This window comes from Pinus tabuliformis, chromosome X (assembly GCF_031772625.1).
Source record: "Pinus tabuliformis cultivar Carrire ecotype Pingquan chromosome X, CPIR1, whole genome shotgun sequence".
Taxonomy (NCBI): domain Eukaryota; kingdom Viridiplantae; phylum Streptophyta; class Pinopsida; order Pinales; family Pinaceae; genus Pinus; species Pinus tabuliformis.
Window position 1 is genome coordinate 936,204,882 of NC_142308.1, and position 72,089 is coordinate 936,276,970.

The 72,089-nt window shown below is 38.8% G+C and overlaps 1 pseudogene; it reads right to left on the reverse strand.

Annotated features, from left to right (window-relative positions):
- Positions 1–34,366: 34,366 nt before the first annotated feature.
- On the reverse strand, positions 34,367–41,747 carry LOC149142764 (alpha-bisabolene synthase-like; annotated as a pseudogene).
- Between the last annotated feature and the right edge of the window lie 30,342 nt (positions 41,748–72,089).

Below are 72,089 nucleotides of genomic sequence, written 5' to 3' on the forward strand. Positions count from 1 at the left end.
CACTGCTGGGAAAAAGGCTGGATGGTTGGAGTCAACCCCATGACCGATGATCCTTTGGTTTTATGTTATCTCATTATTCCACATTCACCGTAGATTGCAACTATATATGGGATATCAATACCATATCACAAAAACAGAACCAATAGGTCGAAGGGTGGGACTTGGTTAACCAAGCCACCAATTTTTTAATAAACCATTGCAGGTGCAGAACTAGCCCTACCGCCAGCGTGCAGTCCGAGGTGGTTTTTGCCAGAAAAAGGGTGGTTTTGCAGGGAGAGAGGTGGTTTTGGACCTTTCCAGGGGGTCTGGAGATCACACTGGCCAAATATGGTCGAGTTTATACTTGTTTGACTCAAAATATCAAGTTGAACGTAGTGGTGATGTTCATTTTCTTATTTGAGACTCTGTTCTCGAGCTCATACTTGTAACATCAATTTGAAGACAAAATAAAGAGGTCAGCACTAGAAGCGAAAGGACCAAGAGACATAGCCAGAAATTCTAGGGAACTCCTTTATTAAATTTGGCTGTGTTGATGTGCTTGAATGTGTTTTCAAGTTGTTTATGTGTTTATGTTATTCACAATATTTTCGGTCTATTGCACTAAGTAACATAAGCAAATTCACATATAGTATATAATACCTTTTTTGTTAACGGATCACTCTTGCATTTGCTTCTTGATTCCTGCATTCTCTAGCATTGGCATCTTGATCAAACCAATGTTTAAAAATGATGCATGTTGTTGCAATTGAACTTCATGTTGTTTTCCTCTTTTGGGAGGAAACACATTAGATTCCTAAAACATCTTATCACATTTTTTAACAACTTCAACTAAATTAGATTTTAATGTTGCATTACATTCTTGAAAGGATTCAAGTTCATCAACATCTTTATGTTTAATCATCAACAATGCAAAATTATGATTAGCATTTACAAACCTCTTCATTTTTCCAACATTCACAAGAGACAAATTCAACTTCTTGTTATGTGCTCTAACAATGTACTCAATCCCATCTTTAAACAAATTATACTTGTTCTCATGGCGATGAAAGATGGATTTCCTTTCATATAAGTATGGGCTTCCCAAAGAAATTCCACAAATGTCAAGTGGTACCACATCAAGTTCTACCTCATCAATAAAATTTCTAAGTATGCATTTTCTTGTCACTTGCAATTTGGCATTGTCACATACCCAACCCAAAGGATAAGGTTTAGGATGAGAAATGGTTTCCAAATTTATTTTCTTGATAATCTCTTTTGAAATGAGGTTTGCTTGTGATCCATTATTAAACAAAGTGTCTACTTTTTTTATTTTTGTGATGACTCTAATATGGAACGACTCTATTCTTTCTCTTTCATTTTGATTTTTAATGGGTTTGCTATAAGAAATAGTACTTGCAATTGAATCCTTACCTTTCAATCCCATGGCTATGATTTTTGTTTCATCTCCAGAATCAGATCCTAGATCTTGTTGTGTAGTTGCAGTAGTATTTTCTTTCTCCTTGTTATTAAACTTTTTGGGTCTCATCTTAGGATAAAGTTTCCAATAATGGTCTTCATTGTGGCCTTCTTTAGAAAAATGTTTACATGTGATTTTTTCTCCCTCTTTCTTGGCTAAAGCATTACTTTTACCCTTGCCTTTTAACTTTTCTTTTCCTCTTTCTCCAGACTTAAATGACTTCTCACTAGTTTCTATTGAAATCGACTTTTGAGCCATCAGTTAGGACCAACTCCTGATAAGGTTGTCCCTCTTACTTCTAAATGAGTTGGTTATACATAAACTTCATCTAGTTTTGTAGGGTTAAACATGAGAATTTTTTGTCTCAAGTAACTATGCAAACCTCCAATGTATTTGAGTAAAGTGTCTTGAGAGAATAAATCTATACCCAAAATCAAAGCTTGTTATCTAAATTCTTGAGTATATCTTTGCACATTTTGACCCTTAGCTTGCCTAAAGTTTTTCCAATACATTATAGATTTTTCGATGTATTCTAATGGGTAAAATTGTCTTCTTATTGCAACAACAAAATAATTCCAAGAGGATAACACATTACCATGTTTCTTGATATCCTCTTGAGTTTTGGCCTCCCACCAAATACGTGTTTCACTTTCCAACCTAAGAGAAGCAAGCTGAATTTTGGTCTCATCATCCTTGATTCTTTGTATCCTGCAATACACTTCAATATGACGAATCCAATTATTTAATTTCTAAGCATCTACCTCTCCATCATACATAGGCAATTCAAACTTAATGTCAAGCTTTAACAAAGTAGTTTTACCATGTCCTTTTGGAGAATTTGGAGGTGTTTGTGAAAGGGTAGAAGAAGTGGAAGAAGACGAGGATGAATATGAGGATGAGGATGGAGGTGAAGGTGGTGTCTTGTCACCATTTCCTCCATTCTATTTTAGAGGCTTGTATCCTTTTCCTCCATCTCCTTTTGGAGGCTTTAAGCTCTCTCCTTGCAACCTTGAATTCCTATCTTCATAAAGAACCTTTACCATTTCAAAGAAAGATTTTATGAATGTTATTTCATCTTCATACATCCATTCAGGACCTTCTTCATGTCCCATAATTAGTGAAGCTTGAGGTGTAAGTATTCTCCTTGAAACAATTTGAGATCTTGGTTCCACAAGTTCTCCTTCTCCTCTTTTAAGCTTCAACCTTGTAAGCATCATAAACACTTGCAACCAAAATCAAACCTTCACAATAACCTTGAGTTTTGATACCAAAAATATCTGTAATGAAAACTTCAAGGCGATGGAAAAAATTGCAAGTAAAATTATTATGTGTTGTAGGCAATGGATCACTCTAAAAAACACATAAAATTACTATTTTTAAACTTAGTTAATAGCATAAAATGGAGAGAAAATACCATATCATAAACAAATAACAACAAAAATGATAAAGGATTTGACCCCTCTCCTGGGCTACATCTCCTAGTCCAGCTTCCAATGTTGGGCCTCTTTCATTAATTGCTCAAATTTGTGTTTAGATGGATTTATAGTGCTCATAATGTAAATAATATGTCTCCAATGGCTTCAAAACAGTAAAAAACCCCTAGCTGGGATTTTGTTGGGCTCAATTTGGCCAAAATCTAAAGAAGTTATGCTCTCCCAAAGTTTCTCCTGCTAACTGCTCTACAAAATGCACTGGACTACTATCCATCCTATGAATCCGCCTTTTCTAGGCACCTCAAGTGGAAATTTCACCCAGTGTCGATGAGATTCACGCCAGATTGGGTGTAAAATTTTGCCTACTTTAATTGCCTAGTAAGGCCTGTAGGTAGAAAACCAGGGCCACATGGGGTCATGCGCCCTAGGACTAGGGCTAACCATCCGCCCCATCGACATAGCCCTTGGCTCTTCAGTGGTTGGTTCCATGTGTGGCATAAAACTTGGGGTATCCCCAAAATTATGTGCCCGAACTCTAAGTTTTGTGCCAAGTTCTCTGTAGTGGTGGCATGTGGTTATATGACAGCATGTGATTGGGGCTGGTCCCCAAAACTCCGACCTCGCATATGTTAACACTCTCATGCTTTGGCATGTGGTCTGGTGGGTGCAATATGATTTGGGGTTGGTCCCCAAGTTTCGCCCCTGTTAATTGATATGCGCTTGAACATTTAGTTGTGGTCCGATGGTTGGTACTGCTAGCGTCCGAGCCGTGGGTTGGGGCTAGGCCCAAGCCTTTAGCTCCCCAACCTACGGTCTCATGGGCGTGGGGTGGGTAGGAGCCAGGGCTTAGCCCCAACCCCGTCCCCCAATATCAAAACAAGTTAAATTTAAATACAATTTTGCCACCAATATTATTAAGTACTAGCACGTGCCCTAGCAGTAAGGCAGTACACTGTTGGTTTGGATTTCATGTGTTTGGCTATCCCAGAGGAAGTTTGGCTAATAAAAAAATTAATTCACCATTGGGAGGCCACGTGGCAGCCCTCCATTGGCCCACGTGGCCTCCATTCATTGGACCACATAAACCCACATTCAACGAATCAAATCACAACAGAATTCGACCAATACAAAGAGGAAAATTGGCAGCCAATCATTGGCCCAATTTGTACAGTCAACCTACCCAGTCACCCTGCTTAGTCAACGTACGGACTTCCTAGTCAGCAATCCTGCATCCAACCTGCAATTGTTTTGCCTATTTGGGAAAATGATCATAACGCGATATCAAGATGATACGATATCGGTTTTGAGCAATCCAAGTTGTGTTAGATTCAAGTCATCAAGATCTATGCTCTGGTACATATTTCAAGCACTTTTTAACACTTTGAATTTTGAGCACTTTATTGATCCCCTGGATCACCATCACACCATGGCTATCCAGGAAATGGCAAGGAAAGGTTGAAACCACTATCAAACCTGGAAAAACCAATGTCAATGACAACAAATGAACCAAATGAAAAAATGCATGTACCATGCATTCACACCTCAACTAGGAAATTACGCATGCAACCTGTTACCTACAAAAACCTCCTGCTGAAGCTGTTGATCCAACCTTCTCATTTTTTTCCTTTCTTTCCTTTTCATTCCTTCACTTTCTTTCTTGCTTTCGCCTCTTGGTTCTCTTCTCTCTCTTTATCACTTGACCCAAGCTAAAACTGACAAAAAGGTGTGAATTGATCCTCAAAATCCTTTTTATCGTTGAGGCCTCAATTTTCTTCATTTCCCTTCATTTTTCCTATAATTTCCATCTCATCCAAATCTGTGTCTCTTCACCTTCCTTTTCTCCTATTTTCCTTTATTTCTCATAATTAAATGCAAATTATTTCCTCTTTGCCTTTGTTAATGCCTTCGCTAGTTTTCTTAGCCATTAATAAACCAAAAGTGATGCCCAATAGAGTGCTTTACCCAACATTCATCTTGGAATGCGTGTCCCATGAATTTGGTCTTATTTTGCCTTTATTAATCTTTATTACAAGAACTTTAACCCAGGGTTGTTACATTTGTGTATCGTATTTACCATTCTTATTTTCTCCAGCAATGAGTTGCAAATAATTCTTCCATGAAACTTAACTAGAAATGAGACCAAATGCAAGATGAACTTTTTCAATTTTTGTTTTATATATCCCATGCCATTGTCAAGGATAAGACTCATCAGTGTTTTCAAGAGCACATGAAATGTTATACTTCTAGTATCATCTTTATCCAACATATCTGAATCCCCTCTTCCCCATAATGTTGCTTGAAGATTTGACCCTCTTTAAGAAATATTTCGTCTTTGACTTTAAATAAGGCATAACAGCTAGAAGTACCGTTGACATAATTCTTTGATGCCTTGTTAAGCCAAAAATGTTGATCCGTTGTCATGTAGTTTTAGTAGGTTTTTGGCTTTGTTGCATGATTTATGTGGATCTTCTCCTCAAACCATATAATGATTCCAAATGTGAACCATATATAGTTTGTAAACTATGGTCTCCAATAAAAAACATGAGCAGCACAAAGAACTTGTTGTTATGATCTAACACATTATGTATCTCCTGCCTTCGCTTTTCCTCCAACTAGTAGCAACATATTCTTTTGTACTCTCTTATTTGCCTCATCTTCCCTTCCAATTTTTCCAATTCTTATCCTTTCCAACAACTCCATGAATTTTCTAGTGTCATCTTCAACTGAGACATTCCATGAGTGCACACTAGCCATCCTATGTCATTGGAAGAGCCTCACAACATGGTTTTCACCCTAGCAACCAAATTTCTCATATTTTTGTGTTAGGTTCCTATAATACTAGTGTAGCCCCGATATTGTTATTGTATACCCATACATTCCCACTATTATTATTGTTGTTCCCTTAGATTATTATTTTTATGTAGACCATAATTATATTTTGAACCTTTAGACTCTTATATATACCAAGGAGGTCTTGTGATTTGAATCATTTAAAGAATTGTTCATTTAAGTGATGTAAATGAAGGTTTCCCCACAAAGTGGCTTATTATCTGTTCATGATCTATAATTTCTTATATTCCTATGTTATTTTTGATATGAATACATACATTTGGTATCAAAATTTTTGATTCTAGGGTTTTTCTACTTCAAATGAGTTATTGTGGCATTTTTGCTATAAATTTGTTTCTATGAAGCTTCAGACCTTCAAATTGATACCATATGAAGACAAAATATTGATTATATTTTAGGATATATGGTCCGAGGAAGTTAGGGTTTCTACATGCTCCTAGTTCAAACTATATTTCTAGAACTTGATGAGGAAGGGAAAAGCATATTGGAGCCTCAAGTAACCATGGAAAAAAGAATTTGGAAACTATGAAATTGATCAATTTTATAGTATTTCATTAAGTGGAAGAAATTACCTACTAAAGATTCCATATGGGAGGATGAGTATTTATACAAAAGCATCTAGAACTACTCAAGCATTGAGGATAACACATTTTTAAAGGAGATGGGCACGTTAGATCCCTATAACACTAGTGTAGCCCCTATATCATTATTGGTGCCCATAGATGCCAAATATTGTTATTGTTATGCCCCTACATTATTATTGTTATGTAGGCCCTAATTATATTGTGACCTTTTAGACTCTTATATATTCCAAGGAGGTTTTTTCATTTGAATCATCAAAGAATTCTTCATTTATGTGATGTAAAAGGAGATTTCCCCTTCAAAGTGTCTTATTATCTAGTCATTGATATATATTTTCCTACATTTTTGCACTATTTTTTATGTGGATACATGACAGTTCGTGGATATGTCTTGCATGCATATAAGAACTTCTTACACATGTAAATGCCAACCTCCAAGCAAACTTGAAACCAAATACGGGAAACATCAACCCTTTTAATTTTCTTTTCTTATTCAATAATAACATAAGTTGAAGAAACATTTAAGACTAGATCACTTTCGCCTACACTCTTTGTATGAGATACCGGGTGTCGTTTATTACATTGTCATGTTCATGCCTTGCATGATCCTAATCGATTATGATGAATTTTATTATTTGTGTCAGTGCTTCATCTATAACAATACTTGCAACATGCTTCAATATCCTTAGATAACCATCAAAATTGGGGCTTCTTTGTATAAAAAATTCATTTATGCAAAACTATGAAGATTTGGATAAATTTGGCACAAGGATCAATAACACATATGGTCGATGAGATGAATCTTAGTAGGGCATAGTTCTCCCTTCATTACCAAGTCAAGACAACTAGTTGGACTTATCAAATAAACTCAATAAAGTAGCATAAACATTCCTTCGCCTTTGTTATGGGTGGCCATGAATGTGCTTCTAATTTAATGACATGGATAGGTCGAGGTGAATGTGCATCATATGTTCCCATAGATTCTCAAAATAAGGGACCTGCATTGAAATTGGTGTTTAATGATAGACATGAGTACGAAATTTTATATAAGTTTGAGAATGAAAGAAAGCAAGAATCAAAAGGTAATGCACATGATTGGAAAAATAGAACTTCCTGTCATAACAATTATCCATTCATAGGTTGCATTCAATTATTATTAAGCGTATTAAAATAGTTTGTCTAAGTAATACAATAGGTATAACCGTGAAAACTTTCAAAAGCAATGGGAACCCAAAAATTAAAGTATATAGGATGAAATTTTTGGGGGTTGTTGTATCCACTACAACACTGTATTTGGGAAAGACAACAACAAAATGCACTTGATATTAGGGGAAATATATATAAAAATGCACTCGAGTTGAAGAAAATAATGTAGAAAGGGGTCATTCTTTTGTTTTATTTTTATAGATGATCCTAACTTAAATATGAACGCAACAAATTACGGATACTGAAATATGCTTGCAAACAAAATGGAAATAAGACTAGCTCGGGCAATGGTAGCTTATCTCTGAGAAGAGATGTGGTGGCTACATGCCTCTAAATTGTGTTACAATGAGGCTCGAAGGCCTATTTATTATTGAGATATAATGGAAAACCCCAAACATCCAAAAACCTAACCTTATGAGATGAAGTGCCAAAACTATGGGCCCTGTTTGGGTAAGTTGGTACACTAACTTCCAGGGGTTGGAACTTTGGCATACGATCTATGTTTTGACGCGCACAATACCTCGTTAGAAATATCTATCCAAGGACTACAAATTTCGAGTGGCCAACATCAATCACTTACCCATGTTGGCCCCAGTCTTGCCAAAAAAAAGTCGTTTAGGGCCTCAAAATGGCTTCATAAATTCAAGACCCAAAAAACTACCAAAAATAGTAAATTGTGTTACAATTAAGGAAACTGAGAAACTGAAAGAGAGTGGTGGGGGTCCAAGTGGAATAGGTTGGTGGCCACCAACATCCATCTGGATCAGTCCTCCCCCCTTAGGAAGCAATGGTCCCCGTTGTGTTGAGTTCCTCCATGAGATGGGGAAACTTCTGTTGAACTTGGTCATTAACAAGCCACTTGCCTTGTTGTAGGAGTTGGCCAACTTTGACAACCCGATATAGTTGGATATTCTGCTGGCGAGTGTTCTTGACCTTTTTGTCCATAATCCGATCAATTGTGGCATGTTCCATGCAGTCTGGGTTTAACTCTGTTGGTGTAAGTTGTTTTGCAATGGCTGATGTGTCCAATAATGGTGGGAAGTATGGTCAAAGACGATCCACGTTGAACATTGGGTGTAGGCCAAGGAATGGGGGAATGATGAGCTCAAAATAATTGTCTCCCACAACCTTGGTAATGGTGTAAGGACCATATCATAGTGGTATGAGATTCCGATGGGCTCCAATAAGGAATTCTTTCTATAAATGCAATCAAACTTTGTCGCCCACCTAAAACTTGTGTGGCACTCGATGTTGATCATGTCGCTACTTGTACTTTGCATTTGACATCTCCAAGATGCCATGAACTTGTTGGCGGATGTGTTGGATACATTCAATAAATCTGGTTGCTTTATTAGCCTCAGACAATACATGTGTGGATTATGTCTATGCAGTTGCATGAGGCATGGAAACATCAATCATATGCAATGGTTGAAATCCTAGATCCACTTGAAAGGGACTACGAGCGATCGAGCTATGGAGAGATCTATTATAACTATGCTACACATAAAGGATACCCTCGTCCTAGGTTCGTGGATGCTTGGAGTTGTACATGCGGAGTATGTGCATTATCATCCTATTGACGACCTTTGTCTGGCCATCAGTCTAGGGATGGAAGGAAGTCAACTTGGTGAGGTTGGTGTCTAATAGTGTCCAGAGGCTTGACCAAAATGTGCTCAGGAACCTGCTATCCCGATATGATATAATGGTCTACAGGATCCAAAAATGTACCCATACTCGTTCAAAGAAGAGTTTGGTAGTTTCCTCTGCTATGATACTCTTCTTGCAGGCCGCCAATATAACCATGTTAGAAAATATGTCAATGACCACAAATACACAGCCATTACCATGCTTGGTAAAAGGGATGCCAAACATATAGTCCATGGAGATGGACTCCCATGGCTAGTTGGGAGTAGGCAGAGGAGTGTACAGGCCTTGCTTCTTGATGGTTGGCTTGGTGATGCAGGTAGTGCAGGATCTGATATATTTCCCAACATCCAGTCAGAGTTTGGACCAATAAAAGTACTTTTTTAGTATAGCCACATTTTTCTCAACACTAAAGTGTCTTGCGACCCGACTGTAGTGCACCTCCAAAATCATCTTGGCACACTCGCTTGAAGGAACACAAAGGTGGCCCAGGTAGCATAATAATGCATCCTGGAGGTGGAAATCAGGAACTTTCTTTCCATCTACTAGAATATGGTATGTGGAGGTGAACTCTAGATCATTTTTGTATAGTTTTGGCCATTCATAGGTCTCATGGCCACAAGAGTTGAGAATAGTAGTCATTGCTGCAACTAGGGGTCGGCTGAGGTAGCCTGCAACATTATTGGTGCTGCCCTTTTTGTATTTAATGTTCAAGTGGAATTGTTACAGATATGTAGACCACTTCTTATGTCAATCGTTCTGCAACTTCCCTTGTGTCTGTATAAATTGAAGAGGTCGGTGATCGATGTGGATGATCATCTCCTTCCCTAGAATGCAATGCTTCCATTGTTGGAAAGCCTGCACGATGGAATACATCTCTTTATCATAGGTGGGGTACTTCTTAATTGTATCAGAAAGTGCCTCACTATGATAGGCCATTGGATGCCCGTGTTAGGTGAGGACTGCACCAATAACATAGTCTAAGGCATCTGTCTCAATTTCAAATGGTTGTTGCAGGTCTGGCAGTGTGAGTACTGGTGCAGAGAAGAGTCAGTGTTTCAACTCAATAAACGCCTTCTATTCGGACTCGGACCAGGAAAACTTTCCTTTTGCCCCACCCTCAGTGCTCTAAATCAAATTCCATGTGGTATGGGAGAATCCCAACATGAACCTCTGATAAAAATTTGCAAGGCCCAAAAAGTTATGAAGTTCCATTAGAGTGGTTGGGGCTGGCCAATCCCAAATGACTTGGATCTTAGTCGGATCCACATGCACGCCACACTCATCTATGATGTAACCCAAATCTTGGACCTAACCCATGGCAAAGGTGCATTTCTCCAAGTTGGCACACAGTTTTTGTTGCCGAAGGGTTTGATGGACCTGCTGAATGTGTTGCAAGTGTTCTTCCCAACTCTTATTGAAGATGAGGATGTTGTCCAGATAAACAACCACGAATGAGTTGGTGAAGGGCTGATGTAATCCATTAGCCTCATAAAAGTAGCAAGGGCACTTTTCAACCTGAAGGGAATCACCATCCATTCAAAGAGGCCTTCCTTGGATTTGAAGGTGATCTTCCATACATCTGTAGGCTCTATTGGAACTTGGTGATACCAGACTTTAGATTGATCTTGCTGAAATACTTGGCCCCCTTGAGTTGGTGCATAAGTTCATCAATTTGTGGGATTGGACACATGTTCCTAATAGTGATTTTGTTTAGTGCCTGATAATCAATGCAAAGCCTCGAGGTCCCATCCTTCTTCTATACAAGTACAATTGGGCTTGCAAAAGGCAAGGAAATTGGTCGGATGTGCCCTTTTTGCAGTAACTCCTAGATTTTCACTTAATCTCTTCATTTTCTAGAATGGAGCGATGATATATCACCTCCTTGGGTAGAGGTGCTCTGGAAGTCAGATCGATCGAATGCTTGACCTGAAAATGCAAGGGTACCCTTGTGCGTGAGGAGAATATGTTCTTGTATTCTTCCACGACCATATAAACCTTCTTCTACTGCGTGGAGGAACCCTTCTTGAGGGCCATGGATGTGGCTACGATCTTCCCCTTACTTTGAGAGCGAATCAGAAAGAAAACAAATTTCCCATTTTGGGAGATGATCTTACTGCATTTCTTAATAGAGATCAAAGAGATGGTGGTAGGCAGGGCTACCTCTGGTATCTTGTATAACTTACTACCCAAAGAATAATAATAGAGCAGGGTTTAGACTCATATACAACATGTCGCTTCAACAAGTATGGTTGTCCTAATAATACATCACAAACTTCAAGAGGAGCAACATCACATGATACCTCATCCGTGAAGGGCTTGATGTTGTAGGAAGGTGACACTGCTAGCTGACGCGAAGATCTCATCCTTGGTGAAGCCAATCAATGGTGTACGTCTTTGGATGTGTTGTAGTTAGTGGACCTAGCCACTTCACAACCTCTGCTGAAATGAGGTTCTATTGGCTTTCGTTCTCGACAATGAACTGCGGCGGAGAACCCTTCACCCACATCTCTGAGTGGAATAGGCATTCCCCCTCCTTTGGATCCTCAGGCTCAATCTTATAGATCTTGGTGGTTTCCATAGTGGCAATGGGCTTCGCGTCAATGATCTGCTTCCCTTTGTCATTCCCATTGTCGAGTTCTGACTTAGAGTTGGAACATGCGTCTGACTCGGAAGCCTTTGACTCGGCCACCAGTGACTGCTTGGCCTGACACTCACTTGTGTTGTGAGTGAAGCTCTTATGGAACTCATACCACTTTCCCATATCCTTCTTTGTCTTCGTGGTGGTGTTCTTTTCTTGCGGCTTCGATGGGTTATCCTGGGTCACCCCACCTTGGCTTTCCCCTTTGCTCTGTGGTTTGGGGGTGCCTTTCCCTTGCTTCAAATTCACAAATCCAAAGTCTCTTTTTCTATTTAAATTTCTTCTCAATCTTGACAGCGTATCGGTACACCGTGTTGAGCGAGAATATGTCTAGGATCTCCATCTCATCCTGGATGTACCTGTGTAGGTAGTCATGGTACTTAAGTACCAAATGTTTCTCAAAATCATTGATACCCAACTTCATACAAAGGGTATTAAAAAAATTGGTAAAATTTGGCACATCTTGGTCTCTTCCCTACCGCAGCATGGTCCACTTTATGTATTTATATTCATAGTTGTCGATAAGGTAGTACAGCTCCTTGATGGCGTCCTAGAATGAATACCAAGTGGGTGCGGCCGAAAATAGTGAGGGTCTACTTTCATCCTTCTTCTCATAGTATTTAACTTGTACCTTAAAGGGTGTGGTGCTTCCAGAGTAGCTGCTAGAAGGAGATGTGTCGCCCTTGGGTAGTCACTGAAGGATTTGGGCAAATTTGTCCATCATCACGTTCCTTTGTCACTCGAGGGAATCTTTGAGCAAGATTTTGAAAGGATCTTCTGCCCCCTCGTCTTTCTTCTCTTCCGCCATGGGCGGTCATCGAGATTTGTGAGGCTAGTCTTGCAAAGGTTTGACCAGCTTGAGCCCTAAATCCTTATATCCTGACCTCGTTGGGGACTTGCAAAGAAAAATAGAGAAAGAGCAGACCTCTCTAATACCACTGATCTGAACTTAAATAGGTTTGCAAAAAATTATGGATGTAACTATAAATATAGAAATGAAGTAGAAATAACACTTCATTTCATTAATATCAAATACTGAAATATGCTTACAAACATAATGGAAATAAGACTAGCTCGGGTGATGGTAGCTTATCTTTGAGAAGAGATGTGGTGGCTACATGCCTCTGAATTGTGTTACAATGAGGCTTGAAGGCATATTTATTATTGAGAAACAATGGAAAAACATAAACATCCAAAAACCTAACCCTAGGTTATGAAGCGCCAAAACTATGGGCCTCATTTGGGTAAATTGGTACATCAACTTCTCGGGGTTGGAACTTTGGGATACGATCTCCATTTGACGTGCACAATACCTCGTTAGAAATATCTATCTAAGGACTACAGTTTTTAAGTGGCCATTGGTCAAATACCAATGTTAGCCCGAGTTTTCCCAAAAAACTTCGTTTAGGACCTCAAAATGGCTCTAGAAGTTCAAGACCCAAAAAACTGCCAAAAATAGTTAATTGTGCTACAATTAAGGAAACTAAAAAAATGAAAGAGACAGTGGTGGGGATCCAAGTGGATTAAGCAAGTGGCCACCAACATCCACCTAGATAGAGAAATATGCATATGTTTTTAACATCTATTAACTCATGCACATTATTTTATATAAACAAAAGTTACATGGATTTAATCTATACATAGGGTAATGGACTATGTGGAGCCTTGGCAAAGACTAAAATTATTTAATAAGGAAAATGTACACATTCTTAAAGAACATTTTTAAAATATAAAATGAGTGTGCATTCTCATTGCAACAAATTTGGGGACCAACTTCATGCATCTATCCTTGCTTACTTGGATCTCTTTCTTGTTTAGTTGTGCATGTCATCTTTAATTGTTATCCTCATATAAGAACTTGTGAATATATTTTGTTATAATCAAGATTCTATAAAATTGAGAAAGATTGAAATTATTTATCATCACAACAAACATATCTGTTTATGTGTTCACTATTTAGAACAATTACAAGGATAATTCTAATTTTAGTTTCACTTAAATTATTGAATATAAATGAAAATTAGCTAGCACATTTATAAAAAAATTTAGAAAAGTTAAGTTGAAGAAGTTCATTTCAACATTTGTTATGGAAAATGTCAAATTTGCATAAAGGGAAACTATTAGATAATGTAAAATTAAAATTACTTTATCCATAAAAACAAGTCAAGTAGACATAAATGTCAAGTTAGTGGCACACACACAAAATTGAGTGCCACAAACATGTTTCCATGAAATACAAGGATTTTAAGAGTATACATGTAATAACGCATGTTTATTTCCCTCTCATGTAAATATTCTTATGTGCAATTGTAATTAATTGTGAAAAATATAAAATGACTAGGTTGGGGAAGAGGACATGGATTTAGAGATTTAGTGGAGAAGTTGCTAGGGAATTTCTAGGGGAAAAGACCAAACTCATAAGTTGCATTTAATTTCCACCCATACCCCTATTGAATTAAAAAACAAGTTGTACAGGTACTAAAAATGGCATATGGGCACTTGAATAAAGGACAAGCCAGTCCTTATCTTAGGGGACGAGTGGGCTCTGGTTAACATGCAACAGGAAGAAAAGGAAAATGGAAGGGACTGTGAGAAGAAATTCATAGAGGATACACAACCAAGGAGCATGAAGAGAAAGCACAGTGGTAACACAGTAGAAAACGTAGAAAACACAAGAGAAAAAGCGCATGTGAAATGTGCATGGTGAAGAATGGAATCTGTTGAATTTCAGGTGGTGCATTGTGCGCTATGGATTCCCTAAAGCATTGTCTGGATGGAGACACTATGTTCTTTGGATTCCTACCAAAATTTAGGTGGAGGAATTGTGTGCTTTGGATTTCCATGTGAATTGGTGTACTAGAGTGGTGTGAATTTCCCTTAAGCACTTCACTCCTCAGGCTTTGAATCTAACTCGGGGGTGGTCAACTCTAAGAAATATTTTAGTGAAGTTGGCCTATGGTTGGGTGGAGATTTGACTTCCCTCCCTCAATTTCCAATCATCCAAGCCGAACAAATAAGTATTTTACTTGTAAACACCCACATTGCACCATGAATGATAAATGATATTAGATATGTGTTATAATAGTAAATGTGTACGTCAATATAGTTAATGGAGGAATATGTATTCCTATGTAACTGCACTGAGATGGTTTCCTAATTATTCCCATGGCTATGAGGAGTTGGGATGCCCCTATGCATATTGATATTGTATTGACTATAGATTTGTTTAGATGTATGAAATGAATGCTTGCTATGCATGCTTAACTATTACAGTGTGTAGATTTCTTGTTTGGCATGGTCATGAATGTTTAAATGATTGAGACCATGGAATGTCTTGTGCTATAATATATGCCTTACTGGTAGATATAATGGGATCTACCCAATATCCATTATGTGGTTAATACGATACCACTGTATTGTAAGCTACAAAGTGGCATGGCCATAGTTTGGCCTATTCTCTGCCCAATGATAGGAAAGTTGATAGCCCTGTTGCGCATATAATGGTTATGAATGGTTAAATAATTTGGGTTGAATGAAGAATTCATCCTGGAGGATGTTTGTGTTGCAAGTCTTGAATTATATTTAGGGCCACAAAGGCCTCGTTAATTGTGTAAAGAGAACTTGGGAAACTATATAAGGCATAGGACTTTACTTATCCATGAGATTTGACACTAATATATTGGTTAATTAGGTTTCTTAATGGCATATCTTAAGCATAATCCACATTGCGCCAAGTTTCGAGAGTGCCATCTATGAAGATTATTGTCGAGATGACAGAAGATTTAGAGTTGATAGGAGCATGGAATGGGAAAATTATCATTACGTGACGTGAAAGTTCATGTCACGCTGTGCCAGGTTTTCGATAATCCATCTATAGAGACTATTTTGGAGTGACAGAGTGCATAGATGGGAATACCCGCATTATTTGATGTGAAAGTTCATGTTGCGCTACACCCATTGTGGCTAAGGGCCTTGAAGTGTTATGGAAATGTGGCACATTGGTGAGATGAAATTTTTTGTCCCGAGTGGAGATGAAGAAGGGAAATGGTAAGAGATGGAGAAACCTTGCCTTGACCCAAAATTTCCTTATAATGTAGAATTGTTGATTTGCATGAAATTTTGAGAGCTAGTGGGACCCATGACTTAAGCTAAGGTGGTCGTTTCCATGTAAAAAGGGTAAGACTACATCGATGCCATGTAGGATTCTAGATTATGTGGACTCATGACATGGCACATTGACAACATGACACGTGGCATACAGACAAGGCCTTTTTAGGTGGTTAAGAGGTTATATTTGGAATGACACATGGCCCCATAAATGGATTCCACGTGGCAGGCTGGAGTCACTATGATGTCAACAAACATCACCCTTGTCGTCAGGCACAGACTAACAGAAGGTGTGATGTCTATTGAAGGGGAGGTCTTTGTCACGCTTCCTGCCTAGAACCAAGATTTATTGTAATGTTTCAGGGAAATTGGTTCATTTGAGATGATGCGCTAAATAGATAAAAATATGTTCATAAATGCACAACAATTTATGATTTTGGACCTCCCCCACCCCCCTCTTAACTTTCGAGAGGGCAGGGGGGCCCCAACTTATATGGGTTTCCCATCCAACAAGGTGGCCACATGGATAGAACAAAGGAGGGGGAACCTACAAGAGATTTAGTCACATATGCGACAAATAATGGACCCCCCTTATTAATTTTTGGGAGGATAAGGAAGGTGGGGAGGGGGGCACTCGTAATAAATACAAGACGCCGATGTGATTGCTCTATGTTACGCCAGTGAGAAAGTAACGAGGGGTTTAACCTTAGATTCCCTATAACTAGATATAATATAAAATAATGAAATAAATCATTAAGGGATAGACTCGTGGGGCCTATGGGCTAGGTGAATGGACATGGCTATGACCACGTTGGCATCGAGAGTGATGTCGAACCACCTGGGTGAGGTGGGGTTTCCATGATGGTGTCACATCGATGCCACGTGGGTGGGAGGTCTTTGATGGTGTGGAAGTGCCATGTGGATTGACATGGGTGCCACATGGTAGGTCTTTGCCTATGAGGGAAGGATTAAATGACTAAACTTTAAAGGGCATAACTTTTTATTTGAGCATAAAACTGAGAAAAAATATATATATCGCCAAAAACATCTCAACAAGTTGAATGGAATGGTAATTTCCAAATTTATTTCCACTAACTTTTGTGAAGGACAAATTTTATAACCCCATTTCTATGATGAGACCATGGAGGTTGAGTTAATTAAAAGTATAACCTCCCATTCAGCTGGGAAATTCCAAGGGGGTGGGAGGGAGCAATACAAGACATGATCCACTGCATTGTTGAAGTATATATGCTAACATGAGATGGCACTAGAGTTGAGCACATTATGATGAGATGGATTAAATTGATTGAGTTGTTATACCATTAACTTCAGTGTTTATTCATGGGGACTTCACTGGGGGAGCAATACCATACCACAATATGCATTCATATTGGGTGATATATATTGAGGAAAAGATGACATAACATATTGAGCATATAATAGGGGGTAAAGGGTTTTTATATTGGTAGGTATAAAAAATGGAGCTCAAAGTTAATGAAAAAATATAAAGGGATATAAAAAATGTTAATGGAAAAATCAATACCTACAATATCTAGTGAAAGTAAGGGTTTTTTAAATTGGGAAGGTATATTGGGTTCGTATTGGTAGGAGGTTAAATAAAGTAATTTTTAGAGGTATTTTCCTATATGTAGTCAAATTAAGGGTATTGTTTAGTATGCCACGCTATGTCAGATGTTCATTTATTGAAGCCCTCGTGCAGTTATTCATTAGTTAAATTTGATTATTGGTTTTCAAATAAGAAACATAAACATTCTTAAACATATAATGTATAAAGCAATGTATAGGATTATTGATAACAAACTAATCAAATATGGTTGCTAAAATAATTGCCAATAAACAAATCATGGCTTATCCTGGTTACAAGAGTTGAATACATTAATAAATATATGGAATTTATGAAACATGTTGCCTTGAACAATTTATTAGAAAGGAATTAAATTTTGTGAGTTGCTAACTATGTTTTAAAATAATTATTACCCAATGATACATGATAGTGTGTGAAACTAAGTGTAAAATGCTGTAGATTAATGTAAATTACAATGTTTATATTAACTCAGTTAACATTTTTCTAAATCTTTGCTAGAAGGGTTACATGTGTTGTTTACTTATTATTATTTTTAAATTTTGTAAGTTCATATAACGGTGCCATAAATTATTTGGCAATATTAAAATCTATAATAGCAATGTGCTTTATAATGTAGTATTAATATTTGTATGGTATTACCTTTTTGGGATTGGTGTGTTTTGACATGATTTACTTTTTATGTAAAAGGAGTATGTCATGTTATAGTATCATATTTATTGATAACATTTTATTAGAAAGTTATGCAAGTGAGAAAAGTTGGATTAGTATAAAGATAATAAAGTTTGGATATATTTATCAAAAATATAAAAGTATTTGTGAGTTTTGTGATATTAAGAGAGTTGAAGATGAAAAAACTTTCTTTCAAAATGTTTTTTTTTTATGAGATTAAATATTATTTTTTCAAAAAATTGTTACATGACTAATCTTCCTAATTATTTAACTAAACAAAACTATGATCATCTTAGAATGTTCAACTTAATACTTTTCAATTGCAAAAATAAAATTCTAAAATATTCAAAATATTCCCTATATTCCTAATTATTAACTAAACAAAACTATGATAATCTTAGAGTGTTTAACTTAATAGTTTTCAATTTCAAAAATAAAATTCTAAAATATTCAAAATATTCCCTATATTCTTAAAATGTAAGTGCATTTTAATAATAATAATCATTATAACCAACCTACTTAAAAAACACACAATATCTAAGTGAAGAACTTTTATCTCATAACACTTAATACTTTTTAATTTGCTCACATATTTCAAGTGCATCTATTACTTACTGAAAATTTAATAATGATTATATGTATAATGAAAATGATATCGTTTTGTATGCAAATTACTTTGACATTCTTATTAGTATAGTCAAAACCTAAAGGGCATGGTAATTAATTAGAATCGATGGTGATATAATTTTGTATGAAAATTACTTTTGGATTGTCATTCGTATGTTAATTAATTAGAATTGATGTTTATCATGGAAATAAGAATATTCTCATCATCACACAAAGAATAGGATGGTGATTATTAATTCAATTCAATTGTCCTCTACTTGGTAATGGCATAGACACAATTTACCTCCAATTAGTCCATGCATCGACCATCTTTATGAAGTGGGAAAGGAAGTTGCTCATAAGCTCATTAGAGTTCAGTCACATTATAGGAATATGGAGAATGATATGACCTCTGTTGAGGAGAGACAGAGTGGTTTAATTAGACATTCTTTGATATAAAGCTATAGTCCATGTCAGCGGTTGAGATTAACCTTTAGGCTGAGTAATTTAGCTTTTATGAGTTGGCACTTAGGCCCTAGTGACGTGGATAGCTTTCTTGTTTGTGGTCAACCACTCCTCTTCGCAGGTCGACCTCCCTCTGTCTCAATTTAATTATTTTTACTCACCTCTTCCTTGGTTTGGATTCGATTATCCCGATTATTGAGTTTTGGGGGTTTATTTCTTTTTCATTTTTTTTTATCTCTTCTCTACCATTGTTGGTTTTTAAAGTTCTCAATACACATAAATTTTTGGGGGTTACATCTTTCTGGTCTCTTCCATTTCTTGGGATTCCATGTCTTGTCATGCCCTCTCTTGAGTTTTCCCCTCTATATTGGATATCACTTTAGCATAGCCCTTATGTGGACACCTCACCCTCCTCCCACCTCTATCTTAGCTTTAACGTTCCTCCCCTCACCTATCGAAACAACCTCTCTCTTCATGTAGAATGTGTTTGTCGAGAGGTAGCCTATTATCAAGAGTGTGGGAATTGGGGTTACACACAAGCTCAAATTAAATCTAAAATTTCAACAACATGATATCAGATCTCGCCTCATGTCCAATCCATGTAGAACTCTCATAGGTTGAGAGGGAAATCATTGATTAGCAATGCCTTCTTTTGAATACAGAGGTTCAGAAAAATATGGTCGATTGCATGCTCGATGCAGGTCAATCGCACAAATGACACAATCAATACATGTACAAGGTGGACTTCTATTGAGATATGAAAGATTTGATAGGAAAAGACTTATTGAATAGGTGCAAAAGTTGGGAGCACCTCCTCCTTTCCATGGAACACCTGCATTGGCACATGGCGAACCTAGATCGTTGATTGGAGTGAATTGAAAAGCACATAGGCATCCCTCTTGCTATTGGTTTCTCATAGGATAACAAGAAGGAGCATATTCATGTTGCAGCCACAAATTCAAATCCCTCCTCCTAGTCAGTTTCCTTTTTCTATGGTTTTATTTTATTAGTTATTGGCCTTCATTTTCTTTTCCCAAGGCCTTGCAAGGTCAATATTCTGCATATGTATTCTGAATTTTGACTCTTCAAGAAACATTTTGCCTTTTTCCTCCATGAAAAGAATACAATTATGTATATGGTCAGGTTGCCCTAGAAAACGACCTATCTAAAATGCTTATAATTATCATTTAATATCTTGTTTGGAAGGAAATACAAATATTTAATTCATGAAAAAAAAGGAAAAATCAAAAGAATATAAATTTGTATATTTAACAAATATAAAAATGATATTTGGAATAAACATACCCAGAAATGAATGTTGAGTCTCAATGATGCTAAACTCCCCCACATTTTTCCTTGCTATGTTTGGCTAAAATCAAAAAAAAAAAAATTCACTTTCTATTAGGGCAAATATATAGAAAAATGCATTTAGGTTGAAGAAAATAATGTAGAAAGGGGTCATCCTTTTGTTTTGTTTGTATATAAAGAGAAATGTGCTCATGCTTTCAACATCTACGCTCTTTATAAATGCACACACTGTTTTATCTCATTCACATTCTTTTACATAAACAAAAGTTACATGGATTCAATAGTGATTCAATTTGTCCATAAGGAAATGGATTATGTGGAGATTTGGAAATGATTGAAGTAATTTAATAAGCAATGTTTACACATTCCTAAAGAACATGTGCATTCTCAAAATGTACAATGAGTATGCATTCTCATTACGATAAATTTGGGAACCAACTTTATATACTTATCCTTATGTACTTAGATCTCTTGTTTAATTATGTGTGTCATTTTTAACTTTATAAAAACTTGTAAATATGTTTTGTTATAATAAAAACTCTATACAATTAAGAAAGATTAAAATTCTTCAACATTGCAACAAACATATATATGTCGATTATTTAAAACAATTACAAAAATAATTTTATTTTCACTTAAATTATTGCAACTGATGAAAATTAGTTATTAGATATGAAAATTAGTTATCACTTTTTGTAATAAATTTGGGAACCAACTTTATATACTTATCCTTATGCACTTAGATCTCTTGTTTAATTGTGTGTGTCATTTTTAACTTTATAAAAACTTGTAAATATGTTTTGTTATAATAAAAACTCTATACAATTAAGAAAGATTAAAATTCTTCAACATTGCAACAAACATATATATGTCGATTATTTAAAACAATTACAACAATAATTTTATTTTCACTTAAATTATTGCAACTGATGAAAATTAGTTATTAGATATGAAAATTAGTTATCACTTTTACAAAATATTTGTAGAGAGATTGAATTTGAAAAATTCATTACATGTTATTAAAAATTAAATTTACATAAAGCAAAGTATTAGATAAATTAAAATTAAAATTTTGTTTATAAAAACAAGTTAAACACGCATAAATGTATGGTTAAGGACATACAGTGAATCTAGAGACCACATCCGAGACCGTAATGTGACAGGAGTCGAGACTATGACATGTATAGCTTGCCACTGAGCTTAATCAGTGTCCTCGGCGAGGTGTGCAAACACAAAACCCTCGTCTGACAGTGATTTCCTTTTGCATCTCGACTTAACGGATTTTAGGAAAGGAGATAAAATTTCACAGGAAACGGAGTATAACACAGGTCTCCATGAGAAGCTACTACATTTTGGGAAATTTCGCCATAGTTTTTCTGTTTCTGTTTGAGGTTTTGTCATAATTCGAATAGGGTTGAGTCAGGGTATAACAAATTCCCATGCTATTCAAAATTTCCGGGTTCTCGGTCTTGCGGAATCACATGGGAAGTAACACAACTACCCTGCCCTAAGGTGGAAATGACAGGGGTGCAAAATCTGTTATCCGGATGGGCAACAGAAGGAGAATGACATGAGGAAGGTGGATACTGTCTCTTTGGTAAGCATCGGAGGAAATGACCTGGATACATAATATCTACATGGGCATCATGCAGTAAGGTATGCCTGGTCTCCTTATGATTTATCTTCAAAAATAATTATATGCCATAGCATTCTTAGCCCTCAACTACCTTTTTTTTTACCTGGTTCCTGGATTTAAGAGTAATTATATATCGAGTAGTTTCTTCAGAACAAGAAATAATAGGTTGCATGTCTTTCTGTATTGATATCAAAAAAATAATCTGTCTAAAATTTCCTATTCTTGAACTGTCTATAGGCCATCATCTTTGGCATTGGCTGTCAGATATCTGTATTATTTCCCGTCCATGCCTAGGTTTCAGGTTCAAAATAGGAAAGTGTTGGTGTAACTGCAAAGGATGTTATTGTTGTTGCATTGTGTTTTAAAAATATTCAGGAATGATATCGATTTGGCATAGTTTTAACCATTTTTCTATGATAGTTCTCTATCGTCTTAGTCCATTTCAGTAGCATCCCCCTTACTATCCTGTGCCTAAACTTGAATCATCTCTGGCCCCATTTACCACTGCGTATGTTCTTTTCTGGTTATTCCGATGACCGGAAGATTTCTTAGGTGACGTTTTTCCCTACTTTTTTTGGCGAGTGGGTGAACGCGTGTCAAATGACACCGGCCACATGGTAGGCTAATGTCACTGTCCCCTTTCCCCACTTTCTCACCACCAAAAGTCTTCCACTGACGTCAGCCATTTCACATCCCCATACACTTGTTCTGACATCACTCATTCCTCTTCAGGTGGGTGGCAGAGGGAAAAGTACACTTTTATACGCATCCATTTTTGGTCCAATACTAAAACGGTAATCTTTTTAGATCATGTCAGAAAAGTTTTTATTGGGAATTTATTTCTCACACAAACATTCCCCTCGTAGATCGGGGATACGTCCTTTCCAATACTAATCCCTGACAGTATAATCTGCCCGCACATGCCTTTTCTCACCCAGATCTAAATCATCCTCCGTCTGGTCAGCTGACATCTTTTTCCTTATCCTTTTCTGACTGTACTTGTATTATCCTACCTAGCCTCACTCAGGTCTGGGGCCACGATGGAAATTATGTCTGACGTCTCTGCTTCATTTGCTTTGGTCCACACAACAATTGAAGCGGAAATGCGGCACACATCCCGAATGACTGGCATTCTACGTTAGGTGATTTTAATATATCCCCTCCAAGCCATCCGACACGTTCATATCAGGGTGGTGAACATGAGTTAGTTCGTCGTAAACAAAGGAAACGTCCTATTAAAACCATCCTGCCTCCTCCTGTTATCAACCTAGACAGTGATACCCTTGTGGACAGAATTATCAATTTTCAGAAACGCACATTAGTTGGCTGCTGGTATTTTCCAGATATGGAGGATTCCCAAATGCAGAATTGGTTGGGTACAAAGTGGAAATCCTTGCTAGGATATATCCCCATGATTGTTAGGCTCATGAAAAACTGGTACAGTTTCCATTTTCTGAGTATGGAGGATCTTGAGACTATTAGATCCATTCCATGGGTTCATGGTAAAAGCTTCCTCACCCTCCACAACTGGTACATTGGATATAATCCCCTGCATAATACCCCTTCCAACAAACTCATATGGGTCAAATTACCTGGTCTTCCGATTGAATTATGGACAAAGGATGCATTAACTGATATCGGAAATGCCATTGGTAAATTTGTTTACGTGGACCCGAAATGTCTAGGTGCAAAGGACAAGAGAGTGGCATGGATCCTAATTGAGAAGGAATACCGTGGCGGTTTTCCTGATCACATGAACCTCCATTGGGGGGACATCAATATTCATCAGAGGCTGGACTTTTGGGGGGTGCCTTTTCACTGTTTGACCCGCCATAGAACATGACATCTTCTTGACCAGTGCCCGTTCCATCCGAGAGGTTTCCTACAGGGAAGAAAGATTCCAAACAAAACAAAGTTGGCTTTTTCCGGGAAGGAACAAACCGGAGTTGATGGTCAAAAGATGGTGTCATATCGGAAAGCGACATATCCAGGTAACTCTTACTGTACTTCTCCCCATAATTCTCCTTTTCTAGACTCTAGGGGAATATCCCCTATTCCTATTCCATCTTCGCCCTACTACCCCAGAAAGTCTGTGTCACCACTTTTGGGATGTCCAGCTCACCCTAGCTCACCCCCCCCCTCCTGAGCCTATACCTTGCCAGGAAATTCCCGCCCCTTTACCATTCCCACACCCATACAACAATGTCCCGTCAACATCGCACATCACATATGTACCCTCACCCACACCTTCCCCTACTATGGCCTCTCGCAAATCAAAAGGCAAAGAACCTTGCCTTTCTGTTACCCCTCCAAATTCTCCCATCTCTACTTCTCCTAACTCGGTGGGAAGCGATCTGGATTTTCTCCTAAAAAAAGGACTCTGGACCTGCAAACCCTCACCATTCATAAACTTGTTTCACCTAGGTCCCCTCACATCAACCCAACCTCAGCTGGTAACATTACTATCAGGCAGAAGCAGAATAGGGGCAGCAGACATTTCTGCGGAAGGAAAAACAATAACTCTCTATCCACAACGATGGATCATTTCCTTATTGACATTCCTATTACAGATCTTTCTTCTCATGGGCCTCTTAGAGCAAGGTAGCCTATTGACCTTTCTCCATGACTCATATCATGTCTATTAATATCAGGGGGCTGGGAGCAGACCCAAAATTTTTAGCTCTCAAAGACTTGTTTCTTTCCTCACACCCAAATCTCATTCTCATACAGGAAACAATGCATAGGCGTACTGAAGCTGTCTCATATTTTAGAAAAATGTTCCCATACTGGCACATCATGGCCACTGACTCCACTGGCCTCTCTGGGGCTCTTGCAGCTTTATGGGATCCAGCATGGGTCACGGTCAAAGCCTTTAGATGTTTTGCTGGCATTTTGCTTGTGGCCAGTTTTCGCAGCATTCCTGGTTTCATCCATATACTTAATGTTTATGCCCCTTACAAGGACCGTCTCATTTTCTGGAATTGATTTCTCTCATCTGAGATAATGGAACTAGACTCATTAATGATTGTTGGAGATTTAAACTGTAACTTAAGCTGTGATGAAGTTTGGGGTAGTGGTAGAAAGGTGGACCCTCTGGCCGGCCTGCTACAAGATGCCCTACTTCATTACAATTTTGTAGATGTCTGTCCATCAAAAATAGCCCCCACATGGGATAATGGAAGATCTGGTCTGGCTTATCTGGCCAAACGACTCGATCGTTTCTTGCTCCATGATAAGTTGTTGGAATGTCTGGGCATCCTAGATACGGATATCTTAAACAACTTCATTTCAGATCATAGGCCCATCATACTGCAATGGAAAAACTCTGGAATCCGAAAAGGTTATCCTTTCAAATTTAATAGAACTTGGCTGGATGACCCAGAGTTCAATGAACTTGTACAGAAAACCTGGGGCTACCGCTCTCCTCTCTCCAGCATCTCCCCTTCTCAACATCTCCTCGACAATTTAGTTTCCCTTTGGAAAGTAGTAAAACCCTGGAAAATCCGGAAGCTAAAATCAAATAGAAAAGCCCTGGAAGACATTCAGATGGAATTGGATAGGATTTCTTCAAGGATGATAGATCAATGTCTTCCCTTAAAGTTTCGCTTTCGCATAAAAGAATTGGAATTTAAGAAAAACAAATTACTAGCTATTGAGGAAGCCACATGGAGACTAAAAAGCAGGGCTATATGGCTAAAAGAAGGTGACCGAAATACCAAATTTTTTCACAGATATGCAAATCAACGGCGGAACATTAACACTATCTGGGAGATTAGGGATGAGGGGGGAAATACTTTTCATACTCAGGAAGATATTTGCAATGCGGCTGTAGGACACTTCCAGAAATCCTACAGTAGGAATGAGAACATTAAGGCTGAAGATATCATCTGGGGAATTGACCCATACCCCACCATGTTCAATGATGAACAAAATGAAGAATTATACAGACCTGTTTCTGAAGAAGAACTTTTAAAAGTAATGAAATCTTTTAAGAAAGATAAATGTCCAGGTCCGGATGGATGGACGATCGAATTCTTCCTTCACTTCTTTGATCTAGTAAAGAAGGATCTTCTGAGTATGGTTGAGGAATCTAGAATGTCGGGTAAAATTCACCAATATATATCATCAACCTACATTGCCCTAATTCCAAAAAAAAAATATGCCAATTCCTTCTCGGATTTTAGACCAATATCCTTGTGCAACGCAATTTATAAAATTATCTCTAAGATCATAGCTAGTAGAATCCAAGGTACTCTCTCAAACTATATCTCACAGGAACAACATAGTTTCCTAAAAGATAGAATTATTCATGACGCGGTTGCAAACACACAGGAAAGTTTGCACTCCATTCACACTAAAAGACTTGATGCTGCGATTCTGCAAATTGATTTAAAGAAGGCATATGACTGCCTAGATTGGGGTTTCTTAAGATGTGTTCTTACCAAAATTGGCCTCAATCCATACTGTACAAACTGGATTATGGCTTGCATTGAGAAGGTTAATTTTTCCATCCTTATAAATGGACATCCTACTTTTTTCTTCCCTGCTGCTAGAGGTTTGAGACAGGGATGTTCCCTTTCCCCGTTACTGTTCATCCTGGCAATGGATTGCCTAAGTCTGCATATAAAAAGGGTTGTCTCGGAGGGTCACTTCCGACCTCTGATGATCAGCAAAAACAACTACATTTCACACAGCCTTTTTGTTGATGACATCCTGATTTTTGGAATGCTTTGTCGTTTCACCTGGATATGTCTTTACAACATCCTAAAGAATTTCAAAATGGCTACAGGTCTACAAATCAATGAAAGTAAATCTATTATCTATCATGGAAAATGTGACAAGGAAATCATTGATTACATTGCAGAGCTGTATAACATTAAAGCAATTCCTATACAAGAAGGAATGAAATATCTCAGATATCACCTTAAACCCTCCTGCTACACCAGAGTGGACTGGCAATGGATCATAGATCGTTACTATAAAAGAATCTCAGGTTGGGAAAGCAAGTGCCTGTCGATGGGAGGAAGAGTTGTACTTGCCCAATCAGTTTTAGCACAGCTAACTGTATATTGGGCTCACCTTTTTTATATTCCAGCTAGCATTATTAAAATGCTAAATCGACTTACAACAAATTTTATTTGGGGAGGATGCAATGAAAAGAAGAAATTTCATTTAACCAAACTTTCTAACATTACTCTTCCAAAGGATCTAGGAGGTTGGGGGATTATGAATCTTCGAAAATTTGGAATAGCCTTATTATGCAAATCCTTATGGAGGGGTTTATACGGGGAGGGCACCTGGAGTAGGTCCATAAAAAGAAAGTATTTGGGCAATAAAGACTTTGCATTCTGGTACAGAAAAGGCACAATAGGATCCATACATGGTTCTGCTATCTGGCAAAGTTTCCGCAAAATACAATCCTTCTTCTTACAAAATCTCTCATGGAGTTTTCAGAATGGGAACAGAATGTTCATTGATTTAGACCCAATTTCTAGAGCAGGGAAGGATTGCTCTATTCCTCAACAAATTATAAATGTCTTTCATCGAGCGGGCATCTTTGTTTGGGGACAGGTCATTGCGGGCTGGCAGGGACCTTCTCCTATATGGAAAGAAGCTCAAGATTTGGGTCTACAAGGACAGTTGGCTCTTCAATGGAACAAGATATTGACAATCATAAGAAATATTGGTATCTGTCGTACAGAACCACATGACTATCTCACATGGAAGGGGAAAAGGGGGACAGATAATATAAGTGTTGCTGAAACCTATTTAACCATATCCATGATACAACCTCCCCTAACAGGACGTCAATTTCCAACTACTTTATGGAAAACAGGAGTTCCAAGCAAAATCATTATTTTCTCTTGGTTAGTTTTTCATAATAAAAATCTCACATGGGACAATCTGCAAAAGAGACAGTGGCAAGGGCCGGGTATCTGTTTAATCTGCAAAGCTGGAGCGGAAAATAATGAGCATATATTCCTACATTGCAACCTCACCTCTCAGGTATGGAGAAAATTATCAATTTTACTTGGTTTCAGTTTTATAATGCATCCTTCATTAAAAGACTCACTGGAATGGTGGAGTGTGCAGAAGGTTTCCTGGAGGTCCATCCCACAAATAGTTATATGGACAATCTGGAAGTGGAGGAACAATGTTTTGTTCCAAAACAAACAGGAAGAGTTTCAGCAAATAACTCACAAGGTCATCTCTTATTACAATAGTTGCATGCCACAGCTCAAACAACTTAATAATAAAACCAGTGGACATAACAACTTTTTGCTGGAATACCCAAGGGGTTTTTTTGACAGTGCAACACAAAATGGAATATGTGCTTGTGGTGTCTACATTTCCATGAATGAACATCTAAATTTCAACATTTACTGGAACGGAGGGAAAGGTACCAATAACAAGGCAGAGGCAATGGCACTCTCGGGCCTCTTATGTTTCAGTAAATTCCTAAACATACCTAATCTGCATATTTATGGAGACTCTAAAATTATAATTGATCATGTCTTAGGGAAAATTTCCATAAACAATCCCCATCTAATAGGATGGATGAAAAGAATTGAGTTTTTCTGGCAAGTACAAAATGGTTACTCTATCCAACATGTGGACAGATCCCAAAATGAACAAGCTGACAGTTTATCAAAGAAAGGGCTATCTCAAGAGCCGGGTAAATGGTATATGGATATACTGTTGGAAAATATCACATATAACATGGAGGAATTTCTCCTCCCAAGAACATAAATCTGAATCCTTTCTCCTATTTTTCCCTGTTGATGAACTTTCTTTTGCTTGGCCACTGGGCTTCTCATAATGTCCTCTGCAAAGCAGGGTTTTCTCCTTTGCAGATGGTGTTTATACTGTGTCTTTACAACAGGATCTATTTTTTGCTCTTAGTATTGGGCTGATATTCTATCTATAATGATACTATCATACACAGATTCCATATCTAGTTTTACATTTGATCCTTCCTTATAATGTTTATAGGGGGAGATGTCTCGTGATGTACTACGTGAACATATTGTAATTATTTACTGTTTTGATCGACATATGATTGCTAGACTATTTGTGAATTTTGTAAATCTCTAATATTAATATAAACAAGGGCAGCTGCGACGCAGCGAGTCCCTGCATCAAGTTGAGCCTGTTTAGGAAGTGATCGAATGATTGGGTAGCGGCACCCAGAGTTTTGGACTTCACATCTGCAGGCTTTGGTGTCAATGTCTTCACAAGAAAGAGAATTCCATGTGGTAATCGCATCTATAATTTCCAGTTTTAATGAAGCCGATATTGATATATGGAGCGGTATGAAGTGCAACGACACTTGTATTAGGCGTCTCCTGGTGAAGCATTTAAGGCTGAAAGGTTACAACGCGGCACTGTGCAGTGTTAAATGGCCTACAGTCGACAAAATCCCTGGAGGGGAGTATGAATACATTGACATTTTATTCTCTGAAGCAGATTCTAAAGATCGTTTGATAATCGACACGGATTTTCGATTGCACTGTGCAGTGTTAAATGGCCTACAGTCGACAAAATCCCTGGAGGGGAGTATGAATACATTGACATTTTATTCTCTGAAGCAGATTCTAAAGATCGTTTGATAATCGACACAGATTTTCGATTGTAGTTCAAAATAGCAAGGCCCGTTTCTCAGTATCAAGAAGTTCTGCCTTTGGCAAATTAGAACAGATATTGAAGTTCATGGCAGAGGCTGCCAAATCTTCATTGAAGCAAAGCTTCAATCATGTTCCACCCTGGAGAACTTTGAAATACATGCGCGCAAAATGGTTCTCTCCTTTTACAAGAATTACATGTTTCGATGATTTATCGATATCAAATGTGAAATCTTGCACGACGAGCGTGGCGCACGAATGTAGAGATCATTTGCAGCATCTCAAGGCATCGTTAACAGTGTGAAGACATGCAGGCGAGCGGCCATTAACAGGTTTAATATTTCTTTGAGACATTCAAACTTTTGAACAGGTTTCGAAGTTAGGAACTTTTGTTTTTATACACAAATTGACCTTTTATGTAGTAAACTAGGTGTTCTGGCGCCGTTGGCGTGTTGAGAGACGATACCGATTTTGAGAATGGTTCGTCACTGCTTTGTGAGCAGCAATGCTAAGAAACCAGACCCATATGACCTAGCGTGCAGTGAGCAGCAATGCTAAGAAACCAGGCCCATATGTCATCGAACTTAGACTAGCTCTCTGACAGACGCAAACGAATATGTTTACATACAGGATGTGATCAATGGGCCCCTCGTTTATTTATGCAACATTATATATGTCTTCATGTTTTGAATCATTCTACTTAAGATATATTTATGCCAGATGAGCATGTAGGTGTTAACCAGGAGGTGACCAGATACTGGGCTTCCACGACAAGGCCAGCAGAGTTTCCGGCCCCACCACTAGAGACAAACCTAGCGCCACGGAAACCTGTTTGAACATAACAAGCGAAGTGATTGAACCTAACGCATAATGCATGATAGAAACGTGGCTGAACCGCAGGACAACGGTGACAAGTGCATGTTGGATAGCTGAGCGAAAAAGCCTATGCTCTCTGTGCTACCTTTGCTTCTGTCTCCGTCTCTGTAACCTTCTGTAACCTTGAAAAGAGAATTCAGTGCTGGTTTTCGTTCTTGGTTTTTCTGTGTTTCAGAAGGTATATTATTTTCTTTGTTTTCTTTGTTACAGAATCTCGCCCAGAAAACCCTAGCGCAACAGGAATATCTATGCAAGGCGTCGGCGTTGCCGAATCGGACACAGTAGTAACCAAGGTGCAGAGGCGTTGTTTGTTCGAGAACTTTATGCATAATTTATATCGCTTGAATATATAGATTTTGTGAAATGAACAGGAATATATAAGTTTGTGTTTACTTGTTGCAGCAAACAGCTGAGATACAGGAGGAAGGGAGGATACTGTTGGCGGACAGCAACGGCGTAATGAGCAGCTTCTGTGTGAATGAAAAACTTGAGCAGCTTCTGTGTGAATGAAAAACTTGCATATTGTAAGCACGGATTTGGTCATCAAGGTATGATTCATGAAAGCATGTATTGAATTGGGCTATTGAACTTGAAAATCTAGAAATAAATTATGTATCTTCTTGCATGTGTATCAGTAGACTTAAAGTTAACCAGATTTAAAACTAAAACTAATGATAATGATCTATGAGACATATCAAACTTATATTTGTTATTCATTTTAAATGAAGTAAATACGATGAATATGTGAATATGTGAAATTGAAAACTTGAATCAATGTAGGATACGGCATACCGCATGTATCCTTCAATCACTTCAGCATGATTGATTTAGTATCACGATCCTCTGATTGCTTGCTTCTTATTGCATTAATGAAAAGTGGAAATTTGTGTGAATAGATTTTATTAAACTCGGTCATCCACCTAATATAGGGAAACCTGATGAGTCTTTTAATTTCCTATTGCAGATATGGCCTAATTTGGTCTGCTTGAAGTTGCGTCATACTAAAAAGTCCTTAAAAATAAAAATAAACTCAAATTGAAAATGTTGCCTACGTAATTCACTGGACTTTTGTTGACCTTTAGAGAGCCTAAAAGAAACTCTTATAATGCATCTGTTTCTGCAAAGCAGGACTTTTGTGACTTGTGATTCTATGATATGGGAGATGACAAGCATACTGGGAGTCAATCTCCAAGTTCTGTTGTAGATACAATAAGAAAGCGCAGGAGGCCAGTGAGTTATTTTAAATTGTACCGAGATATAGTATCTTAGAGTCATCTAAGCCAGTGTTTGATATGCAGTTCCCGATGAAGAAGCTTGAGGATCGTATTACAACCTCAAGCTTAGCAAACTCGAGCTGCATATCTGACAACATTTAGATATGTCTATTAAATCTAGCCTACCGTTGTTGTTTAATTTATATGTCACTAACTACCTTTGATACAATATTCTGTATCTAAATCATTCACAGTTATAATATAACTTTCCTCCTTAAAATGACCTAGGTTGCCAACAATGAGTTTGAAGTAGACTCTCAATTGATATCAGATAAAGAAAAAAGCGATGATGACAACATAGCAGAGCAGGGGGATTGTGGTGGAGACAGTGAACAGTTTCAGACAGCAACAGAAGAAGATAGACATAACGAAGATGATAATGCAAAAGATGGTCAGGGAGAAGAAATTGTTGCATCTGAGGCCATGGAAGCAAATATACAACAAATTCGAGAGAAGATGGAGCGCTTTACTCAGCAGGTTTGTTATCGTAATGTCAGCTCTTAAACTTTGGTTTCGGAATTTCAAACACAATGAAAGTAGTATCCATATTTCACTATCCTAATACTACAAGTAGATCTATATAGCCAACCCAGATATAAATGTCTTTTGCAGTCAGAAAAATGTCTCCAAGTCTATCCCGGATAATGAAATTACCGTGCAAGAAAATGGGATTGGTGATGAGCTGAGCATTGAACAAATTTTTGCCAACAAGGAGGTGCCTGGATGGCGGCAGCAAATCACATTCCGGGGACTGATTGTGAACCTAATGATTAGTATCCTGCTCGCTCCAGATCTACCAGCAGGTTTAGGAGCGTACCAAAGAAAGGACTTCCAGTTGGGATAACGTCAGGACTGCAAACAGACCACACTAGGTTCTGATTTGGAAAAGGGCATACAACATAGAAGCTAATGAATATAAAGCAAAGAACAGCTGCGCTGCATCATCCACCTGTAACACATGCAAAGACACTTGTAATTACCTGCGATTGCTAATGAACTTATGATATGTTGCTTGTAACTACCTGCCAATCTCAGACATTTAACGTTTCAAACTAATGTTAACATTAAAACAAACCCGTTTACGGTTAGCCAAAATGCAGCAGGCGTAAAACCAATATAAGCCATGGTCGGGCCTCTTCCGCCTCGGGAAGAGGCCAAATAAGATGAGAAAGGTTAAGGCCGAATCCGACTTTGGTTATGTGCACAGAAAGCGCCGTATAACAGACGGGGAAAGCAACTAACTAATGCTAAGTCGGCATTGAACGATTACAATAGTCCCTGCCGGATGCCAGATGGCAGGGACTAATAACGCTTTTTCCGTACTGAAAAAAGGACATACACCCAAACTTGAGTGAATGAAGCATAACGATTTCAAGAGTAGACCCGAGTCATTGCATTATTGAAGTATATATGTTAACATGAGATGACACTAGTTCAAGTACATTATGATGAGATGAATTAAGTCGATTGAGTTGTCTTCAAGATTTAAATATACTAAATATGCATGGTGGCTTGTTGCATTGAATAATTTATTAGAAAATGATTAAAATTTTTGTGAGTGGCCAACTATGCGTTAAAATAATAATTATTATTATGTAATCCATGATATTTTGTGAGAGAATTATAATATGATGTAACTTAATGTAAATTAAGCTTTTTATATTAACATGGTTAGCTTTGCTTTTGATATTAACAATGTTAACCTTTTTCAAAATCTTTGCTTCAAAGAACTACTCAATATTATTGTTTTATCTTGTAAGTCTATATAATAGTGTCATAGATTATTTGGCAATATTGAAATATATAATGCAATTATTTGGTAATATTTAAATCTACAAATATAGTATAAACATTTGAGTATTGAAATGTATAATGGCAAGTTGGATTATAATATAGTTATAGGACTGCCTTTTGAAGATTGGTGTGTTTTGATGTGACTTAATATTTTATGTAAAATGAGTATGTTATGTCATAGTCTAATATTCATTGATAACACTGATTGGACTTATTGAAAAGTTATGTAAATTTTAAAAGTTGGGATTGGTATTAAGGATGATAAAGTTTGTATATATTTATTGGTAAAATTTTGTAGCAAATCATACTTTGACATTTACATTGGTCCTTTATGCTAATTAATTAGAATTGATGTTTATTAAAGAAATGAAAAATGAGAATCTTTTCATTATCAAGCAAAGAAAACGAATGTTAATTAATTTTATTAAATTGTCTTGTCTACTCCTTAGGTAAGGGCGTATACACGATTGACCTCCCATTAGTCAATGCACCGAGCGTCTTCATGAAGTGGGAAAGGAAGGTGCTCACAAGCTCATTAGAGTCCAAGTCATATTAAAGGAATACGGAGAGTAATATGAGCTCTGTTGTTTAGCTAGAGAGGGAGTGGTTCAATGAGACACACTTTGATATAATCCTTTATTTTTGTTTTCGAGATGCTGAACCCATCTCCTTCTTTGAATATCAACCATGTCTCTTCCATCTCCATATTCATCTTCTTGCATGGGACTGGGATGTCCACATTGGACGTGTCATCCGACTTAAGAAACTCCCATGTCACCTCCTTCACAGCCGGCTCCAGAAGGCTGTACATGTAATTCAGTCACTTCCTCTGTGCTTCCAGGGTGTTCTTTCATGTAGCATTCAATACTGGATGCCAATTCTCCACGGGCCTTATCAGCTTTATATGTATGTATGTCATCGGCTAGGCGGGTGATGATGCAGTTCAGCTCTGTGAGAACTGGTCTTCCCGGATAATCTAGCTTCTCCAGCGCCTCTTGCGAAAGGATTTTCCCCTCCATCAACAACACTCCACTCACCAGAATTATACATTGGCCAATGGAAATGATACCGTTCTTTATGTACTCCTCCAAGCTTGGCACGTACTCAGATGCTAACCATTCCGCTTCTTCGTAATATCCCAGAAGATAATCTTCCCACTGATAAATTCAATGGATCCACATTCAGGCAGCAGCAAAAACTTAATTAATTCTCATGCACAGGCGTGCCTTCAAAATAGTAAGTCCATACTCAGATTATATGTGTTACAAGGCTTGTGTGTGCGTGAATATCACAATTTACAAAATTCATGAGTACTACTTACTCCCTTTCGGAAAAAGCTAAGAAATTCGCGCCCCTGTTCCTTCTCTACCTCGCGAACCACTTCGTGAACAATGTCGTAAAAGAGTTTGTAACAAAGCTTCATATAGTCTGGAAGATTTTCTGAGAGGGAGAGGTCCCATCTGAAGAGCCAATACAATATATTATAATATAATTAGCCACGTAATAATATAGATTACGATGTGCAAGATCATGATGGTGATTGTAGCAATGACCTACCTTCTCACAGCGTCAAGGTATAGTTTCAATTCATCAAGAGTTCCATATGTAGAGTTGACCAGTGGGTTTCATTTCATTTAATATACAACATTGCATTTTTATCATGGTATTAGAGCGTCAGGGTTGAGGATCTTGTACATTGAGAGGAGGGTGCGACTAAACCGAAATCGTTGCAGGTTTTAGGAGAATAAACGCGACGATTGCGAAATCACACTTAACATCACTGTGTCTGATTTTAGGCGTATAGTTGCGACAACATAGCAGATAAGTGGTGTACACCTGCGATGACGTCTCAGATAAGTGGTTTACATCTGCGACGATCGTGTAAACAACAAAAAAGCTCTGTGGCGGCTGAGAGAAGGCTGCATCCCGGAGAAGGTTGCAGAGGCTGTCAATTTTTTTTGTTGTCTAAATCGCCAAGATGAATAATAATATGTTTGAAGCATGTTTGAATGAGCATAACAAGCTTGATGGTTCCAATTATTCAAATTGGAAATTCAAGATACAGACTCTGTTAGAAGTGCAAAGTGCTTGGACGATTGTAAATGGGGATGAGCCGAAGCCAGCGACTAGATCAGCATCGATCCCAGATTGGGAGAAGCGAGAAGGTAGAGCAAAGTTGATGTTGAAGATGTTAGTGAAAGACTGCATCATACCACACATCAGAGAGTGTAAGACAGCTAACGAGATCTGGGGAATGCTGAAGGATCTGTATGAGATTAGGAATACAAATCGTCTTCTGTTTCTGAAGAGCAAGGCCTTATCCCTGAAGATGGAGGAGAATGAAACAGTTGTTGCCTTCATAGCAAGGATCAAAGATCTGAAGAACAAATTGGCAGACATTGGTCATACAGTTGACGATACAGATCTTGTAACAATTACCATGAATGGTGTGACTGATGACTACCAAATGTTCATCACTGGGATAAATGCGAGAGAGAAAATCTTGAAGTTTGAAGAGCTGACAGGAATATTGATGCAAGAAGAAGAAAGAAGATCGGCTCTGAAGCTCTAGAGTGTCGATCTTGCATTGATGGCGAAGAAGAACTTCTTCAAAGGGAAAGGAAATCCGCAACAGTAAAACGAAGGACATTCACAGAAAACACTGAATCAGACCCAAGGTATGCATCCGAATAGAAACAACTCTGAAATTAAATGTTTTTATTGCAGAAAACTTGGTCATATTTCCAGGGAGTGCAAGAAGAAGAAATATTATGAAGAACAATAGAAGTAGAAACGACATGCATGTCATCTCGCAAATGAAAATCATGTGCAAAATTTCAGATTGTTTATGGTAGATTTTGATGAGAATGTTGATGCAGACATCTAGTATGTAAATTCGGGAGCATCAACACATATGATAGGGAACAAGCATTGATTCGAAGATTTTAAAGAAATCAACGAAGGAGCACAGATTTACCTAGGTGATGATAGAAGTCATCAGATCAAAGGGTGTGGGAAAATTTTTGTCATTCTACCTAATGGTAATGTAAAACAAATTCATAATGTCATGTATGTGCCTGGTGTAACAAAGAACTTGATTTCTGTATCCATGATCACAGATCAAGATATTAGAGTTGAATTTTTAAAATCTAACTGTTATATTAAAGATATGCTAGATGGCATGAAGACAATTGCTACAGGAATCCGAATAGGAGGTCTATACAAGTTGGATGTAAGACCTACACCAGTTCGAGCCTTGATAGCTGCGAGTTTGACTACAAAAGAGCTATGGAGCTATGGCATCAGAGATTTCGTCATATCAACTACAATGATTTGTTGTTACTACAAAAGAAGGAAATGGTAAGAGATCTTCCTATGCTAAAGCAGGTACATAATGATTGTGATGCGTGTACGTTAGGAAAAATGCATAGAGAAGAATGCATGTACATTAGGAAAAATGCATAGAGAAGAATTCCCTGTTCGAGTAGAAAAGAAACATAGGGATATACTTGAATTGGTGCATACATACTTGTGTGGACCCATGCAAACAAAATCATTAGGAGGTGCACTATATTTTTTTATTGTTTATTGATGATTGCACAAAGTTTTCTTGGGTATATTTCTTGAGTAAGAAGAGTCACACATTTGAATACTTTAAGCAGTTCAAAAACATGATCGAAAGGCAAATAGGAAAACAGATAAAAATTCTTTGGTCCGATCAAGGGGGGAGAATACAGGAAAGATGAGCTTATCAGGTATTGTAAAGACCATGGAATATTGCAGTAGTTCACAGTACCCCATACTCCACAGCAAAATGGAGTAACTAAAAGAAAGAATAGAACACTTGTGGAATGTGCTAGGAGCATGTTGAAATGTAAGAATCTTTCGAATGGTTTTTGGGCCGAAGCATTGAATACTGCAGTTTATTTGAAAAATAGGAATCCTACAAAGAGTCTTGAATTTAAAACTCCTTATGAAGCACTATATGGATTTAACCTTGCAGTAAAACATTTAAGGTTATCTGGGTCTAGAGCATTTGCCCATATTCCAAAGGAAGATAAAAGAAAACTAGATTCAAAAGCCATCAGATGTACCTTTATAGGGTATTGTTCACAACATAAAGCTTATAGATTATTTAATCCCTCTACTCACAAAATTTTTGTTAGTAGAGATGTCAAATTCCATGAACAGGATCATGAAGAATCTGATGAGCACAATGAGGAATGGGATATTCTGTACTTGGTGGAAGAAGAAGCAAAAAACAATCAGGATCAGCAGCAGACAAAGGTAGAAGATGAAAAACAGCAGCAACAACAATAGATACAGTAGCATCAACAAATACAACAGTAGCAGCAGTAGCGGGAAGAAAAAGAGAATGATGATCAAACAAGGTTTGAGGCTACCCCACCTCTCAGGAGATCAGGTAGGAAAGCTCAATTGCCTGCAAGATATAGGGAAAATGCTTTTATAACTAGTATGATGAATGTAGTTGAACCTTCTAGTTATAAAGAAGCAAATGAATGTAGAGAATTGAAAACAGTCATGGAACAGGAATATGAATCAATAATCAGGAACAACACTTGGGAACTAGTTGAACTTCCTACAGGAAAACAAACCATAGGTTGTAAATGGTTATACAAACTGAAAATTAATGCAGATGGAACCATAGAAAAATTAAAAGCTAGATTGGTAGCAAAGGGGTTTTCACGAAAAGAAGGTATAGACTATGAAGAAACCTCTGCCCCTGTAGCTAAACTAAACACTATCAGAATGTTAATTTATTTAGCTACTAATAAACATTGGATGATACACCAACTAGATGTAAACTCTGCATTTTTAAATGGAGAACTAAAAGAGGAGATTTATTTAGAGAAACCTGAAGGGTTTGTCCAGAAAGGGAAAGAACATTTAGTCTGTAGATTGAAGAAAACACTTTATGGAATAAAGCAAGCACCCAGGTCTTGGTATGAAAATATTGACTCATTTTCTCTGCAAGTTGGCTACAACAGAAGCAAAAATGACCCTAATCTTGACACCATGCAAGATGAACAAGGGCGCATAGTGATGATTTCTCTGTATGTAGACGATTTTATCATTACAGGTGATGCTACATATCTAATCAAAGAAATCAAGCAACAGATGTCACAAGTATTTGAAATGAAACACCTTAGTGAATTAAGATATTGTTTGGGTCTTGAGATCTAGAGAGATTCAGGACAAACATTTATGTCCCAAGGAAAGTATGTCAAAGGCCTATTAGAGAGATTTATGATGGATTAGTGTAAGCCTGCAACAGACCCATTACAACAGAACATCAAATTGCAGAGTGAAGATGGCTCAAAGGAGGCAGATGCAACACTTTACAGACAACTGGTTGGGAGTCTAATCTACCTAACCACCACTAGACAAGATTTGGCTTATGCAGTCAGTGTGCTAAGCCAATATATGTCCAAGCCACTTGAAAGCCATTGGAATGCAGTGAAAAGTGTTTTGAGGTATCTACAAGGAACTGTAAATTACGGTATTATTTACACTGACTCTTCTGATGTTAGATTGACAGGATTTGCAAATTCAGATTGGGTTGGAAATGTAGATGATCGCAGATCCATAACAGGTTATGCATTCAACATTGGATCTGGGGTGATCACATGGAGCAGCAAGAAGCAGAATGCAGTCTCCTTGTCCTCACTGGAAGCAGAGTATCAAGCCATGTGTGCAGCAACGTGTGAGGCAGTTTGGTTGCGGAGATTTCTCCAGGATGTCGGGGAAGAATAGATAGATGCAACAACAATCAGATGCGACAATCAGAGTTTAATCAAACTTGATAATAATCCAGTGTTCCACAAAAACACTAAACATATTGATACATAATTCCACTTCGTCAGGGAGAAAGTGTAATCCAAAGAAATCCATTTGGCATATTGTAATACATGTGATAATGTTGCAGACATTTTCACTAAGCCTCTTGGCAGGATTAAGTTTGAAATGTTTAGGGAGATGTTAGGCATATTTGTGAACCCCTTCTCCAGTAAGGGGGAGTGTTGAAGATAATGGAGAATATCCTAGAATAGTGTGAGTTGGTTCACGTGACCTCACGATAGGAATCAACTTTTGTTTCTTAGGTTATTTTTCTAACTTCCCTAAAACCACGATTACTATATAATGTGTGATGTACATGAACAATGTAGAGCATTCTGCAGAGCCAGAATCTCCTAGTTCAGACTCTCTTTCGTAGAGCTGACCAATGGGTTTCATTTCATTTAATATACAACATTGCATTTTTATCAATGTTGAAATCCAATTTCGCCAGCTCTAAAATCTTTTGATTGTTCACGTTAGGTAGCTTGAAATTAGAAAAAATGTATCACCCAAGTCAATCCCATTACTATTATTGGCAAGGCAGGAAAGGAGATGCACATTATGCTAAACTTTGACAATATCTCTTACTGGTAAATTCTTTTGCCTATGCGTGCACAATCTAGGCGATACACTTGACAGTATCTCTTTGCTTCCACTCTGGGGACACTGGCATTCCAAGAATTCTCTAGTGCGTATTTAATCTGGCAACGGAAATGGCAAACAAAATCAAAATCTCACCCATATCCAATCCCTTGTAAACCTGTGGTGTAGGCACTGGGTAGTTTGTTATGTTACCTCTTCGCTTAGGTTTTGCTTGTTGTTCCATGCAGTGAAAATCTCAGTTTTTGCAAGAACTTCTTTTAAATATGTACTAGTATATCTTTTAGCTTCATCCAAAATGTTTTCACCATGAAATGCCAGCTCGGAAGCTCTATAAAGGCTCAACATGCTAGCTACATCTTTGTTGAATTGACCAGCTGAGCAAAAGAAGTGGCCATTCGAGTCTTTGAAGTTCTTGAAAACCATTGATAATACGATGTCCAAAGGTCAGAACAAAACATAAAGGCAACAGTTGAAAAAGAAGGGTAGGGCATGCTTTGTGGTATATCTATATATATATATATATATATATATATATATATATATATATATATATATATATATATATATATATAATCCTGATAGAAAAATGGCTTTAAATATAAAACACACCTAGAGTTACTTTGTACCGATGCAGCTAAAGTAGTCGAAATCCCAAAGCAATTATCTCAAGATCTGCTATGGCATCCAGTTTGCGCCACCCAATTCCTCTTTCTCTCCAATGCCTAGTGTATACAACAGATTTCATCAATGGATTTTCCAAAGGAATTAATAGGGAAGGGAAGGCAGGTAAAATTAGAATTTCTATTTATACCGATGAACATAATCGAGAGCTTCCTTGATTTCCTTTTCAAAATGTCTATCGATTCCGAGGCGTACAATGTTATCCACTATCAACAGCTATTCCAGTAGATCCACAGGATATAGGTAGGGAACTGCAGGATGCCAGTAATTAATTAAATATATATATATCAAAACTAAATAGAAAGACGGCAAGAAGGCAAAGGCTCTCCATTACAATACATACCAAAGCTACCAAACTTGGTGAGTACGTTGTTTAAGAATTGAAGGCATTTCATGTCTCCAATGTGCATGAAGACGCAAGCAGTAGAAGCAGGTGAGGTTAAGAAAGACCCATCTTGGCTTTGAACATCCATTATTCTTTCCCACTCCACCATTTCTTGTCTTCCCTCCAAAGATGAGAACAATGTTCCACTGTGAATTTCCTCTTTTGAGAGACTACAAATCATATTGAACATCTATTAGAATTTGCGACAACAAGTAATGTGATCTAATTTTGTCTTGTCATTAAGAAGACATCAATTTGAATTTGAATATGAATTGCAGGAACAAACTCTTACTTTGCTTCGTCTGGAGTAGATTCACGTAAGGCAGGTTGTAGGGAAGTCCAAGGCTGAGACATTGAGCTTCACTTAATGGGAAAATGATCGCAAAGTCTGTTAGATGATATCAAAGTCTGTTGCCAAGATGTCTTGATCATTTTCATCCTTCATTTCCCTCCTACTCAAGTATATAACATGCCCTTTTATAAGTATTTTTCCTCTTCTCATATTCGGCTTGATTATGTTGACGTAAGTTTTATATCTCAAGATGAACTCACCAAAATCCCCTTGCTTGAAAAGTCACAGATCTACTAGGAAAAATCCCAAGGTTTCAAATATTGCCATATGGGTGCAATCCATTTTGGCCTGAACACTCTCGTTCGACCATCCATGAATATCAATAGCCTTTTGGTTGTGATAGATACTCAGCATAACCAATTAGTCGATGCCATAATAGGAGGATTTTCCAGTCCTCTACATGACGACCCTGCCTTTGGTACTATCTATCCCAAGTATTCTGTGTCATTAGATGACCCTTACATCTATGACCTTCTCCAAGCTTATATTCATCCCCAAGGTTTTGACATGAAATGCCTATCTAAAATAATTCAGCTCAAAACTTTGACTGTTGTTCGATTTGGCAATGATAGCATGCCCCCACTACAGTCCCATATCCGTCATACTTCACAACTCATAAGTGAGGTGGAATCTGGTTCCAGTAAATCTACAACTCCTATTACATTTGAATGGACTAGAATCCAATATCATAAACTTTGGGAAGCTAAATATGAACAATACCACCAATCAGCCTTACTCAAAGACAACCAGAAGATTGCCAAAGCACGCCCAATTCCATTTAATGCTGCTACCCAATCCTTCCAGTTACCAACCCAAGTTCAAGCAACCTTTCAAGAGAAGGTTGCAAACATCGTCCAAAACCAGCATGCAAGCTCTTCAATAGAGTTTACTACAGAAAACCAAGGTTAGCACCAGTAGTGTCTAGCCTACAATCAGCTAATACAAAAGCTTAGTATTGCTACTAAGCCAGAAAGACCTCACATTCTCATGCTCACTCGGCTACCCCGAGAAGAAACAGCTAAAACTATCAAAGTTAGCATAGGAGAAGAATCCTACACTCCAGGAAGGAACCTGCCTTATATATCTTTCCGACAATTTGATGATGATGGTCAAAAGAAAAGGGAATTCATCCCTTATGCCATAGTACCAGCAGCCACTGCGTCTGGTACTAACACTGCACAACTTAACTATGAAAATCTCCAGCTCGACCTCAAGTCAAAGAACATTGATGATTTGCACAGTGACGTCCTTAAGGTTAAACATGTAGTCTCTAAAGAAAAGGAATTGTGCAAGAATATTTTAGCAAGATTAGAATTGCTAGATCACAAGATAGCTGACATATCAGTCCTTACAGCAGCCAATACAAAGCTAGACCAAAGGCTGGCAGCTATATCTCAGGTTTTGTCCATAACTACCCCAATCATCAAGAAGTTAGGATCTAAGGTTCAGACCCCTGACTATTCTATTTTGGACAAACCATCAAAGTCGGCTATGTTTACAAATAATCCCAAGAACAAGCTTAGACATATTTTCAGCTTTACCGTAGCTAGTCATAAGCTACCTACTTGGAATTTTGGTATTCAAACAACGGAAGAAGATGAGATTGAGGTAGCTACTTCGGTCACAAATCCTTCTTGCAACAGGTGCAAGAAAAGGGGCTAGACTGTGGAGTACTAAAAAGGTATGTTTTTGATGATCATTTCAGTGGCTTTTCAGTAGAACTTGTAAACCTTTTTGCATCATGAACTTGGAAAACAATAAAGAATTATAACAAAACATGTGAGATTAATATGCAGGACTCAGCCGCTAACAATTGTCATTCTCTCGTGCAGGAAGGGGTGAAAACGAGGAGTTGTTGTTCCAAAGAAAAAGACAAGGACAAGGTAACTGTTGTCCCTTTGACGGGAGACCGAGTGCAAACAAGGCTAAGCAGATCAAAGCAAATTGGCCCTGAAAAGGAGGAGAAGACACCAGCTCGGCGCAGGAGAAAAGAGATGATTAAGAATTAACGGTTTGGCAAATCCCTCAGGATCCTTGATCCTGAGGGATCACTGCTTTATCTATCTTGTTACTTAGACATCTCCGCCGTCACCCTTATATAAAGGGACAACACTGTTAGCTTTGGGAGACATGATTATGCTTTTATGTAATTTCTGTTAAGATCAAAACTTTGATCATCGAGTCTTGATAAGAACTAGTTCATTGTACTTTTGTTTCATGCATTAATACAAACTTGGTGATTATTTTATCTCTACGTCTGGATTAACCTAAAGCGGTGTACCCTTGGAGGCTAAGGGCCCGGCCCGAGAGGACACTTGCTTCTGTATTACTACGATTTGATTTCTGCGTGATTTGCTTATCGTCGTTATTTGGTAATCTGATATGCTTTATAAGTTTACATCACATGCTCTGTTAAGATTAATTCATTAAGATTTCTACAGACAGAACTGTTGTATTGACTCTGCATTATATTACTGTTCCTTTTAGAGTTGATTGAATATTATTAGTCTTAACCGAATATTGTTACTATTTTGTTACAGAGCTTTTGTGCTGTACATTCATGTTACAGAATTCATCTGAAAGTTGTGTTCTTTACGATTGTTGGATTCAGAAGTAATGTTGTTCTATTTTGAAACGCAGTCGTATTCCTTTTAAGATTGATGCTATATCAGATTACTATTCAAGCGTGTTGTGTGAATATATGATTTCCAAGCGCTGTTCCATAACTTATCAGTAATTAGTGCCGTTCTATTAGTGTGTGCTGCTTGATCTGCCTTAAGAGTGAAAGATTGTTGTTTGATTACAATTAATGCATTTGAGTTAGTAGATTAAGTTTGATTACTGCTCGCGAGACTTAGTTGTTTAACTGTTGTTCCTTTTAAGAATTGTTGTTCCATTTCAGAATTGCTGTTCCATTCCAGATTTGTTGTTCGATTTCTTATTTGTTGTTCCATTTTTCTATCTGCCGTTCCATTTACTAGCATTTGTTGTTTTGGTGTGAGAGACGATCTAAGGCTGTAGTGAGCCTCGGCATTTACTGTCTAGCTCCCAGACCCGTGGTCTGTTCTCTAATTTCCTTTCCATCAGTTTCCAAAGGGATGGGTTATCACTGCCGAACCCTTGACTGATAAGTTGCCTAGTTTTCTGAGTGTGTGATTTACTCTTTTGAAGTAACTTAGTTATAGACAAGCATCCGTTTACTCTTGTATTTTTGAACGCTGTACTACTAGCATTACTCTGACAAATGATAGCCTCAGACTGAGACACTCTTTGAAATAATACAACGCTCCCGGATTGACATATTAATGTGAGGTAATTAGAGGTGAAAGAGACCCTTTTTATAGCTCTACATTTTGGCACCGTTGTCGGGGAAAGAGTGTAGCCATTTGTCTTTTTTCAGAGTAGTGTACGAACCTGCTAGGGAAGAGTTGGATTTTAAAAACGGAAGGTAAGAACCTGCGTACGGAGCATGTAAAAGCCCTGCTCCATTGTCCGCTTTCCTAACAGATTTGCTGTTGCTTTGTAGTTCATTTGAGTGCATGACTAAGCAGAAAAAACCAGAAAAAAATATCAAACCTCCACCCAAACCTGAAAAAGCTAAGGGGCCGTGACCCTTGGCGAACGGCCTTTATAGATGAAATCTATAAGAAAACAGAATCTCAGCCATCAGTAGGACCCAGGAAAATCATTTCTAAACAGCCTACTAGTTCCCTTCAGACTATAGGATCACCATCTGTAGCCTTTGCTGAGGTGCATAGTCAAACTGAAGAGCAGGACTTTCAAGAAATTGAAAGTTCTACTACAGAACTATTGCAGGAAGAGAATTTCAGCAATCTTTGTGAAGGAGAAGGAGAAACAGGGGAAACCGAGGAACCAAGATGTCCTATTGGAACAAATCAGCCATTAAATAGCCCAGATAACAGGAGTGCTGCATAAATCATTGTTGAATGAACCCAATCTCCTTAGACATCAGGCATTCTCATTATCCCAGATAGAGGAAGTGCTATTAAAACTATCCCTGTCAAAGCCATTCCCTCTCAACCTAGGAATACCCTCCTAGATATCCCAGAAGGTTACTGGCATATATTCGATCCTATGGCTCAGAATCAGCCAAACACTCAAACCTCTACATTACAATACCCTATAGTGGATTCTGCAGCAAATGCGCCCATGAAAGCAATCCCTCTTCAACATATCCCTACATTTCACGGTCTCACATAAGAAGATCCGGATGCATTTTTATTTAAATTTGATGTGTTGTGCAGGGGATATGATTACACCACCGACCCCCAGAAATTGAAATTATTTCCCTCTATATTAAAAGGGGCTGCTTTAAGATGGTTTATGGGATTAGGTGGTGGGGTCATAAACAATTGGGATCAAATGAAAGAATCTTTCTTAAAAAAATATCAGGATTATTGCAGGTCTAGAGAATTAAAGGACGAAATATTCCAAATGACAGCCAAACCGAATGAAACATTAGAGGAGTATGTGGAACGTTTTTAGTACAATCTACAAAGATCTCCTTATGCATCACTACCTTTACCTAATAATGTGTTAAAAACTGCATTAATAAGGGGCATGAAGGAACAATGGATTGAAACATTAAACATCATGGGAAAAGGGGATATTTATCAAGAGAATTTTGCTGACATCATTGATTTATGTATCAGGAGTTCGAGAGGCAGCACAAGAGTAAAACCAGCAGAACATGATCGGTTTGTAAGAGATAACAAAATATCAACAGAAGGAGTAACACGTGTAGAAATTGGAAATTTATTGGAAAATTTTAAAACTAATATTCTGGGGACACTAACTACACAACTTGATATTATGTAGGCTAAACAGAAGCAGATGGAGGCAGAACAAAATTTGGCGATCTTCTGTCCCCGATGCAGGAAAAAGCATAGTCACAAGGAATGTCCACTGGATACAGTCCAAACATGTGCCATCTATACAAAAGATCACCTTACAGAGAGTTGCCCCTCACTTCCTGGATTGAAAGCGGTATATAAGGAAGCGGAAGAAGAACCAGAATCGGTGTACTTGATCAACCAGCTCCGCCAGTGGCAGCCGAGACAATTTGGTACGTTTCTAGACCCAACTTCTTCTTTTCAGCCTCCACAGTATATGCTCAACAATATAGTATGTGGCAAAGTCAGTCCCAACCCCCATTTTCAAACTGGTCACCATAGTCGTTTCCTTCTTCAAACCTGTGGCTGAATCAGGCAAGCCAATCTGGTTGGCCGAATTTCCCTTACACTCCACCATATTGGCAAAGTAGCCCATATCCTCCGCAATGGACTCCCCCCACTTCACAAAGTTCAGCCTGGCAGACAAACTGGCAAAGACCGATGCATCAGCCAGTAGGAACTATCCCGCTCCCTCAACCTACACTGCCAGCCTTACAAAAAAATCCCCAGTCTAATCTGAGACCACAACTCCTATCCCAACCCAAACCCAATCCAAATAACAGACCGGTCCAATCTCTCCAAATCATAGAATCACCAGAAATAGGACCCGACTTGAGGGAGTGTAATGATCTTCAGTTACGATTTGGACGTATTATTGAAACTGAGGGAGATAAAACAGTTCATATTGAAGATTAGTTACCAAGAGAACATCTGTTGCAACAAGAGGATGTGAATAAGCAGCAGACTCATAATCAAGCAACCACATCCTCTCCTCCGTTCCCAGAACGATTAGTCATACCTCGACCTTTACAATATCTTGATTTCGACATTCTGGGAGAATTACAAAATCTGTACATAAAAATCCCATTCCTCCAAGCCATTCAAGACATTCCTATATACGCAAAAACTATAAAAAAATTGTGCATAGAGAAACCAAGGAGGAATATAACAAATAATCCAAGAGTCCAAGTAGTCGGCACTTTATTTGATTTACTATCATGGAAAGAAACACCCATTAAATATGAAGACCCAGGAAATCCAATTGTAACTGTTCAAATTTATGGTCAGACCCTGTCTAATGCCTTAGTTGATCTAGGAGCTGCAATTAATATTTTAACAACCACTACTTGCCAAAAGCTCGGCATTACATCTGTAGAACCCACCTCTACTTCGCTAGAATTGGCTGACCGATCTGTGGTTAGGCCGGAGGGTACTCTACATGATGTCATGGTCTCTGTAGATTCTTGGGAATATCCAACCGATTTCCTGATAATTAATCCAAAAACCCGACTTGATGGACACCCGCTAATTCTAGGTAGACCTTGGCTTGCCACTGTCGATGCTTACATTGGCTGCCGGCAAGGAAATATGATCATAACCAAAGGACCAAACATCAAGAATTTAGTTCTATATCCTCCAGCGCAGCCAAGTGTCACAATAATTAAAACTAACAAGCACCCTGTATCATACCTTACTGATAACATTAGATCTCCATTAACTATACAAGAGGCACTTGATTTTAGAAACCAAACAGAAGATGATGCCATTAATAACTTCATTAGTCAAACAGAATACGGATCCTGCACACAGTGTCACATGATAGAAGCAGCATTTGATAATGAATTAGAAGAAGATCGTTTGAAAGATACACATGATCAAACAATACCTGTTACTTCTATTGCAAATAGTAAAATTGTGGAAATTGAACCGGGAAAAACCTTAAACATTAATGCCAACCTCACACCTGAACAAGAAACGAAGCTCACCCATTTGTTAAGAGAATATCAAGAAGCATTCACATGGGATTACCCTGATATGAAAGGAATTGACCCCCAATTATGTACACACCACATTTACATAGAAAAAGATGCCAGACCTATTCGTCAACCTCAAAGGAGACTTAATCCTCATCTAAAAGATGTGGTAAAAGCTGAACTTCAGAAACTTTTAGATGTCAATTTTATCTATCCTATCTCCGATAGTAAATTGGTCTCTCGGCTTGTGGTGGTACCAAAAAAGAATGGGAAATGGAGAATCTATGTGGATTACAGGGAACTAAATAAAGCAACACAAAAAGACCACTTTCCTCTCCCATTCATAGACCAAGTATTAGATACTTTAGCAGGAAATAAATTCTTTTCTTTCCTGGATGGCTTCAGTGGATACAATCAGATTCAGATTGCCCCTGAAGACCAGGACAAAACTACTTTTACTTGTCCTTGGGGAACATTTGTCTATCGAGTTCTACCTTTTGGCTTATGTAATGCTCCTGCCACATTCCAAAGGGCTATCCTTAGTATTTTTGCAGATTTAATAAATGATGGACTTGAAGTATACATGGATGACTTTACGCCATATGGAGATGATTTTGATCCAGCACTAGACACCCTAGAAAAAGTCCTACAACGCTGCATCGCTACCAGGCTTTGCTTAAGCCACGAAAAATGTTACATGATGATGAGTGAAGGACTTATCCTAGGACACTATGTTTCAGCAGCCGGTATTCAGGTAGACCCGGCCAAAATCCAAATAATTTTGCTTATTCCCACTCCTACTACTAAAACAGAGGTACGCAGCTTTCTTGGATTTTCTGGTTATTATAGACGATTTATAGAACATTATTCGCACATTGCTGCACCTTTATATGCACTAACTGGTAACGTTGATTTTCTTTGGACAGAAAAATGTGAGCGTGCTTTCAAGGATTTAAAGAAGCTCGTATCCACAGCCCCAGTCCTTTGAGGACCAAACTGGGATTTGCCATTCCAGATATCATCTGATGCCTCAGATACAGCCATTGGTGCAGTCCTTGGGCAGGAAGAGGATAAAAAACCATATGCTATCTATTACATCAGCAAAAATTTATCCCCTGTTGAATTAAATTACACTGTTACTGAAAAAGAATTCCTCGCTGTAATACATGCTGTCAATAAGTTTAGACATTATATTACAGGATATCCTATTATCTTGTATACAGATCATTCTGCCATAAAATATTTAGCAAATAAGCCTGTCACAAATGCCAGAATAACTAGATGGTTGATTTTATTGCAGGAATTTGATATCACAGTCAAGTATCGTCCTGGCAAAGAAAACCCTGTAGCCGATTTTCTCTCAAGAATGCCAAAGCCAATCTATGCAGCAACAGTTGAAGATCAATTTCCGGACGAACATCTGTTTGTTGTTGCCGTTCAAACACCCTGGTATGCTGATGTTGCCAATTACCTCGTAGTAGGTAAACTACCAAAACACCTAACCCCTAATGAGCGCAAACAGATTGTTCAGAAGAGTGCTCGATTCTCATGGATTGGGGGCTATTTGTTTCACACAGGGGCAGACATGCATATCAGGAGATGTGTTCGAGAAGATGAAATCTTTGACATCCTAAAAGCCTGTCATGATGGACCATGTGGTGGACACTTCGCTGAGCGCAGAACTGGACATAAAGTACTATAGACAGGATATTATTGGCCCACGATTTTCAGAGATGCAAAGAAATTTGTCCAAGCCTGTGACAGCTGCCAGCGAGCAGGACGTCCTGGTCAATCTGACAAGATGCCTCTGAAACCACAGTTAGTCATTGAACCATTTGAGCGATGGGCTCTTGATTTCGTTGGACCTATCAACCCATCATCAAATCAGAAAACATATATCTTGGTGGAAACAGAATATGTCACCAAATGGGTTGAAGTAGAAGCATTGCCAAGAGCCACAGAGGACTCTGTCATACAGTTCCTGTTCCATCTATTTGTATGTTATGGCCTTCCAAGGGAAATAATTACAGATGGAGGACCACAATTTGCTGGGAATAGAATAGCTGCAACACTCAACAATGATCACTTCCAGCATAAAATCACTACTCCATACCACCCACAGGCGAATGGACAGGTACAAAGCAGCAATAAGGTAATAGAATCAATCCTAACGAAAACCATTGCGTCACATAGGCGTGATTGGGCTGCCAGACTACCTGAAGCACTCTGGGCCTATAGAACAACATGGAGAAGCACCACTGGTTACTCACCTTATCAATTAGTGTTTGGAAAACAACCCATTTTCCCATAGAATTCAAAATCCAAACATTTTCAACAGCACAGGAAGTTGGCTTAGATCTAAGCGAGGCACAAATTAATCGACTACAGCAGATCAATGAGTTGGACGAAATTAGGCTCTCTGCACTTCAAAATACTGCCTTGATTCAACAGCAGCGAGCTAAATGGCATGATGCTCTCATTAAAAACAAAGTCTTCCATGAGGGAGACTGGGCTCTGTTGTACGACTCTAGGTTTCAGGACTTCCCTGGGAAACTCTAGACTCGTTGGTTGGGACCATACGAAATCTAGAAAGTACATGACAATGGAACCCTTACTCTAATCACCATTGGTGGTTCTGGATATGCCTTCAAAGTAAATGGCCACTGAGTTCGTCTCTATCGCAAACCACTCACTCGGGAATCCTTTTGCCAACACCTACACCGAGACACTGATATGGAGATTTTGGGAGAGGAAGAGAAGTCTTCCTCACCTGTAATTCATTAAGGAATTCATTTATTTTTACAATTTGTATATAATTTCTTTTCTTTGAGTCATTTTTTGTACATATGTTTGAACTAATGTTTTCCTGTCATTTTTGCTGTTCCTTTTTTTTCAAAAGAACAGCATTTCGATTTTTGTCGTTCCCAAAAGGATGGCATTTGTGATTTTCTGTTGTTCCTTTTCTAAAGGAACAACATTCTTTATTTTCTGTTGTTCATTTTCTAAAGGAACAACATTCTTGGTTTTCTGCTGTCCCTTCTCAAAAGGAACAGCATTCTTGATTTTGTGTTGTTCCTTTTTCAAAGGAACGGCATTTGCTTGTTCTGCTGTTCCTTTTCTAAAGGAACAACATTTCAATTTTTGTTGTTCCTTTTTCAAAAGGAATGGCACTGCTATGTGTTTGCTGTCCCTTTTCCAAAGGAACAACATATTTTTTATTTTTGTTGTTCATTTTCCAAAGGAACGACATTTTTGCGTCTTTTGCTGTTCCTTTTTCAAAAGAACAACATTTTTGGTGGTTGTTGTTCCTTTTTCAAAGGAACGGCATTTCGAGTGTTTTGTTGCCCTTTTCCAAGGGAATAACATTTTTTTTAATTTTTGTTGTTCCTTTTTCAAAGGAACGACATTGATGTGTTCTGCTGTTATTTTTTCAAAGGAACGGCATTTGTATTTTTGCAATCTATGCTCCTTTGTTGTTCCTCTTTCCAAAAGGAACACCACTAGCATACTTTTTCTCTCCTTGTGAAACAACTTATTCCTTTTGCTGATATAAATTGAGGATGCTTCTTGCTCCTGTTCTTTCAAGTCTTTAAGATACAGCTATGCACTTATGCAATGAATACAAAATCACAACATAGTGAAATCCCCAAATCATAAATCGCTATCTTTATAAGGCTTTGTATTGGTAAGAGGACAAAAGGAAGGACACACTTATTCATCATCTATTGTTGTCATTGTCTTACTAATTTTTCTCTGATTGGTTATCTTTATCATGACGATCCCTTTAATCCTCTTTGATTATTATTTAGGAATAAGAGCAAAGGGTTTATATCTTCCTATTGAAATGATAAGACTTCTTCCACTGTTCCTACTCTTAAGGAGTGTTGAACCACCCTTTGTGTACAAATAAGGAAAAGTACTTTATGAAAAAGAAAAATGTAAACATGAATTATAAGTTGTCAAATGCAGGATAGGGGGTCTCATCAAGAGCCAGCCTACCATGATCATGAGGATGGAAGTGAAGTGGCATTCCCACTATGGCCACCACACCAGGGATATGGTCCAAAAGGTATATCAAATAAACAAACCTTGGAACAGGAGGTCTCATCACGAGCCGACCTGCCCACTTTTCGCTCCTTCCTCGTGAATGGCCTTATGGTTAACTGGTTACCAAGCAAGCATAATGGCCTACATTTTGACATTATACTCCTTAACATACACACTGTTAACACCCAGGTTGTTCCCTTTGACTCCTGAGGGAATACGGCCGGGGTAACCACTAACCAAGCTTTGGATTACAGGTTCTAGCCTACCTGTAATCAGAGAGGGCTCTCTCTTTTAGTTTTAACTTTGTTTTTTGAAGATTTTAGGCTAGTTATGAGGTGAGAGTTTTGTTTAAAGTTTTGGTTGAATGATGTCTTCCAGTAGCTGAGATGAGATCTTCCGAAGGTTCAATCCATTGGGCAATGGAGTCTGTGATTATGGGTTGTTTGAGATATTGAGTAAGATTGCTAAAACTGCAGGGCCATATAGATATATCATGAAACAAACTTAAAATTGTGAAGATGAAATATGTCTATCCAGTGAGAGGCAACTAAGAGTCTTTCACTAAGCTGGTGATGTGGGAAAAGGATATATCACTCAGGAGCAGATTTGAATTCCTGAATAATACTCACTGTGAAAGTTTTAGTATGAAGGTGAAGCAACTAAGAATTACACTTTCATAGCTAATACTGGAGAAAACATTCATAACAGCATAGATTGAGTTCGGGGTGTTTAATGAACAAATCCTGAACTATTCTTTTTCTGTGCTATTAAACCTGTGAAATATAGAGCATAAGCGGATTATGGGAGAATGAAATACATAACAAGAAGGTTCAGGAAACTTATTGTGCCATGAAATATGTAGGAATCCTGTAGCAATAAGCAACCACACCACAACGCATCAAAACAACTCAGAAGTTCAGAAATTCCATCAGCTCCCTGTATTAAAAGTCTGAAATTTACAGCATAAGTTCTCCAGAAGAAAAAATCAACAGCCCCCAGCAAGCTTATGCTAGGGGATATATATACAATTGGTTTTACAAAATATCTGAACGCCGAGTCATTTGCTCAATAACTGCGTTCACCAACTTTCAGAATAGCAGATAAAAAAGTTATTGCTATTTTAAATATACAATGAATACCCTTCAGTTTTCTCAGAAACTTTTTTGACTTTTGGAGGCCACTGAGTCGATTAGGCACTTTGTATTAATTTTGAATGATATGCTCTTTATTGCTTGGTCGAGGTGCGGCTATCTCAGCCCTATCATCTGCATCTGTTGGTGTTGCTTTAGTGTCCAAATTTGTTTGCTGAGTTGGCTCTGTCCACTCCTCTCCAGTCATAATGAATGTATCAATTTTCTGAACATGATGACTTATGATTGATGTACAAAAATTTGATGAAAAATCTGTTTGTTCACAGCAATGTCTGTATCATGCTTGTCCACCATTCCTGAGTAGGCAACTGATGTCTCAAAATTGTGCCTAAGGTTTCATCTGCCTCAGTATATTTGTAGTAATTTGGAGGCACTTCAAACAGATGTCTAATCTCATTCATGATAAAAAACAAATTCTCTATTCTGTCATAGAGACTTTGCCCAGATGCAGGCCCTGTTTCCTCTGGGGCACTTGATGTTGCAGTGATCTGATTTGTAGAAAATGTGTTTACCCTCTTGGCATAGTTTTCATGGGATAGTAACCTTCCTGCACTATTTAGTAAGCTGGGAAGGCCTCTGTTATGCAATGTTGTAAATTTCTCCATGAATTTGTTCACCTCTGTCTGCATTTCTTGGCATCTTCTATCCAATGTTTGCACAAGATTTCTCAAACTGAGCACCCTTTTTACTAATAAAATGGCATCAGTCCTGTTAGAGATACCCATTGCTGCCAGCTGAGGGCCTGTGCGGTTGTTTAGGACATTGATCATCCTATTGGCTATCTCAGGCATATTGCCTAGAGATGCCCTTGCTCTTTGACTTTCTTTTTGGGCCCTGCCTATGAGATCTATGTGCTCGTGGATGGTTTCAATATATTTCCATTGATCTGTTATAGACTGACCAATATTGGCCCACATGACTTTCTTGATTTCAGCCACCACTTTGTCAAGAGAGAGCTCTTTCTCCAGTTCTTTTATCTTCTTCTCAAGAGCCTTCACCTCTCTTTTTTTTTCAGCTACACTTTGCTTTGATTTATCATACTTTTCATTAAGTGTAGCTAATTTTTCCTTGGCCTCATTTAGTTCTGCCATCTGGGCCTCCAGAGCTTGAAGTTCTTTCATCATATTCTGCATATCAAGGCTGGGTGCCTGTCCTGATGTTGTTGCTGGTGCTGCTGCTGTACTTGGTGCTGATGTTGAAGGGCCTGCCCCCACTGTTTGTTCTGTGGGAGGACTGATAATTTGAGGAGGTTCCTCAAGGTTAATCACTGGCTGAGGGGGCTGAGATGTCTTCCCTCCTTCTTTTTGTTTCAGGGCTGCCTGTAGTGCACCCTCTGTTGCTATCAATCTCCCTTCTGTTTCTACTAATTGCTTGTGTAAAGTCAGCAGCATGGCTGCTACATCTTGGTCCTTTCTCTGCTGAGCAACATCTTCTGTTTGAGGGTGAAGGGTTGCTGGAATTTTGACCATCTTCCTCAAAGCTGCTATATCTGCCTCTTTTTCCTTTAGTAATGCCTGCACAGCTTTGGGATCACTTGGGTCATGCCCAAGCTCTATAATGATATCTTCCAAAGACCTAATCCTGTTGTCTTTGGCTTGAGAAGATGCTTTCTCCAATTCTAATTGGGCAGTAGTATTATGGAGACTATTTTGCAATTTGTGTGCTAGGAAGGTTTTATCTACAAGAGAGGAGTAAACCATCTCACCCGTTTGCTTATGTAGATCAATTTGGTCCATTGGGTGGATGTCTTTTGCAAATACTTCCAGGTTGGTTCTTATGTAATCTGCAGCTGACTGTGGCTGCAGCATAGTAGGCATGAAATGACTCATAGTCATCTTCCCCTCTGTTATGTCATATGCTGACATAAGCCTCTGTTGGTTTGTGGGAGCCATTTTGAGCAAGTGATTGTAAAGCTGAAGTCTGACTGGCTCATTCCTCTTCTTAATATCAATGAATTGCTGCTTTATGCTGGATTCTACCCTCCTTTGCTGGCTAGAGGAGCTGACCTCTCCTCCAAGTGGTCTTTCTTGTTCTTGTTGGAAGGAACTGGCTGATGCTTCCATGCTAGGGGGGCCCATACCTATGGATGGCCCAATAGGCATCTCTTCTTCAGAAAAAGGGTTTAATCTTTGCCTTTTCTCCCCTTGTTGGCTTGCTGATGTAGTGAGGGGAGTTTCTTGCTGTCTATCCCTCTTCCTGGTTCTCTCTTCATTCAACGGGGTTTGGAGCACCGAGGTATCCACTACTGTTTCCTGCCTTGGAGGCACACTCTCTTGAGCCTATTGCTCTATAGATACAGGGACCTCTGCCATTTCTTCTTGCTGTTTGGTCTACTCTTTCTACTGTTCTGCTATTGGGAGCGGCTGATCCTGCTCCATTTCTTTCCCTTTATCTGTGCTGGCTGCTTGGGGAATAGTTTGAGCTGCTTGGTGGAGAGCTGTAGAAGATGAGGCAGCTACTCCAAGTTGAATATGAGGAAGAGAAAAAACCTGCCCACAATATTCCAAGTCAGCTTCCTTCTCAAGTTTCTTGGCTTCTTTTTGTGCTATTTCCTCTTTAGTACTTGCCTCTTCTAGAGTGCCCTCTTTCCATCTTAATAGATTTTCATATTTTTCAATATGAGGCAACCTGACATGATCATGGCTAGCCAACTTATACTTGACCCTTCTAAGACTAATGAAATGATTGGGATCATAGGGTATCCAGAGAAAACTGGTTTGCGACTTGAGGCACTTTAAGATCTTATCTGCTTCTTGCCATGCCTCTTCTCTTTTATTATAAATAAATGGGCCTAGCTGGTTTCTGACTTTGAGTTGTACCTTCTTATTTTTGCTGTGGAAATGGACCATGTCTGCATTTCCAAATTGTCTGAAATACTCTAAAGAAAAAAGTCTCATAGGGACATATCTTGGTAGCCTATATGGGGCTAACTCACAACCATATATTCTAATCACTGTATGGTGTTGGTAAAAGTACCAATCGCCAATGCTGTAGGCCTTTGAGAGCTGGAGGATTCTTTGCATCTCATCTGTCAATCTTGGAGGAGGGGCACTCAACAGCAAGGACATGGCTGGATGGATAAAAAGGTCTATGAATTCACAGTAGCTGTATGGTGAATAAGATGTATGATGAAAGATTGAAGACCAAAATACCACAGACCTTGGGTTTCCCTGAGCATCAAGCTTCTTGAGAGTAATAGGGAAGCTATCAGGCTGGTAAAATAGGAACAAGTGATAGATGTAAGAAGTGTATCTAAATATCCTTTCCCCTCTCTAAATTCATCAATTGCTCATGAATTTTATTGCCAATGTATGCAGCATAATCATAGTGAACAGAAGGAGGCTTTCTAGGGGAGAAGATAGACATCATTGCCAGAATGGTTTCATCAGCATCCTCACTTGACCTGTAACCCATGACATAACTGATCATATCCACAAGCATCCTGCCCAACTCATTGAAATATACATTTCCTATAGGAGGGGTTCTCACAGTTTGAGAGCCTGGTTCAATGAATAACTGATTGATCTTTATGATTTGGGCACTGGAAAGCTTGCCTCCTTGGTCTATTAAGTGCATCATGGACAGAGGAGTCAATGGCTTTGCAGTGTGAAAGTGCAGCATTTGATTTATAGCCTCAGGGGTGACATGGAACAAAACTGAACCTGAGGGACTGAGGACAGCTCTTTGACATGGATCATAGTTGGCACTGCATCTATGAATCAAATCTGGGAGGACATTGACTTGAGGAAGATTGAAAATGGGCAAATTGGAGTCCCAAATCCCTAGAATATCAGTTCCACTGAGATGTTTGGCTTTCAACTCATTGAGTACATGAATATGATACTTGCTGTAGATTGGGATTACTTCTGCCATCTGGTAGTCTCTATCAGCCAGGGCCTGCCATTCTAACTCTCTTTGTGGGGCATTTAAGGGTGAAATGTTCAATGCCACTGGAGTTTCCATGGTTTTTGTGTGTTTTAAGTAGAATTTTAGCGAATTGCGGGCAAATGCAACGCTTGCGCAGTAGGTTGATATAAACTTGGAGGATTCACAGTGACAACAGGGTAACTGAGGTACAACTGGGCACAATTGGCTGATATGAGGGCAATTGACTTAGTTGCAGGGCAATGTAGCTTAAATTCTCGGTGAAATTGGCAGTTTTACGGTGTTTTAACAGTGCAGAACTGAATAGACCAGGCGCAGGAAGAATGTAGTAAATACCTGGTCGCAGCGCAATGGCGGAGGCTTGGTTCGAGTTGACTTGTAGGCGGCCATGGCTCTGGAGTGAGTTTCAACAGGTTGGCGGCGAAATGGTCGTGAAATTGCATGCAGGGAGCACAGTGGTCTTTTGTCGAAAAGTGCGAAAAAACCGTGATTTTTGGCCAAATATGGACATTTTGGGCTTTGGCGCGTTTTTTGGATGACGTCAGCATGACGTCATCAGGTGGGGTCGGGTACGGAAAGGTGACGTGGCGGTCTGTGAGTGGTCCATGTGGATGGGGGACGTGGCAGACAGCTCAGGGCGATGGCGAATGGAGCGGTGATGCGACGCTGAGGTGGCAGTGAAGTAGGCGTGACATGGACGTGACGTTGTGGGCGGTAAACAAAGGCGGTAAGCGGTAATATCGGACCGCTTGAGGTATGGGCATGGTTTTGGCAGGCGGCCTCCCGATACAATTTGGGAACGACGCGTGGCCGAGCCCTGACGTCACCCTCTGACATTTTTCGGGTGCTAACGTACAGGCATCGAGGGTGGTCCGATATGGATGTAGGCCGTCGGATGGGAGGGCCCAGATCCGACAGACGACGGAATGGCAAATTGCCAACGCGATACGGCGGGACCCGGCGCATTATTTTAATACTTTCCTTTTGTTTTTTGTGAAATGCACATTGTAACAAGAACTTTGGATAAGCGGCAAAAGTGGGTTTTAGCGATGGTTTACAAGCCAAATGGATTAATTAACGTTTGTTTGCAAAGCGGGGTTAGGGCTATTAAACCAAGCAGATCTTGGTTTAATCCCGAAACTTTGTTTTTGGCGTTATTTTGCCTATTGCGCTCAAATCTCTTAGCGCTCCAACTTTTGAAGTTATAAGGCTATATTGCCTAGGGGAGGGGAAATATATACTTTGGGGCTTTTTATATACAATGGGGATATAGTAGTAGGGAAAAGGGGAATATAGGGAATTAAGTAATAATGGTTAATAGTTAATATGGGAGGGGGATATGAATGAGAGGTGATAGACACTAAGTTTTAGGGAACAAACTTAGTTTTGAGAGTAGATCAAAATGAAAAGGTTTTTACACAAGAAATGTGGCTCTTTATGAAACAAGAATCAACAAAAGAGTTTGACTTCTGCAATGAACAAAGGTGGTATTGGGATGTTAGCAAGGAGTTTGATGGGGGATGATTGGGAAGTTAGACATGCTTCACTTTGTTGCTACAAAACTGCTGAATAGGAAGATCTGCACTGGCCACCATGTGTTTCCTTTGCTTAGGCCAGTGATATGAAAGAATTCATGCTTCTGCAACCCCATCTACCTACCCATTCTATTGCCTAGCATTTTTTATTACTTCAAAGAGGGTGCATTTAGACTAGCAAACCCTCATGTGCCCTTTTCTTTTCCTTTGGCATTTTCTTTTGATTTTCTATCTAAGGCTAGCCTTATTACTTCCAAGGCCCCAGATTAAGCAGTTGGGAACCTTCATTCTCTACCTAACTACTGATCTGCCAAAATTGAACAGTTTGGACAGATTTCTTTCTCTAGTCTACAACAAAAATTGAAATATGGCATGACCCAGCTTAGACTGTTGGATCACCCATTCAGAAGTAGGACAACATCAAACAACTACAGATAGGTATTTTCCACACAAATATGAGATCTTTGCACCACCAAAGCAGGGCATATTTGGAACTTCCCCTGTCAATCATGAAAAATGAAACCTATTGGTATAGGTAGCTAACAGTGGCTCCACTTGGGGATGGTTTTTCTACTTTGAAAGACCAAGAACAGCAGGTCAGAATGCCTTGGCCCTTGACTTCTTCTCAAAACTTGAGAGCTTTCTCTTTGGATTTCAAAACTGGAATCTATCACAATTGTGGAACTTCTGAAATAAAGCCTTTTCCTGCTTATTTACAACACTTCTGAAACTGGACTATCTATATGCTGAAAGAAAATACTATATACAACTGATAATGTACAGGACAGAGCCATGCTACATACATGGAAAGTAATCAAAATAGTGCTTTAACATCCGACCATTTACAGGGCCCTCTTCAGCTTCAGTGCCATCCAAATTCTTCAAGAAATAAGTGTTATTTCCTTGCACTGCTTGAATTACAAAGGGTCCCCTCCAAAGGGAGTCAAATTTGCCATGCTTTCCCTTGTCTTCTCTTCTTGAATCCCATTTAAGCACTTTATCCCCAATGAAAAAATCTTCAGCCTTGGTTCTTCTGTCAAAGGTTTTTTCAGCTTCTCTTGTAGGACTTGGACTCTGCTATACACTTGATCTCTGGTTTGCTGTAAACAGATAATCTGATTGATTCTTCTTTGCATGTCATTTGGTTCAGCCTGACTTTCTTGAAGTAGCTTCATGACAGGGACCCCTAATGATGAAGGGAATTTGGCTTCCATTCCATAAACCAATTCATATGGGCTGACCCCAATAGATCTTTTGGTTGTTAGCCTGTCTGCCCACAAGGCATTTACAAGCTTCTTATGCCAATTTTTCTTATTCTGTTCCAGTATCTTCCTAATGATGTTGATAAGACTTTTGTTAGATGATTCAGCTAAACCATTGCCCTGAGGGTAGTATGCAGTAGAATGGCCCAAAGTAATATGGAATTTGTGGCAAAAGTTCACCATCTTCTTGGATCTGAAAGCAGCAGCATTGTCTGTTATAATCTTGTCAGGACAACCAAATCTGGAAAGAATATTAGTTTCAAGGAACTGAATGATAGTAGAATCATTTGCTTGTCTGCATGGAACAACCTCAACCCATTTAGTAAAGTAATCTGTGGCTGTTAGAATCCATTTATGTTGGCTTGAAGATGAAGGATGAATTTCCCCAATGAAATCCAAGCCCCATTGCTGAAAAGGCCTTTCTGTTGCAATAGGTTTTAAGGGAAGTGGTAGTAACTTTCTTTTTCCCTCAAAGACTTGACACTTGTGACATGTAGTGGTGAAATTTTTAACATCAGAGAACAGAGTGGGCCAATAGTAGCCTGCCCTTAATATCTTATCCACAGTGGACTTCCAGTACAAATGTCCACCACAATCACCTGCATGGAATTCTTTCATAACATTGTTAGTCTCATCCATATTCAAGCAATTCAGCAGTATACCTTCATGATTTTTCCATAGTAAGTTACCATCTATAAAACAAAACCTTGAAGCTTTCATTTTTAGAAATCTAGATTTGGTTCTGGACAATCCTGGGGGAGCACACAGGTTTTGCAATATATAACAGATGTCAGAATACCACAGAGATTGTTCAAAGGCTACATTGATCTTTGGAGTCGCCAGCTCCGATTCATTGTCCAGTTGGTTGACATCCAAGGCTTGGAAGTTTGCTTCTGACATCAATTTAGCCAAACCTTGCCCTTTTATCAGTTTTGCAGGTCTTATCTCAATGTCAAATTCAAATATGTTAGCAATCCATTTTCCTCTTCTGCCCTCTAAGTTTTCTTGAGTCAGCATGTCTTTCACAATGGGATTTGGTACATAAGCAATAACATGGGAGTATAGGATGTAGATCCTAAAGTCTTTAATGGCTTTGACCAAAGCATAAGCTTGCTTTTCCATGATTTGATATTTCAGAGGTGCATCTCTAAGGGCTCTACTAGAGAAAGCAATAGGTTTTTCATTCCCTTGATCATCTTTCTGCAATAGGACAGCAGCAATGGTGTGCTGGGAGGAAAAAGAGAAAATGATAAATTCTTTGTCAAATTGAGGATTTGTTAAGACTGGGGTTTGGGTAAGGGCCAATTTAATACCTTCAAAAGCTTGATTTGCTTCTACTATCCACTTTACTTTTGAATCCTTTTTTAGCATGTTGTTTAGTAATCTAATCAATTCTGCTAAGTTTGGGATAAATCTCCTTAAGAAGTTGATCTTTCCCAAGAAGGCTTGTAATTCTTTAATATTTCTTGGATGGGGAATTTGCAAGATGGCCTGTATTCTGTCTGGGTCAATTCTGATGCCATCCTTTGAAATGATATGACCCAATAGCTTACCTTCTTCCAAACCAAATAGAGACTTCTTAGGATTTAAGAAAATCCCATATTTCCTACATGTTATGAATATTTGCCTCAAGTGTTTCAGATGTTCTTGGTCAGACTTTGAAAAAGGTGTGCGGTCATCTAAGTAAATAACAAGGAAGTCACGAATCTATTTAGCAAAAGCAATATCCATCGCTCTCTGAAAGGTAGCTCCTGCATTTTTCAACCCAAAAGGCATTTTGACATACTTGAAAGTTCCCCATGGCGTTGCGAATGCTGTTTTATCTTGATCATTAGGGTGGACTAGGATCTGATTGAAACCTGAAAACCCATCAAGTAATGAGATTCTTGCAGCCCCCACTACTCTTTGGAGAATGTGATCCATTTTAGGTAAGTAATAATTGTCTTTGAGGGATACTTGATTCAAATTCCTTAGATCAACACAAAGCCTAATCTCCCCAGTTTTCTTTCTTGTGGGGACCAAATTTGAGATCCAGTCAGAAAACCTGATTGGTGCTATGATACCGGATTTAAACATTTTTTGTACCTCTTTCTCAATTGAAGGGATAAGCATAGGATTGATTCTTCTTAATTTTTTCTTGAATGGCTTTTGATCAGGCTTGAGAGGAATGGTGTGTTGAATAACAGAGGTGTCATAGGACTTCAAATCCTCATAACTCCATGCAAACACATCTTGGAACTCTTTAAAGAGGTCAATGTATTTGGGCTTCTGGTCAGGAGGTAAAGATGCAAACAATTTTATTATCTTGGGTTTTTTAGTAGTTCCAATGTTGCATTCTTCAATGGCAGCATTAAGGGGTTTCATTTTTGATTTTATAGGAACATCATTTGAGTCAAAAATGTCCTCCAACGGAGTCAGGCCTGTTGGTAGAAAATTGTCTTTTAGCTGTATGATTTCTGCCTCTGCACCAGTTATTTCATCAAAATGCAATAGTTCAAGTTCTTGTATATTTTCCTTGTCAAAGGTTGTTGGACAGAGTATTTGATTTGTTGTTTTGAGTGATATAGCTGTTTGGTCCTTTTCAGTTAGTGGCTGTCTGTCTTTCACAGAATCAACATCAATGTTCAAACCTGAAAATTCATGCTGCAAGGTCAAGAAACTCTTTATCTATGTGTCATCCTCAAATACTTGCCAATCTTTGACATTGTTTGGGATAGAAGGTCTGTGTTTTATCTCAGCTGTAAAACAATGGTTGGGTTCAAAAGGCAATTTGCATGTACTAGCAAATGTAGCTAAACTGTGTGCATGAAGGTTGTGGGTCCTAGGTATTTTGGTTATTTGAAATTCAGTGAAAGCCTTAAGAATTTCAATAGCAGCAGACCTGTATGATCTTAGTCTTTTGTCATTGGTGACAAAATTACCTTTCACTTGTTGAATAATGAGGTCTGAGTCTCCCATGACTGAAACTTTTGTGGCCTGTAAGGATCTTACCAATTTGAGGCCTAGCAGAAGAGCCTCATACTCTGCCATATTATTGGTACATCTGAAATTAAGCCTATAGGCTCGACCTTCTGCATGATTGCTTTGTTTGTTATGAATCCACACTCCAGCTCCTGCCCCTAATTTGTTGACTGATCCATCAAACTCAAGAAACCAAAGGATTTCTTGATTTAGGGGAGATTTAACAGCTTCTCTATGACTTGGAATTATGAGCTGGAGATCTTGTTTTTCATCTGGTTTGTCTTCTAGAACGGTCTCATCAATTGATTGCCCAGCCTGGATTTCTTGGGAACTTAATTGCTCATTCATATGCAGATCTTGTTCAAGTATGACAGATTTGTCATCACTCATTGGACTTATATCATCATTGAACAGAATGAAAAAATCCATGTCAGAATGGACTGCATAAATAGGGAAATTTTGAGGTTTTTCTTCACTGCTCACCATGTATTTCATGAGTGACTCTCTGTATAACCTCTTTGGTTGCCCAAAGACAGAGATGGTGGCATATGACATGTCTAATTGCAGGGAACCTTGGAGTTTGGCTCCCCATGATCTTGATAACAACATTCCATATTTGGGTGGGATATCAGCAACTACAACATCCATTAAGATTGTTTCATTTGGGTACTGGACAAGGGAGACACATAAATCTTTTATCAGGCCTAAACATTTAACTTGGCTGGAGTCAAATGAAAATAGGTCCTTATATGGTCTTGTGATGTCTAGATTCAATCTTTCCATTACTGACTTAGGCATCAGGTTATGAGAGGCGCCTGAATCAAACATTGCATTGTGTAATATCTTATCATGAATATGCAAGCTGACATAAAAAGGTAAGATTCCAGTAGCTCCTGTCTTTCCATCAACCTCTGGACCGAAAAGCAATTCTGGGGTGTCATCCAACACATTGACATCATCTTTTTTGTGGGCCAGTTGAAGGGACTTCTTGATTTGTTGTCTGTAAATGTTATGCTTGGCTAGCTCTAAAAGAGGAATGGCTATCTTCAATTTACCAATTTCAGCTTCTAAGTCAAAAGGTTTTTCAGATTGGATCTTGGTGTTCTGGTTAACAACCTTTTCTTTCTCAATTGAGTTTTTGGAGGCTTCTTCTTGACTTTCAATCTGATCTTGAGGTTTGTCCTTTTTACTCATCTTTTGGAAAGTGTTGCTTGGATTGTGCTGTAAAGGTGGTGCAACCACTGGTTGTTGATTTGAGGGAAATGCTTCGGTTACCTCTTCAACTGTTACTTCATTTGTAATTGAATCAGTTTTGTTAATAGGCTCTGTGACAGTAGCTTTCTTAGGCTGCAGGCTATCCTTTGTTTTCTCAGGCTGTGGCACATTTATAGTTCTGCTTCTCAATTTGTATTGCTTATGAACTTCAAAAACAGCTGTGTCATAGCCTTGTTTGAAATCAAATGATTCACCTGATTTGGTTTGGAACTGTTTGATGTCTTCACCTTCATGATCTTCTCGACTCAGAAAAACTTGCTGATCATCGTTCAGGCCCATCAAATTGATGTGGGTATCATCTATATGCTCACTAGAAGTGGATGCTTCAGCATAGTTTTCTTGGTGTTAGTGCTTGAAATTTCACCTCAGGCTGAGAAAGGTAAACTCCAAGGCAACATCAAACCACTTAACCTCGTAGCTAGCCCTACGGGGCAGGAGAGGGCTCTCTCCGGTCTATCTCGGTAGAGATCTTCAACGGGCGAGATAGCCAATAAAGAACACTGATTTTAGGCTAGTAAACTGATAAAAGGTTTGATTTTAGATTTTTAGGATTTTGGTGGAAAATCGGGAAAAGGCAATTTTGGGTGCGGGGATTGGACACAGTTTTTGCAGGGGGTTCTTTGGGGCAAGGTAGGAGACTGTATTGATGCCTTTGAATTAAGTGAATGGATAGGAATGACCGGTGAGGGGCTAAAGAGAGCAAGAAACCTTCAAGAGTTCTCTTTAGACAGATGAAAACATAAATATTAAGCAAACTTAAAAGCAGAGCAAGGCAATCATGAATTCTACTTTAACACTTCATTTGCCTAATTTGTAGAAGGAAAAGTAAGGAGATGTTTCACATAACAAACTTACAAGTACAAAGAGAAACACACCATCAATACATGTAACCACAGGAATCCCAAAAAGGACTGCAAAACCCTGGTCTTTCTTCCTTTGCCAAAATTGCAGAGATACAATGAGTAGTACAATAGAGCTTTCTCCCTCAAGAGTCCAACCATGAAAATGACCAAGAAAGTACATAATATAGGAAATCTAACATCTTTCCTTGCCTCTAGGGGTCGAGCTCATCATCCTAGGAGCTGTTTCAACCAATTCTAAACTGAGCACTAAAAACTAGGCAGTCAAAACAACTTGCCTCTATAAGCTAGGAAACCAATTCATTCATTAAATTTTTGCTATTTCATGAATGAATCTTCTATAATAGGTAAATAAGTGTCATGTCAACATGAAAATACATTAATTACATCAAAGAGGTGAAAAATCCCATCAAAAGTCAAAACTGGTCAAAGCTGGGCGAATTCCTGAGCTGTAGATGAAAAATTGGCAAACTTTCCCAACAGGTCGCGCCCTGATCCTGAACAGGTCGCGCTAATTTGGAGCTGCTTTTGGGGAACTTCCAGGAGTCAAAATGAGGCAAACGTGGGCTTGTTGGAACGCTCTGGATGTCTACTTTCCAACCCAAGTGGAATTTCTGAATTGGGTGGCCATTTGCCCCTCCAAAATGGCAATCTCCCAAGACTACTTCCTATGTGTCAAAAAGGTGGCAGAAAGTCATTTTTTGCTTGTTTTTTGACTTTCTGGAGGCCCAAAACTTGGTGAAATTTCTTGACAATTGCTGAGAAAGTGTATATTTACATGAAAAATCCAAAAATGTTGAGTTTTCCCAAAAAGGAGTTGCCCAACGAAAAGGTCACGTGCGGCGTGCGACCCGTTGGTGGAGAAACCTGTTTTTTGCCAAAAAAAATCACAAATGACCAAAAATTCTCAAAGTTTTTAGAATTTTGTGCTGGAGTTAAGTCATTTAGTATCATGCTCCTTCAAGGAAGCCTCAGCCTATATGTGGAGGGGATCGGGCCTTTTCCTCCGTTTTAGTGCTTTGGCCAACCGCCCTTGGATCACCTTCATTTTCGCCTTGCATACATGCATTCGGGCCCAATAGTGGTTTTTCATGTTCCGGAGCAGGTCCTTATCTCTGTTGGCCTTGGCCAGCAGCCTCTCCAAATGAGCATTGACTTGGAGAAGCATAGCCTCTCGCTCAACGGGTACCAAATCACCGGGTCTCTTGGGCGCCAAGTTGCGGTCTTCATGGATCCTCCGCAACTCATCAAGAGTGTGCTCCTCTTCAAGTTGCTTGTTGCACTGCTCTAAGTAGGTGATTGTCCAACGATTCATTTTCAGCCTTTAGGTGCTGAATGATCTCCTCTGACTTTAGGCTAGGAGAAATGATGTCAAGATCAACAACCTCTATGTCTGGAAAACCTGATGGCCCCTCATCAATCTTGGGCTGCTTGCCTCTCTCTGGTACCTTTGGTTCTGAAGAAGGCGAGGCCCCTTCCACCTGGTGTGGAGATAACACTCGCTGAGCTGATGAAGAAGGCGAGACCCCTTCCACTTGGTGTGGAGATAATACTCGCCTAGTTGATGCAAATAAGGCCCTGTGGCCTCTCTGATATGTGACCAATGGAGGAGAGCTGACATGTCTGGTCTCAGGGATATCATGCTGCTGCGATGGTCCTCCCTCCTCATGAACAACCTTAGGGGGTGGTGATGCTGGTGCAGTGAAAAAATCTCGAGAGATAAAATCTTCCCATGTGATACCTTGCTGAGCCAACTGATGTATGACCACAAGCTGGATCAAACCATAATGATAGAGGCTCCTGTATTGTTGTGCTGGGCTCCTTCTCTACATCAAGGGCACCATCTTCTCAATATTCTGGCACAGGAAAAAAGGGATGTTCATCATCCGTATCCGTGTGAAGTGCATCAACAAGCGAATATGGTACGAATACACACATGAAAATCTGCCCTCACAGGTGAAATAGCGCATGATAAGCCTCATCAAGGGAGCATACTCATCCCTCAAAAATCTGAAAGGAAATACACCAGTCATGTGCCTCATATAGGCAGGTTTAATGTAGGGCTCATACTGAAATCTGTCTGATAGTTTGCGCTTGTTCCACACTTCTCCAACATTAGGTATCCCTGTTGCTTGAGCAATCATCTCAGGTGTCAATGTAAAATCCACCCCTGCAAGGTTCACATGCCCATCATGCAAATGCAAAACAAACAAGCGGGCCAATTCCCTGTGATGCTGAATTTGAGAGATCCTCTCGCAAAATTCATAACATGACTGATAGCGGAAACATGTGACTGCAATTGGACAAGCCTGCAAATCGGTCAAAGAGGTGGGGTCGTCTCTCCTATGGTGACCACTCTTACCACCCCTGTGAGGCCTCCTTTGTACCTCAACCTCTGGAGTTGACTCACGGTCATCACTTTGCTCATAGTCGGTTTCGGTTTCTGACATGGTTTCGAGAGCAAAGTGGTTGGAATGTACTGCTGCTTCTGCTCAAAAATCTGCTATTTTAATTGTTGAAATGTTGTTTCAAGGGGACAAATAGCACAAGGGAAATGTTAGGGAAGGGAGACTTTTAAGGGAAATTGGGAAAAATATATGAAATAGGGAGTTTAAGGGAAGGAATCATGATATATACCCCATCACACAATTATTAGTTTGCAAAGGTTTTATGAGAGGTAGGGTTTAGGGTTAGATTCTTGATTTTTAGGAATAGGGGTAGGGTTTTAGGGCTTTTGGTATTTTTGGTAGAGAGATTGAGTATAAATGATGAGGGAGGTGGAAATGGGATGTAAGGAAAAAGTGGGGGTGAAAAGGATGACCTTGAAAACAACAAGACAAACCCTAGCCTTACTAACACTTTGACATTCTTAAGCAAATATACAGTGGACTCATTATTTCAAAATGATGACTTTAAAATACATTCTCATGCTTTTCAAGCTTTGGCAAACAATGTATTTTAATGATGGGAGGCCTAGCTGCAACCTTGAAGCAATCCGGGGTTTTTTTGCAGTTTACAGGCGAATTTTGGTGGAAGAATTCCCAACAGGTCACGCGCAAGGCTGAACGGGTCGCGCGCGCCCAACAGGTCGCGCATGTGCTTTTCCTGAACTGCGATGGGCGCCCTGACACGTCGCGCTCACCCAACACGTCGCGCGCAGGCTTGAACGGGTCGCGCGCGGGCACTCTATGCAATTTCGCCCAATTTCTCTTCAATCACTCTTCACTATTGCTTTGAGGCACAATGATGACTAAATGGAGGGAGAGAGGAGCTTTGTAGGCTCGATTTAAATTAATTTCCTTTCAAACCTTCTTTCTAATGTTTATATCATGACACTTTTTCAAAACTTGAATGCTGCTGATTTTATGGTTTCCTTTTGTCCTGAAATTGGTTGAACTGATGTTTTTTCTTGAAAATTTTTGCAGGGATAGCTTCTGAGGAATCTTGGCAAAGGGGACTAGGGCTGCATGCTGACTTTTGAAGAATTTTGAATTTTTACAATTTTTTACAAAAATTTGAGAAAATGACCTTGGGCTTTAAAAACAGGGTTTTTAAATCCAAGGTAAAAATTAACTGTACAAGATGAAATCTTTTGAAGAAATACTTTGATAGTCATCCCTCTGGCCTGCTGGGCATTTATTGACTTTTAAAGACATGACCTCAAAGACAAATTGGACCTAAACCCTAGACCTAGGACTTTTGACCTCAAGACAAGACAAGAAACCTTGAAAGAGTTTATTGACTGAAACAACTTGATCTAGCAGTGCCAAGAGGGGAATAAAGACACCAGCTGCTCCATCAGGGTTATGGCATGCCTAATGGAATGCAATGAGATGACACTGATGAGACACCTACTTATGCAAATGCAAAGAGCTTTGATCGTTGATGGAGGGCTACTAGACCGACTCTAACATTGGCTCCAATGGGGATGGTAGCTCCTTGGAGGTACCAAGAACCTTAGACCTTTGGGAGAGCAGACCAGTGCCTTATAATCATTGGGCAATGGAGTCATTATTTGACAAACAATACAAGACTTTGACTCATTTATTGATTGAAACTTGATTCAAACCGACTCAATTATGAAACCTACATGACTGAAAACTGACTCATAAATGACTCATGACTGACTTAACTAAAACAAGAACTTACAAAGCTTATTAAAAGGCAGCAGTCCATCAAGATTTGGAATCATGATGACAACCACCTGTGTTTCTTACAAGACAATATACCATCAAACTATATCAAAATGCCAATGCAACCAATCAAGCAGATGCCTTCTTGATTGATTCTCCTGATTAGATCTTCTGGTCAACAATAAATACTGGCAACTAGGCATCCAAAAATATAGTCGACCATATTCTCCTTCATCACTGAATACTGCAATAATCACCTTCACTGTTGACTGCAACAGGTATGCCATTGGATCTTGAAAAACATGAAGATTTGCCACTACCACCTCCTGCTGAAAGATGAAGGTGTCCTTTGTTTCAAATTCTAATCTGCCTTCATCACATGCTTCGGTAAAGGTATGCTCATGGACTTCAAAAAACTCTGAACAGGTAGATGAGCAGATCTCCTCTTGTAAAAACATTTCAACACATGAGACATATGAAGAATCTGAAAGGTAATCCTGTATGCTATGATCTTCTGTAGTCTGACAATATGGTAGGTCATCTTCATATGATATCACAACCAAATTATCAAGTTCCTTATTACATTCTTCAATATTATCAAGCACAATATTATCATTTACATCATCTACCACAAATTCACTCAAAGAAACTTTTTCACTTGCTTGAGCAAAGATCTCACCTTGTTGTTCATGAGCAGACTGAATGACCTCCTCATGAAGACTCTGTTCTGATGAAATGGGAGCACTTAAATTTGTAACTTTGTTTTCTTCATGCCAAATGATCTCAACAGCCAAGTTTTTCTTTATAGGATTCGGCACAAGGTATTCTTGGTCATCATGATCTGAATGTTGATCTGAAATAGTTGACTTGACTGCATCACATTCTGCAATCTGGTCTTCTTCTGTGGGCAAATCTGAAGCAAGCTCTTCTCTTTCATCATCTTCCACTATATGACCATCTTCAGCCTGCTGATCTTGATTCTGCTGCAAAATTTCCTGATCATCTTGATGGGAATTCTCTAAGTTTTCTTTATGCTGCTGAAATGGATTCTCATACAGAGCCTCCATAATCTCAACGTCCATAAAATTATCATCTTCATAATATTTCTCAAGGCTTTCAATAAAAGTAGAAGCATGTTTGCAACAGTCATGAACTAAATCTAATGATGGATAAGACGCTTGATATCTTTCAATAAACAAGGCATGAAAATCCTTTAAACAGTAAATACAGGCCTGTGGCAAATTTTCATACCAGGATTGAGCTGCCCCTTCTAGAGTGGCCAAGAATATCTTCATCAAGCAATCTTCAGGAAAATCCACCTTCAACTTGCGAATATGCATATGAAATCTAACTAGATGTAAAGCAGCATCCTTCTTACCATCATCATTAAATGTAGGCAAATTCCTTAACCAATCTACCTTCGGAATTTTATTTGGAAAACCAGGGATGTGATCTCGGCTTAGGGGAGCGTATCTTCTTGCAATCCAATCCATCTTGACAAGCTCAAAGCTACTGATCTCTCTGCAGTGAAGTCACCATGAAGCACAGGTGGCTGGATTCTTCAGTGAAAAGAGTCGCCAGGTGAATGATTTCAGCCTTGTCAGTGTCTGATCGTTGTCCACTATCAACAATCAGATCTGAACTTGATACATGTACTGGGGTAAAATGCAAATGAAGTGCTGTATTCACAAGCTCACAGAGATGGACTGAAGCAGCGTTTATCTACTTCCGCTTATGCAAAGCAAAAGCGTTTCGAAGGCTACCTGGCATAACTTCAGGCTCCGTCTAAGACTTATGAAACAAACACATCAGCCCACAAACAAGTTTGTTCTCCCCAGTATGGTTACCAATATGTTAGCGCTTGAAATTTCACCTCAGGGTGAGAAAGGTAAACTCCAAGGCAACATCAAACCACTTAGCCTCGTAGCTAGCCCTACGGGGCAGGAGAGGGCTCTCTCCGGTCTATCTCGGTAGAGATCTTCAACGGGCGAGATAACCAATAAAGAACAATGATTTTAGGCTAGTAAACTGATAAAAGGTTTGATTTGAGATTTTTAGGATTTTGGTGGAAAATCGGGAAAAGGCAATTTTGGGTGCGGGGGTTGGACACAGTTTTTGCAGGGGGTTCTTTGGGGCAAGGTAGGAGACTGTATTGATGCCTTTGAATTAAGTGAATGGATAGGAATGACCGGTGAGGGGCTAAAGAGAGCAAGAAACCTTCAAGAGTTCTCTTTAGACAGATGAAAACATAAATATTAAGCAAACTTAAAAGCAGAGCATGGCAATCATGAATTCTACTTTAACACTTCATTTTCCTAATTTGCAGAATGAAAAGTAAGGAGATGTTTCACATAACAAACTTACAAGTACAAAGAGAAACACACCATCAATACATGTAACCACAGGAATCCCAAAAAAGACTGCAAAACCCTGGTCTTTCTTTCTTTGCCAAAATTGCAGAGATACAATGAGTAATACAATAGAGCTTTCTCCCTCAAGAGTCCAACCATGAAAAATCCAGGTGTCAATGTAAAATCCACCCCTGCAAGGTTCACATGCCCATCATGCAAATGCAAAACAAATAAGCGGGCCAATTCCCTGTGATGCTGAATTTGAGAGATCCTCTCGCAAAATTCATAACATGACTGATAGTGGAAAC